Raw genomic sequence first — 71,059 nt, forward strand, 5'->3', positions numbered from 1 at the left:
CCACAGAAGGGAGTTGAGAAATGTGTAAGTTTGTAGGGGTTTGTTTAGAGGGAGCTTAAGCAGGGCCAAGCTTGTTGTTCTACCTTTGGAGACCGATGCTCACCCCTACCTTGTGTCAGCTACACGGGCAGGCAGACACAGGGAGAAGGGTCAGCAGAAGGAGTTTGCTTGAAGCAGACAGACAATTTTAGCCTAGAGAATCTGGACCAACTGCAAATAGCAAGAGTGTCGTTAGAAGAGCAAGGAAGGAGAAAAGGTACTGGAGGTCATCAAAGAAAAGACAGAAAGAAAGAGGGAGGGAGGGAGGGAGAGAGAGAAAAGGGGATGAGAGACAGATTGAGCTGCTACAAGATAAGGAGTTACTTTTCTAGAGGAGATGGTTGGGAGGCTCGTGGCAGAGAGGGGGCTTGGTGAGCAAGGCAGGTGAGCAGGGGTGGTGGTCTTGAGCAGAGATTAGAGAAGGACTTGGTGGGCAGAACAGGATGAGCAGAGGAGTCTCTGGAGTAGAGGTCAGAGAAGGGCTTGGGTTTAGGGGACCTTGGACTCCTTGCTGTTACGTTGCAGAATTGTTTCAATCAGAGGAATAAAACCAAACGTTCCGAATTTAGGTCAGCGGTGGCCATGGTAGTGAGACCAGATCTCGGTTGACAAACAAGCCAGGGTTTTGTTTTGTTTTGATTTGATTGTAAGTCAGTCAGCCCACAGTCTTTAGAATGCAGTAATGCCAATGGGGTGTCCCTGGGAGACAATTTGGAAAATTTGGTAGGACTACGGAACCAGAAGGGAGAGACTCTTGGAGTCTCTGGGGACCCCACAGACAGGAAGGGAGGGAGGGACTCCTGGAGTCCCAGGGGAGAGATAGGCCTTTTCTGGGTTTCAATAATACCTGGAGCCATGCAGAGTGGCAGTCCACAAGACATGCACTGCTTATGTAGGCAAAGGCCACGAGATCTTTCAGGTGGCTGTTTAGCCCAAAGTAAGCTTGGAGAGCTCTGCACTCTCGATGGAGAAAGGCCTCAGAAAGGTAAAAGGCTCGGTGAGAAGCTGTCAGAAGGCAGGTGGAGGGACCCAGTTACTCCTGGAGCTTTTCCTCTCCATGTGTGGGGGAAATGGAGGAGAACGGAAGAGGAATAGACCAGACACGATCATCAACAGGCGAGGACTGTTTATTGAGGAACAGCGAGAGGCGCAGACCTTCCCACGGGTTTGGAGGTTGTGCCTGAGCGTTGGGACAGGAGCTGGGTTTTTATAGGACGTCTGGGCAAGGAGGCTGGGGTTAATGAAAAAGGGAGATGGGGGCCTTTCAGTTGGGCCCACAATGGGATGCTTATAGCTGGGCTTAGGTAGATTGCCCCGCCTGCACATCAAACAAGTTCACACATATCTGGGATTTTGCCTGGGTCTGTATGGGGCTGGGGATCAATCCTTCATATTCCATCTTTAGATATATAAAATGATCTGGCCAAGAGGGGAGCGACAAGTCCTTCACTTCTTGAAGCCAGAAGTTAAAAAGGAATCTCATTAGGTGAAAATTGTGTCAGCAGGACTGCTATTCTTTCGGAATGCTCTTGGGGTGAATCAATTATTTGTCTTTGTCAGCCTCTAGAGGGCGTCCACATTCCTTGGCTTGGACTCACTGCCAGGTAGTAGAAAAATCATCTCAGCTGCTGTCACTTAGGACTCTAGTGAAGTTGGTTTTTTGTTTTTGTTTTTGTTTGTTTGTTTGTTTGGTTTTTTTAAAAACACTTATAAGGAGCCCAGATAACCCAGGACAATTTTCTTAATTCTTGCATAAACACATCTGCAAAGTTCCTTTTGCCATCTAAAGTAAAATTAATAGATTCCAAATACTAAGACAGATAAATTTTGGAGATCATTATTCTGCCAAACACAAGTATATTTAGAGATAATTTTCTGGGTTTTCCATTCTATCTTAAATCATTTGAACTTGTGGTATGTAACATGTTTGGCTATGATAAGCATTATTTGAGTAATAAGGAATTCAAAACTAAGCAGTTGGATGCCAGCACCGATGTAACTATTGTACCTCACACCTCTATAGTAGCAACTAATTAGTCTAATCTTGTATCAGATTTCCCTCAAGTTTGTAGTGATTCTGTTACAATTTATCAGAGTATCCTAAACCAATCTGGCATAATCTACTTCTGGAGAAACTGATCAAGGCCCATTGACTTCCTGAAGTCCCTCATATCGTTCCTTCTACTTTGACTCTGGAAGAAATGATGACATCACTGCTGCTGCAGATAGTAAGACTGGTGAAAATGAGTCAAGGGCCATTTACTGGAAAAGTTGTGTGTGTGTGTGAGTGTGTGTTTTATTTCCCCATTGATGTAGTAACTTGGTTACAGTTGCTTGGTAACTCTACATTGTTCAGAGGATTTTTTTTAAAAATTGAAATGGCCTGGAAAATTCTTTTAGGGATTTCCTCACCTTATTTCTAGCCTCTAGCTCTCACTACTATCACAGGGAAACAAACATCCAATCCTCTTCCAGGTTTCACCTTTCCCCAACTTTTCCTTTGTATTTGGCACCTACTCAAGGTTTTTTTTTTGTTCAAAATTTTGCAAGTCAGAAATTTGAATCCATGGCGTGGGATTGCTTCACAGCAGCTTTTAAAATAGCTGCTTTTAGGTATTTATTGGCAAAAGTCTAGTATTACTGTCCTTCCCTAGAGGAGAAGAATGAAATAAATTTTGTATTTTAAGTGGAAGATATCTGGCCACATTGAGTTTGAACCATGTATCTGCTGGTACATGATCCCAAGGAGACTACCAGTAAGGAAAACATACCCATGCCGAGTATGCATAGAAGTCAGTGCTGTACTATAGATGCCTGATTACTTTTTTCCATAAAATCACCCAACTTCTGCTACTGACATGCTGCCTTTCAACAAATCTAAAATCTTTGCCATTTAAATTTAAACACATTAATTTTACCTTGATTTGGGGGGCACCATTTTTTAGGGGAGGAAGGCATGTTTCCCCATAACTGAGGGACATCAGCACATCCCACAATTTAAATGCAACTGATGATGACATGGTACTGACTGAACGTTTCTTTAAATCCACTGAACTGTGTCATGTACACAGGCAGGGAAATAGAATTGAAAACTTTTGCTTCTGAAATTTCTATTTTTAAATTTTATAATTTTTTAACCTTGGCTTGTCAAAACTACACGAACAATGTAGACTTATTATAGGCGTAGACACAACCTGAGAAATGGATATCTGTTTTCTGTTTTTGTGATAAAATACCTGAACACAGGTGGCTTATAAGAAGTAGAAGCTTATTTGACATGTGGTTCGGGAGGTGGTAAGTTCAAACGCATGGTGCCAGCATTTGGTGAAGGCTTTCCTGTTGCATTATAACACGGTGGAGTTAATCACATGTGGGGCAGAGCAATCATGTGGTAGCTCAAGTCTCTTGTCTCCCTGTAACACTAACAGTTCCATCATAAAGGCCTCATTCAGATGACCATATCTACTCTCAATTACCTCCTGAAAGCCTCATCTCCAAAAATTACCAACATAAGGAATTTGAGAAGTTTCAATTTGAGTTTCAGAGGGCCCCTGCTGTGTACTTGGTATGACCTTGAGTGAACTACTTAAACTGGTCAAGACTCAGTTTTCTTACCTGTGTGTGGAGAGCATACTAGTCCCTAATTAAGTGTTGGGTGAAGTGAGAGGAGGACTGTGCAGCAATCAGGATCTTAGGCACCCAACGCAGCCAGTAATAGCTGAATGCCAGTGCTCCAGAGTGACTCTTCCTGTAAAGTCAATGCACAGGGAGTGCTATTTCTGTCTAGAACCTGTGAGTGCATGGCGTATTTGTTTATCCATGTGGGCCTTTAAAAACAAAACAAAACCTTTTAGTAAGTTGGGCACTGGTGGCTCACACCTGTAATCCTATATCCAATTAACCACAAAAAAGCTGCAAGTGGGGCTGTGATTCAAGTGGTAGTGGCCAGCCTTGAGTGAAAAGCTAAAGAAGAGCGCCCTGTCCCTGAGTTCAAGCCTTAGTACTGACATCAGAAACGCAAAACAAACCAAAAATCCCAACCAGCCCCCCCAAATCATTTTAATAATTTTTCAACCTGGAGATTTCACAGAAAAACATGAGTTTCTGGCTTCTCTAGAATATATGGGAGGATTTGAAGATCTCTTGCCCTTTTTCCCACATGGCTGAAATAGTGCAATAGACTGGAACTTAGTAGGGGTCCCCAAGGGCATGCTCTCCTCAAGAACTTGGGATGTGCCAGCTCAGAGGCTTGCTGCTTAGTGGCTGACTGCTACATGAAAAACTTCCCCAAACTTGTACATGGTAACAATGGTAGCCTTCACCCCAAGAGAAGCTGGAAAGCAAGGACCTAGAAACAGGAGATTTATGACCCAGCCATCCATGACTCTTAAAACTGAAATGTCAGCAACCTTACCAGTTCTAGTAGCTTTGGGCACATTCACTAGAAAAATTTAAAGTAGTGGTGAAAGATGTATTTGCAGGCTTGCCGTATTGGAGCATTCAACAACAACAACAAAATCAAAAAGAAGTTCTTGAATCACAACATGACTCCACTCAAGTAATACATTTTTAGGGGAGGGCCAGTAGTGGGATTTGAATTTAGGGTTTTCTGCTTGTTAGGCAAGCCCTCTGCTACTGAGCCATACTCCAAACCCTTTTTTGCTTTAGCTATTTTTCAGATAGTGTCTTTTAGTTTTGTTCCCTCTACTAAGCTAGCCTCAGACTGTAATCCTCTTACTTATGCTACCCAAGAAGCTAGAATTACAGGTATGAGTCACAGTACCTGGCCTTCAAAAAGTATTCTTGTGGTTTGTCTTTTAAATAGCTAGGCACAAAAAGACAGCTACAAGCTCTCGTGCGTGCGTGTGTGTGTGTGTGTGTGTTTGTGTGTGTGTGTGTGTGTGTGTGTGTGTGTGTGTGTGTGTGCGTGCCTTGAACTTAGGGCCTGGGCATTGTCCCTGAGCTTTTTAATTTTTTTTTTGTTTTTGTTGCTCAAGGCTAGTGCTCTAGCACTTGAGCCACAGCTCCACTCCTGGCTTTTTTGGTGATTATTTGGAAATGGTCTCACAGACTTCCTGCCCTGGCTGATTTCTAACTATGGTCTTTGGATCTCAGCCTCCGGAGTAGCTAGGATAAAAGGCTTGAGCCACTGGCACTCAGCTTCTTGTGTAGAATCTAAAATCTTGAGCTTACAGAAAAAGCAGAATGGTGGTTACAGAGGCTTGGGTGTTTCCTGTATTAAAGGGCCATTGGGGAGCTATTAGCCAAGGGACATACAATTAAGTTTGATAGGAAGGAGAAAAAATAAAAAATAGGCAAATATATAGAGATAGTGATTACTTGAGACAAGGAAGAAGACAGGTGGGAGAGAGGCGGGAAATTGGGAATGATTGTTAATTATTGCATAGTTTCTTGGGTGATAAAAAAGTCAATTGTGGTAATGGTTCACAACTCTGAACATATTTAAAAAAAACATTGAATTAAACATTTTCAAATGGAGGAATTATATGATGCATGAATTGTATCTCAGTGAAACCTTTTTTTTTTTCCTGCAGAGCTGGGGTTGAACCAATGGCCTTGAGCCTGTGCTAAACAAGCACTCTATCACTTGAGCAAATCCCTGGCCTCTCCTACTTATTTTTGGGTGCTAATCCTGGGGCTCAGACTTATTCTCTCTCCCTACCCCTTTTTTTGAGTCAGGGTCTTACCACAATCTTTGTTCAGGCTAGCTTCAAACTCACCAGCTCCTGCCTCTGCCTCATGAATAGCTGGGATTACAAGCATACACTACCATGCCTCGTTCTCAATAACACTGTTTTTGAAAAATTAAAAACAGGGCTGGGAAGTTGGCTCAGTGGTAGAGTGCATGCCTGAGGCCCTGGGTTCAATTCCTCAGCACCACATAAGCAGAAAAAAGCTGGAAGTGGCACTGTGGCTCAAGTGGTAGGGTGCTAACTTTGAGCTGAAGAGCTGAGGGACAGCGCCCAGGCCCAGAGTTCAGCCCCCACGACTGACAAAATGAATAAATAAAATAAAATAAAAACAACAGTCTTTCCTCCTAAAAAAGAGAAAGAATGCTAACCAATAGACATGATATTTAAATAAATTGAGAGTATCTAAAACAATGGTTAAAAGCAATACTCACTTTACTTTTAAATTTAACTTCATGCAAGCCTCCTTTCTTAGTAATACATTAGATGAATAGTTCCCTTTTTCATGTTTCTTCCCTTCTTTTCATTTTTAAGTCTCAAGTAACAGCTCTGGCTCAGAGCTAAGAGCCTTCCTGAGTTCAAGCAATTCAAGCAGCCTGGAAGCTGACCACATTTGTTTTGGGCAGTGAGGTTGTCTTTTGTGCCTTGATGGCTCTTTACCAGTGGGATTGTGTTTCTAGTAATGGTGGTGGACCTATGCTGACCTGTCTCGCATAACCCTCTTGTAATGAGAAGTGAGGTTGCTGAAATGCCTGGCCAAAGTGGCAGCATCCATGGTTGTGAGTAAGGGGAAGCCAGACCCATGTAAGGAGGGATTTAGGTTGATGACATGCTGGAGAGCTTTCACATCACCTCTGAGATGAGAATGTGAGATGTGTGTGGGGCTTATAATATTGGCAGCCAGGTCTTCGGTTTGCTTCGCAGTAAACCATCCAATCAGAAGTCCATCCTCTTTTAGTCTCTAAAGCCTCAACATAATTGAATTATAATCATCCAAATAAAACCCCTAAAACTCTCGAGACTCTTCTGGTCCTGTAACCTGAGGTGATCAGATACAATAATGATGAAAAGGGGTCCCTGGAATCAGACTGTCTGTATTTGAGCCCTGTCTCTGTCACTTATCTACAGCTATGAGAGTCTCCATTTCTTTTGTCAAATGGCAATGATAAAGACTCAGAGTGCCTCCTAGTAAGAACTCAATAGTTATTACCTATTTCCCATCATCCTCAGTGTTCTCTGCGATTCAAGTCAGGCTAGCATGGAATAATAGTATAAATAGCAAGTAATTGTGCTGTTTGGGATCTCCCCTTTTTCTCTTTGATTCTTGAACTGTTATGTGGCAGAGCTCCTCTGGTGCCAAATAGTCTTCCTGTTAGTAATGTTTTAAATATGTAACTAGTAAAACAAACAGATCTCCCCTCTCCACTATGAAGTCAATCACACTAAATGAGGGTGTGCTGGGCTGTTGCCATGGGGATGCAGAGTATTTTGTAAAACACTTGGCCTTGGGGACAGTTGATGAGTCACACTCAGGGCTGGGTGGTGCAACTGCTTTCAATTAAAGCCTCCAGACTGAGCATTGTATTGGAGGGCTACACTATTTTTCCAGCAATAAGTGAGGGGTATCTCTGATCTGAGGGTTTAGTCATATACTTGGTTCATTTGTTCTGTGGACATTTTCTCCTATTTCTTTACTGTAGGTAGAAGGAGCTGTCTATAGATATCATTTTGCTCTTCCATATGTCTCAGGAAATGGTAAACTTAGTACTGATAACTTCTGTTTTACTGTAAAGTCCCCACACAATGAATCCTAGCTGAGACATTTTTGTGGTCTTGTTCATTCTTCTCTGAACCTGGCCTCTTTACATAGATCCTTGAACATGAATCAGGCCTGCTCAAACGTATTCCACATTTTCTTTTTAGTTAAGTATATAATAAGACATTTTGCACTTGGAAATAATTGTCCAACCACAGGCAACAATGTCAGGAGTGAAAATCTCTACTAGACAAGACTCCTCTGGAATTTACTAGCTAGTAGAGGTCAGAAAAATCTATCTCAAGCAATTTGGAGATTGGAGAAGGAAAGTTCAGTGTAGGATATGCCATAGTCTTATTTGGATTAATGTTGTTCAGGGGATGCATATGGAGGAGGAGAAATCACCATGGGCTTCAGTCAAACGTGGCTTAGTGGTAGAGTGCTTGCCTAGAATGTATAAAGCCATGGGTTCGATTCCTTAGTACCACATAAACAGAAAAGGCCAGAAGTGGCACTGTGGCTCAAGTGGTGGAGTAATAGCCTTGAGCACAGAGAGGCTCAGGGACAGTGCCCAGGCCCTGAAAAAAAAAGGTAGCTTGACATGACCCTTGAAGGACAAAGAGGAAAAGACAAGGTCAGGTCCCAGCACTAGACTGAGGTCCATGTACAGGTGTTAGGACAGGCAGACCTTCAGAAAAGAAGTTCAGCTGAGGTAGGGCCCTACTTGCTGCAGGTCAGGCATAGGAGAGTGTTTCAGCCAGAAGTGCTTCATGCAAGCACTTGGAGAGCACTAGGTGGAGGGGCTGTCAGACTCTTTGGGGATAGGACCCAGTTGTTTGTTTGTTTGGTTTTTTAAAATTTCCTAGGTGCTTCATGCTCATCCACGGCTGCATAGTTCTAGAATAATGGAAACTAACCCCTGAAGTAGAAGCTGAAATGACCAACTCTAGTGCTCTTGCTCTGACATAGCTCACTGTAAGTTCTTGGAGAAGTCATTTGAACTCTGAACATCTGTTTCCCCTACTATAAAATAAGAGATTCAACTAGATGACTCACGGTCCAGTGCTAATGATCTGTGACTCAGAGAGGGGAAACCACTTTTTTTTTATTAACTCTGATTCTGTACTGCCCACAACCTAAGCCTAATTCACCATTCATCCTGTGTAATTTCACACAGAAAAGAAAAAGCTAGCAGTCACTCCAGAGAGGTGTAGCCAGGGATATAATGGATGATCAGGGAAACAAATGAACAAACAAACAACAGCAACAACAAAACCACGATTACATCCTTTGGTTTAACAGAACAATTTTTTCTAACATGAACTTAAACAGGAGAAAATGAGTCTTAGGTGGAAGCCTGATCTATTAGTTTTCTGTTGCTACCATAACATTACCACAAATTCAACTTTTCATGGCACATTTCTTGTCATACTGTTCTATACACCAGATGTCAGACAGTCCCACTGGGCTAAACTCTAGGTGTTCACAGGATGTGTTCTTGTGAGGAAGTCTCAAGGAAGATGACTTTCTTTGCTCATTTTGTTTTTTAGCCAAATTCAGTTCTTTGCTGATATATGATTATTCTCCCTGTCCTCCCTGTTGTAATCTGAGGCCAATTCTAGAGGCCTTCTCCCATATTCCTAGACTCATAGACATTTTCTATTTTCAAAGCTAGCAACTATGGGCCAGTTCCTCTTCCTTGCATATTTCTTCCCTCTTTTCATTTTTCTAACACAGCCAGGGAAGCAGCTCTACTTTTAAGGAATAACTTGCTAAAACTGGGCCCTTTCAGATAAGACAGGATAATCTGTATCTCAATATCCTTAGCTATTAATCACATCTGCAGTCTCCTTTGACATGTAAGGCACCAAACTCTCAGGTTTTAATTAGGATGAAGACATCTTGTGGAGCATATTCCGCCTATCCTATGCCTGCAGGTAAAGATTTCCTAAGAGTTAAGAAACAAGTTGGTAGTTGTGCTGGTGAGGCCATAGACTTGTCTTCTGAGTCACTATTGGTCCTAGAGAAGAAGGAAATATTTGTTGAATACATGTTTTTTCCCTGGTATGGGTAGAGTGAAACCCTAGACACGAATAATTCTAGATGTTGTTTTCCTTGTTCATTCAGGGATAATAAAATAACATGCTAATTCTATGAGAGTATAAATTCTTTGAAAGCAAATGTTAACAGCTGAACACGACCAGCCTCCCTGTCCCATGGAATCCTCTGCTTTTCTAGGTATTCCAGCTCATCATCTTCAGCACTAACCAAAAATGAACGAACGATTTTGACACTATACTCTCAAAAAGGCTTTAATTAAGCTGGGCGTTGGTGTCTCATGCCTATAATCCTAGCTTGCAATTTGAAACCAATCTGGGCAGAAAATTTGTGAGACTCTTATCTTCAGTTAATCACCAAAAAAGCCAGGAGTGGAGCTGTGGCTTAACAGGTAGAATACTAGCCTTGAGCAAAGAGCTTAAGGATAGTGCCCAAGCTCTGAGTTCAAGCCCCAGTATTAGCACACATAAAAATAGGCTAATTAATTTCTGTTTTTCAGATCCTCTATCTATGTAGGATCTGAACTTCAGATTAGATACCTTTGAAGTTTTTTTTTTCCTTCAGTGCTGGTTATCAAACCCAGGTCCTCACACATGTAAAAGAGCTGCTGTTCGACTGAGCTACATCCTGAGCCCCAGCTCTGAACTCATTACAAGAGTGAGTGAAAGTTGATCCATTCAGTATGTATTTATTGGATGCTTCTTATATGTAGGACTCAAGCAATTCAGAGATCACTGAAGATGAGGCAGGCTGTTCTAATCAAAACAGTGATCTAGCCAAACCTATGTTCATGAGAAAAGGTTGACCTTGTTGAGTTGGAACTGGTGCCTGGCCCATAATTGTTTAATGATAAGACAAGACCCAGAGTTTCCCTTAGAGTTATATCCATTTGGTTGATTAATTATTCAAAAGGTTTGTCTCTGCTTTATAGCAGAAAGAAAAAAAGACATTGATCTGTAACTTTGTTTTAGCATTTCTCTGGAACAATATTATTTTTTTTTTCTGTCATGCTCTGGCAGAGAAAGGAAACAGATTTTGTTGTGAAGCGGATGGAAATACTACACTCTAAAGCTTTTTACTCTGGTGGTTGATTCTTGATAAGCAGAATTGGGGAAGTGTTGTTTGAGGGAAAACACCCTAATTTTCCCTTCAGTTTTCCACTAAATCTGGTACATGACTTTTTTGTACATTAAATTGCAGTATTTGTGCGTGTGTGCACATGTGTGTGCTATTCCTAGGAATTGAACTCAGAGCCTGGGCACCGTCTCTGAGGTTTTTGGCTCAAGGCTAGCACTCTACCACTCGATCCACAGCTCTACTAGCTCCACTTCTGGCTTTTTGGTAGTTAATTGGAGGCAAAATTCTCTCAGACTTTCCTGCCCGAGCTGGCTTTGAACCTTGGTCCTCGGATCACAGCCTCCTGCGTAGGATTACAAGTGTGAACCTTTAGCACCCCTGGCCTAATTTGACAGTACTTTTAATATGAGCACTTTTCCCTCATAGAGGAACACATTTCAGTTCTGGATACTAGCGAATACTAAGAAAAGAACACAAACATAAAAGGGAAAACAGCCTGGATCCAGCCTTAAACTGTTACCTTTAGTACAGCTTTTTTTTTTTTTTTTTTTGTAGACCACATAACCTCTCTAAAGTTTAGACCATGAAATGAAATAATATAGCCCTGTATTAGGCAGAGTCCTGTGTTTTTTAACAACAAAAATCAATTACATATCAACTTGTACCTTGAAGCAAAACAATATACAGAAAGGCACCGGGTAGCTTATAGAATCTCCAGGAACAATAGGAACAAAATAGGCCAGGCAGCCATGAGGATGGCAGCTGAAAAAAATTACAAAGCTCTCCTGGTTGAAATAGTGCTGTAGTTAGAAACTGATGCTAGTGGCACTTCCTGTCCCCTCTGCTTGTGAAACCTCAGGATTGCTACCCTCCAGCCCTGTCTGCTGAATACTCTGCTTTTTAGTGTCACTTGTTTCTACTTCTGTATAACAAGCAGGATATATATGTTGAGTGAACTTCGGTCATCAGTTCTTCCTTAGTGGTGAAGGAATCTGGGGAAGCAAATATTTCAGTTTTTATAAGCAGAGGTAAAGATTCTTCCCAATCATTGAAACTTCTAAGACTAGAAGTTTCCCAAATATAGGATGGAGCCATTGATAGTAGGCTTCTCTCACCACTGCAGAAAGGAAGAAAGGAAAGAAGGGAAGGAAGAAGGAAGGAAGAAGATTTATTAGAGGTGAAGTAAGCACTTAAGTCCATCTTCAACTGTCTTCAGGGTTTAAATACACAAAGAACGAGGGATGGGGGAGAGAGGTATATATAATGATTAAACAGTAGATTGCAGATATGTTCTTGTGGGAGGGGTTCAGAGAAGTTGTTAACATTGATATCACTTGAGAGAAAACTTAGGACAAATAAGTCATTGTTGCTGGAGGGTGGTTTGTCTTGAGGAGAAATTGTGCTGTTCCTTTCCTTGGGCAAAGCTCCCTCCATCCTTCATATAAAGATGCCATCCATACGTCTGGTCTTTCCTGGATTCCAAGATAATTGCAAACTGAATACAGAGAGAATGGCTTAATGCAAAGACAGATATAAAATGGAGACAGTGATGCCAAGTTTTTCTCCTGCTTTTAGTTAATTAATAGTCCCAAGTAAATAGTCAGTGCTTTTCAGCCAAAGCAGTTTAAATATGTGTTACAACCTATCTTTACCATTCCAAAAGAAAAAGCTTGACCCATACACCCTAACACAACTAGATTCTGTGTAATTGACAATGCCATCTCTCCTTCCAAGGGCACATAGGTGTCAGTCTTACCAGTTACTATGCTCATTTCCAAGTTCAAGATCTTTTCGTGGTCCTGGTCTTCCTTCAGTTCTGATCATATCTATCTCAGTGTTCTGTAATATTTAGACTGAATTGCAAATATATAAGCTAGCATAGCCTATATAAGGAGGGAGAGAGAAAAACATGTTTAATTATGTAAATGCATCACACAGCAAGGAAGAAAACATTGATTACATATTTCATGCTTATGCACTAGGTCACAAGGTCAAATAAGTATTTTTAAAATTTGCTTCCTTTATTCCCATTCCTGTTCTCTATCCCTTTACCTTCAGCACTTCCCTTGATTGACTGACATTCTTCATACAGAGGCATGACCCCAACTCCACTAGTGGAAGATCCAAGCCCTTGACAGTCTTAAGCCACCTCTGGAACCAACCATGTCCTTCCTTGCCTTATTATGTAGCAGCAAATTCTATTTCCTCTTGATATTAAGGATCAGCCAAAACAACACTGTAGCTGGACATGATGGTATATACCTATAATCCCAGCACTTGGTAGAAGAATCCTAATTCAGGGCTAGCCTAGTGCTACATAGTGAGATTGCTTCAACCAACCAATCAACTCACCAGCCACTGTAGCCAGAATAAGGCTTGGTCTCCTGTGGCACGAGGAAACTCAAATGGCAGTTTTAGTTGTAAATTTTAAAACTTTTGCTGGTCTTCCTAGGATCATTCATCCTTTGGATATCAATACCTGTAAAACAGCAGAACCTACTCTCATTGAGATGAGAAAAGATATTGAACAACGTCCACAAGGGTAGGTCACATCTTGTCCATCTGCTTAGTAAGAATACACATAAGTAATGTGTTTCCCTGAGATGTTCTACCAAATCATTTGAGCCTTAGGAGGGGATAGATAGTGTGAGCCCTAATTGATAGCCACTGAGCTAGAAACAAAGTCTGTGCTGTGAATGATATATGAAGGGGCGGGGGGGGGGTTCTTATAGAACTGAGTCCTCTTCCAGTGGGTCTGATGCTATCTATCTCTTGGAAGATAGTGTCAGAGCTGGACTCAACTGTTGGAGAATCTGTTGTAGATTAGATGGTTGCTGTGACCAGAGATCATAGAAATATTCCAAACTAATTGTTGAGTGAAAGAATAAAAAAATCACTTGCGTTTGGTTTTCTTATCTCCAGACATACTCTGTCTCACATCTAGATGTAATAGATTCTCCCTGTATCTGCTACTTCTCAAAATGAACTTAGGATTCTTTTTATCCTTTAATTACTTTCTTGTTATTAAGCATTATTCATAGTAGGCTTCCTCTGCTTAAATAACTGATACTTTCTGTCTCTTGACTATTCCTTGATTGACAAAGTCATCAGACATTGAACATTTTTCTTAGATGCTTGAGTATCTAAGAAAGATGTAATAGCTTATTTTTTAGAAGTCCATTAATCTATTGATTTTTTTGTGTAAGAATAGTATTGTGGTTATGTTTAAAAAGAAGCACCTTTTTCCTTTAGAGGTACACACTGAAATATTTACAGACAAAAAGGCTTCTGAGATTAGTTGCAAAATAATCGAAGGAGGAGAGAAGATGGTAGGAAGTATAGGAGAAAGATGATTAGCTTTGAGTTCATAACTGTTGAAGGATAGTGGTATTTCCTTCATTAGCTTTATATAAAAATATGTATCACAATTTTAAATTATACTTAATTTAAAATGCACTTAATTTTGTATACTTTAGAAATTTTAGATAACAAAAGCAAAGACAAAAATATGTTAGCTGCTTCCAGCATGCTATAAATATTTATAAAGGAAAAAACTTAGGCACTTCCATTAAGAGTCTAATCTGGCTAGTAGATTTCAATGGTATTCTAGGTCTCTAGAAGTTAGGGGTGAGCTCAGGTCAGTATTCCTGAAAGATGATCCTGGCGAATGATTACAGTGTGCTTGTAGAGAGTGAGGAAGAAGATGCACACTGTTTGCTTGGGCTGTTATTGTAGGATCCTTATTCATGTGTACTCAAGGGGTTTGGTGCCCACATACTGCCTCTGGCCTGGGTGTTGGTACAGAGCAAGGACTTTCCACTGCAATGATTTGGATCAAATCTGTGGTCTTCAGACCTATAAAGTTTTAGAATATACAAGTGGAGTTTGAACTACTTTGGTCAAGGGAGTCTATAATGAATAAGCCAGACTATTCTGATAACATTGCCACCCATCTGCTTATTGTATGCATTTGGCATCTGGCAGGAAAATTCTGCTACTTGGCTTCTGCAGCCCCAGGACTACTCCTCGTATTCTCATTGAGGTCAGGAAGCTTATTTCAGCTGCAGTTGCCCCCTGGCATAGCTCACTTGTAGAACAATCATTAGAGTGCTTTTGAAGGATCATGATTTTTTATCACAATGTATTTCTCAAAGTCTCGGTGAAGGGAAATCTCTGGGAACACTTTAATCGAATCTATAGGCAACTTCTACACAATAAGGCCCCAAATATTCTCATTATCTTAAGACTGATTTCTTGGCTGAGTGTAGAGACACATGTCTGGAATCCAAGCAATGGAGAGAGTCTGAGGCAGATTGGGAGGGCCAGTCTGGGTTATATAGCACAACCTTGTCTCAAAAAGCAACTGGACATGGCTCACACCGGTAATCTTGGCCACTCAGATGGAAAGTTGGAGGATTGTGATTCAAAGCCTGGGGAAAAGTTCAGGAGATTCCATATCAACCAATAAAAACTGAGATGGGGGCGGAGGGGGGATTGGAGGAATGATTCAGTTGGTAGAGCTCTAGCCAGTGAGCAAAAGCATCAGGTAACAAATTGGAGTCCAAGTCCTGGACAAAAAAGAAAGAAAAGAAAAGAAAAACAATGATGGAACACACTTGTCCTTCTAGCTCTGAGGGAAATAAGAGATTTGCAGTCTGAACTTGCTGGGCTTAAGTCTGAAACCCTATTGGAAAAGTCACAAAAGCACAAGGCTGGGAGTGTGGCTTAAGTGATAGAGCATCTGCCTGTCAGGTACAAACCCTAGTACCACCAAAAACAAAATGAAGCGTGGAGTTCTTCCTCAACATTATAGGGAATAAATTCTTCCTAAATATTATTGCAGATGTTGTTGGCTTTTCAACCTGGTATATCCCAATATATCCTGGTATATCCAGGAAGCTGACTAATCAAATAAACAGGACTAAATCATGAAGAATCAGACATAAGCATTTAAATTTCAATTCATGATCTCATTTGTGTGTGTGTGTGTGTGTGTGTGTGCATGCGTGCGCACATGTGTGCATGCAAGCACACATGCTGATCCTAGGACTTGAACTCAGGGCCTAGGCACTGTCCCTGAGCTTCTTTGCTCAAGGCTAGTACTCTACCACCTGAATGACAGCTCTGCTTTTGGATTTTTGGTGGTTCATTGGAGATAAGATTCTTACAGTCTTTTTTGTCCAGGTTGGCTTTGAACTGTGGTCTGCAGATCTCAACTTCCCGAGTAGTTAGGATTATAAGCATAAACAATCAATGCCAGGTTTATCAGGCAGACTTAAAGTTTATCAGGCAAGATAAGAAAGCCATTGTTTTCTGATGCTTAAAAATCTCTGTTTTTGGTATAAGCATTGACATTTTAGTTGAAAAAAGTAATAAATATGCAATACTTCCAAAAGAGTTCCTTAATAAAACTAGCTTACCTATTTTTATCAGTTCTTGTAAAAGGCAAATGAAAAATGAAAAATTAAACTTTTAATCCATCTTCATTCATAAAATTGTTTAGTCTGAGCAAAACTTCTCTGTTGTGTTGCTTTCTTAGGAACTTGTTCTTATTAGCTGTTCCATCTGGATGTCTAATGTTTGGTTTGAACTTATGCATATATAAAACAGGATTGGCAGAAACAAGAAAATACTGTTTTCTCTCCCCAACTGAATTGAAATGAAATGCTCATGCATTTTCTAGTCACAAACTGCATTGAAAATAGAGGCCCTGAGGCATAATTTTGGCTTGGAAATGTATTATCTTCATCTGCTTGTTGGCTTCCACTAGCAACAAAAGAATGTTACCACTCAAGGTTCCCGCTGCATGACTCATAATTCCTTCTTGTTTATACATATATAATCCATTCATCACACTTTTGCTTGAATACCTCATCAGGCCCTGAAAACACAGTACAGACTTGGTCCCTGCACTTTTGGCATTAACAGTATAATAGGTAAGAGAGATGTAAAAGTAGGCAACCATAGTGCAATGTGAGAAGTGCGACTAATGCATGTACCAAGGAAAGTGGTGACTGAAAGGAGAAAATCGTTAAGTAGAGTTGGGAACTGGATTTAAAGAAAGAAAGAGAAAAAAAGGAAAGATGAGAGAGAGACTGAAGGATGCTGTAGGTATTCCCAGAAAAGTGGGAGGGAAGATATTTCAGGTGGTAACGTGACATGTGCAGGTTGTTGCGAGTATAGAATAAGGGAGGGTCTGGCAAGAGATTAAGTGGGAAAGATAGACAGGAGGCAGGCATGGTGGGCCAGCCTACAGGTCTTAGAGAGCCATCAAGGGGCTTTAAACAAAGCAGGTTTGAATTTAGAACACTTGTTTTGAAAGCACACTAATTAGTTGGAAGGGTTGGTGAGGAAGAGCAGGGAGAACTCAGAGGCAGAAGATCAACTAGAGCACAGAATATTGCCAAGATCCACCTGAGAGAGAGGCTAGCAGTATCCATCTTTAACTGTGTTCCTTTCACCGAACTACATAATGCTTTGTAGCGTTATTAATAAGGAATCTTAACTCTTACCAGATGGATTTGGTTTCCTGAAACGAAATCACATGTATGGCTGGGGGGCAGAGGTGGCAGCTTCCATGGGCAGAGCAGCTGCTGAGAAGCAGATGCCCTAATGGGAACTGACTGCATTACTCAGCCCCCACCTTACATCCCAGTGGGGCCTGTCATCAGTTCTTTGCAATGAAAGGGACAGGCCTACTGCAGGGCCAAGTAGATTAGGAATCAGATATGATGCTCTTTACCTCTCCTCTTGCTGACTGGAAGTCCCTGGTCACCATTGGAGGGAAAGCTTCCAGAGTTGTATTGCTTTTTTCCTCCTCCTCCTCCTCCTCCTCCTCCTCCTCCTCCTCCTCCTCCTCCTCCTCCTCCTCCTCCTCCTCCTCCTCCTCCTCCTCCTCCTCCTCCTCCTCCTCCTCCCCCTCCCCCTCCTCCCCCTCCCCCTCCTCCTCCTCCTCCTCCCCCTCCTCCCCCTCCCCCTCCTCCCCCTCCTCCTCCCCCTCTTCCTCCCCCTTTTCCTCCTGCTCCTCCTGCTCCTCCTGCTCCTCCTGCTCCTCCTCCTCCTCCTCCTCCTCCTCCTTCTTCTTTTTCTTCCTCGTCTTTTGCAGTTAACCTACATCCTTTGTTATTAAACTTTGAGGATTTGCTGCTAACTTATGGAGAATAACTCTAGCTCAGTTCAAAAGTATGGATGATTTTTGACCTTGCTACAATCCATAAATCCAGGTGTTTTCTGTCATGTTTGTTGGAAACTGTTGCCATGATTTTTGAGTTGGAGGTATGTATTCCACAGTGACTCAGGTGGGGGCTGGAAGGAAGTTGACCATGGCATGCTCCTTTTCTAAGCTACACTTTCCTTGCTTGGGTAAGTTATGCTATCACTTGTTTTGAGATTGTGCGAGTGCTTTCCTTTTCACTCATGCAAAAAAGTTCTGTCACCTAATATGTGCTGTGCCTATTCATAAAGTTTTACATTGTTCCTGGAAATACGTTAGCTTTTTTCTGGTACAATATTGTACAAGAAAGAGCTAGTCTCTGCCCTCCTGAAAGTTAGAGTACTGGTGGAGGCAGAGAATTATGGAAAATTTTAGCAGATGTTATAAGTGGTTTGTTTGGGGGTAGAACAGGATATCTTTGAGGGAAGGTGGAAATAGCACAAAACCTGAACTGTAGAGGTCAGGAAGTGACCGTTGTTTTCCTTTGCTGGAGACTGAACAGGGTTTTGTACATGTTGGGGTAAGTGCCTTACCAGTGAGCTGTACCACCAGCCAAGAAACGACATTTCAGCAATTGTAAAAAAAAATCTGAATAGCAGTCAGATGATGACTAGAGGATAGTGTTCTAGGAAGAGAAAGGTGTATCAAAGGTCTGGAGAAGAAAGAACATGAAAGGATCCTAAAAAGTCTGTGGACCTTGTAAATAGAGTGCAAACTGAGAAATGCAAAAGCTGATTTTGGAGAAGGAATCAGGATCTGATCATAAAAGGACTTGTGCAAGCTGCTGGTGGTTCCTCCCTGTAATCATAGCTACTCAGGAGGCTGAGCTCTGAGGATCACGACTCAGCTAGCCCAGGCAGGAAAGTTTGTGAAACTCTTGTTTCTAATTAATCACAGAAAAAGCTAGAAGTGGTGCAATGACTGAAGTACTAGCCTTGAGCCAAAGAGCTAAGGGACAGTGCTGAGGTCCCGAGTTCAAGCCCCAGGACTGGCAAAAAAAAAAAAAGAAAAGAAAAGACTTGTCAGCTATGTTCAAGAGATTATCTTAGACTGATGTATCCCAAAACCAGAAACCAAGGGTTTGGAATTTATTTACTTATTTACATTTATATATTTTTGTTTGTTTGAGATAGGTCTCTTTATTTTGCTCATGCTGGCCTCAAACTTCCTGCGTCAAATCATCCTCTGGTGGATGATAAGGCCTCAACTTCACCAGTAGTTGGGACTGTGGGTGTGCTCCACTGTGCCTGGCTTGGGTAGTTTATTTATATTAGTTTATATTGAAAGGTGATACATGCAATGCTGAAGAAATGGAAAGCAAGCCAGAAAAGGGAAGAAAGCCCTTTAAAAATCCATTAGCCTCAGTTTTCCTACTAAGGCCCAGTCCCACTGGGGACCTCTGAGGGTTTGTGTAGAACAGGCCTCTGAGCTGTCATACTGGGTATGAGGATTGGAGGCATTGATCCCAAGCTCTCATCCCTCACTGGTTTGGAGTTGTTCCTAGGGTTAACTCCCTGGCAGTATTGGCCTGCCCTTGAACCCCTCAGAGAATGCCCTCACGCAACAGACACAGCAAGCCATCTGTGTAAGGCAACAGTGAATGGGCCATGTGGTTAGGGCACTGGCAACATCTTCAAATAATGAATGGAATCTATTGCAGCATTTTCAAAAGCTCAGTTTGGCCCATTTGAAATGGGATAAACAGAAGAATTCAAGCTATTTTTAATAGAATCTGCTCTGCGTTTTGTTGTTTGAAATAAAAAAATCTTGACAAGGTTAGCTTTCTCACTTGTGGAGAGGGGTGAGATAGGAAAATGATGAGTCGTCTATTCTGTGGTGAGTTGGAGGGGTCTTTGGCTCATGCAAGTGGCTTGTCACTGTACTCTTAATGATAGAATGGGGGTAGGGGCTGATGGTCAATGAGATTGCCCAGGGATATAGAGTCAAGGTGGGAAGAGGAAAGGGCCAAGTCAGTGTCCTTGAAAAAGATAACAGGGAGAACAAGCCTGAATTATGAAACAAGAACTCTTCCAAGAAGTTTGTGGCTCTGAATTTGAAAGAGTATTATTTTTTTCTTTTAATGACAGGCTTAGACATATACAAATCTGAGTGGGAAGAAGAATGACCTGGTGGAGGGAGCAATGAAAGGAAGATGCAGAAAGCCAGGAGAAGGTCAGAGGCAGAGCACAGGAACAGGGACTAACTTTAGAGGGGATCAGGGGGACTTGGCCATTTTAATAGGAGAAAAGCAAAAAGTGAGAGTGTAGGCCCTATATTATGTCATTGAATCCTAACTGAACTCTCTGAGGGTAGTTTTCCCTAACTGGCAGTAAAGACCCTGAAAAGTTAGATAACTTGCTCAAAGTCATACAGGAAAACCTAGGCCTGATCCAAGGTCAATGCTTGCCCAACTGGAATGCTAATTTGCCTGCAGTATTTTAAGTTCAATTTCTCCATAGGAAGGGAATGAAAAAATGGATAAAATGTAATTGAGTTCTTGCTTTATGACTTGATAAGCCAGAATGCAAAGAGCTTCTACCAGAACAAACATGCAGTGCCAGTTGGTAGACATCTAGAAAAAGAGCCTCTCTTTATTAATGTTTTACCAACTCAATGACAAAGAACTGACCTTTCTTCCTAAGTGAGACTTTACTAGAATAAATAACCTGGCCCTTGCTTCTGTGTGTGGCTGTGATGCACCAACATGTATATCTTATACAATTATCCTTCCCACACTCCTGTCATATAGATACTACTGTGTTTGTGTTACAGATGAGAAAACTGAAGCTTAAAGAGGTCATGTAATTTGCCCACGGCCTCAGAAGAGTAGGAAGCAGTTTGAACTAATGTCTTTCTGACTCCAAAGCTTTTGCTTTTTCAACAAAGCATTGTTTCTCTATAGCTTGGGGACAGGAAGGGACTTGTTATTTGGAGGATGAATTATGAGGCATTGTAATATCCCCTGGCTTCTAACCTGCTTCCCAGGATTTTGTCTTCTTCTTTCAACTCCTTGAACTTAAACTTAGAAAGAGTTTCAGGACTAATCATAGTAAATATTTATATAGTGCCACCCACTCTTGCAGGTGTAATGACTTAATCCTAGAGCAGCCTTGAGAGGTTCTAGTATTATCTCCATTTGCACAGGGGAAGATCAGGGCACAGAGAGGCCATGTTCCAGGATGCTCTTCCTGTAAGTATCCAAGTTGGGATCTGAGCCCAGAAAATCTGCCTCCTGAGTCTGGATCCTTAAATGATTATGCTGCTCATTGTCAGGCAAGGACTGTTGGTCTCTGATGAGGAGAATGAGTAGACTTGATTTCCAAATTGGACTTTCTGGCTTCTTCCGAATCCACTTAATAATTATTTGGTTAAAGGCAGACTTTGAATCCAGACTTATGTATGAATCACAACTCCACTATTTAAAAATGTTTATGGCCTTGGATAGACCTCTTCTTTGTTGCTCAGTTTCTTTATTGGAAATGTGAGGAAATAAGAACAATCAACACAAAGGGCTGCTGTAAAGATTAAATGAGAAAAGATAAGTTGAGAACTTAGTAGCCTATTTGGCCCACTCAATATGAGCAATAGCTAGGTATTGCTTCCCTCACCTTTTTTTCTTTCTCCTTTTTTTTCAAGACAGAATGTCACTATGTAGTTTAGTCTGGGCTCAAACTTGATCATTCCGCCCAGTCTTCTGACTGTTGGGCAGACAGGTGCACCCTACCACACCCAGGTCTTATTCTTATAAAATGTCCCAAAGTCCATAAGAGGAAGGATTGGAGCACAGATCTACTTGACTTCAGAGCTCCAGTACATAGCCCCTGTCCACGCTGTCCCCAGGATCCTCTGCTCATCTTCTTCCAGACTTTCCCGATGCCATCAATGGACCTGTCAATCCCTGTTCATTCAAGTGTCATTGGCCCCTCTTTGTTCCCATCCCACTGTGGTAAGGAGGTATCAACAGGACTTGATTGGGGGCTGGAGGCCAGTGGTATGATCCCTGACCCCACAATGTGGTCGACAGATCATAATAGGGAATGTGCAGTCTGTGTGCTAATGCCAGGGAAAGTGAGGATTTGGTTTAGAAAACTTGTATACTAGGACTCATTATAAATTATTACAGGAATGATTTTAGAAATCTGTCATGCCAATCTACAACCTCAATGGTTGTGTTTGCATAGATTTTTAAGGTTCATCTGATATTTCTATGTCCAGTCCATTTTATTGGTCCTTGAGTTCCATTAACTTTTTAAACCTTAAATATTTTTTTGGTACTGGGGTTTGAACTAAGGGCTTCAAGCTTGCTAGGCAGGTGCTTTACCAATGAGCCATGACTCTGTCCCTCTTTTTTTAACTATTCATTTTTGAGATAGGGTCTTGTTTCCTGTCCTGGTACATGCCTCAACTGAAGTCCTCCTGTTTTTCACTTTCCACCAATCTGCCTCTTATGACTAGTCTCATGCCACACACATGATCCTTTATTCTTGTGAGAGAATACTACATTTGTTATTCCGTTTACTGAAACAGCACTTTGAGACAGCTGTAGAATAAAAAGAAACAGTCTCTGTTTCAAATCTTGACGCAGTAAGTTCTGTGGGATGGTGGAGTTATTTAAATCTTAGTTTGGTCATCTGTAAAGTGGATATTGTGATTGCTTAGAAGGGTTATTATAAGGACTAAGTAAGACAATGCTTAAGAAGTATCTCATATAGATCCTGACACATTATAGACTCTCAGTAAGTACACGTGCTTTTTGAAAGTATATTATGTAGGGCTTGGAAGGTGGCTCAGTGGCAGAGTGCTTGCCTTGCCCGCATGAGGACCTGGGTTTGATTCCTCAGCAGCACATAAGCAGAAAAAAACGGGAGTGGTACTGTGGCTCATGTGTAGAGTGTTAGCCTTGAGCTGAAGAGCTGAGAGACAGCGCCCAGGCCTAAAGTTCAGGCCCCATAACTGACAATAAAATAAAATAAATAAAATTGGAGAACTGTTATTATAAAAAAAAAGAAAGTATATTATGTAAAGTTGTATCTCCCAGGTTATGAAAGTAAAATTATTATAATCTGGATAACATAGTAGTGCATACAAAGAAAATTATAATAACTATCCTTTGGGTGGTGATTCTTAAGCCACAAAAAGTTTTGGAAAGTAAAGACAGCTGGATATACTTCCTTTTATTTCTTCTCTCTTTCTTCCCTCCCTTCTCCTCACCACCCCCCTCCCCCCCCTGCCGCCCGTGTGTGTGTGTGTGTGTGTGTGTGTGTGTGTGTGTGTGTGTGTGTGTGTGTGTGTGTGTGTGTGTGTATGTGTGTGTTTTGCTATTACTGGTGCTTGAGCACAGGTCCTCATAGCCTTGCTTGACTTTTTTCACCCATGACTACAGCCATATCTCCAGTCTAGCTTTTTTTCCCTCCTAGTTAAACAGAGAAGAGTCTCATGGACTTTTCTTCTTGGGTTGGCTTTGAACTCCCATCTTCAAATCTCAGCCTCTTGAGTAGCTAGGATTGCAGGCATGAGCTACTGGTGCTCAAAAGACATTAAGGTTTTACTTGGGTAAAACCTTAAATTATGCTGCATCAATGGCTTTGTATTTGAATTTTTTTAAATTTAATTTAATTTTATTTGAGAACATACTGTACAGAGGGGCTACAATTACATGGGCAGGATAATGCATACATTTCTTACCAAGCATTGCAGCCTCCTCCTTGTATTTGAATTTTGTTTTTTATTCTTTCTTTCTCCCTCTCTCTGCCCCCTCTGTTTGTTTGTTTCTTTTCTTCCTTCCTTCCTTCCTTTCTTTCTTTCCTTCTCTCTCTCTCTCTCTCTCTCTCTCTCTCTCTCTCTCTCTCTCTCTCTCTCTCTCTCTCTCTCTCTCTCTCTCTCTCTCTGTTACTTTACTCTTTTTCTTATTGGCTGGCTAGTATTCTGCCACGTACCATGCCTCCAACCCCTTGATTACTTTAAGGCAATTCCTGGGATGAGAAATACTGGGGCAAAGAAAATACATTAGACTGGAAAAGTGGCTCATGCCTGTTAATTCCAGCTACTCAGGAGGTCTGAGTTCTAGGCAATAAGGCAGAAAGTTAATAAGACTATATTTTGAGCAATAGGCTTGGCATGGTTGCCCATGCCTCTCATCCCAGGTATGTGGGGGTTGTAAATAAGAGAATCAAAGTCTAGGCCATCCCTGCAAAATCATACCTTAATTGAAAAATAACTAAAACTGAGAAGAGCTGAGGCATTGCTCAAGTGGTAGAATGACTGTAGCAAACACAAAGCTTTGAGCTCAAACCCCATACCTAGAAACACTTATCCTTCCTCTCCTACTCAAAAAAAAAGAAGAAATTTACATTAAAGGATTTTGGTATACTTGCCTACTTTTGCCACCCTAAAGGTTGTATATATGACATTCTTAATGCAAGTGGGGTGCCCATTACATGTCACTTTTGCTGATCTCCATTGTGTTATTACTTAACTTCTGGTCTGCTTTATCTACTGTCTTTCAGTCTAGATTGTAATCTTCTTGAGCAGGTCCTATGGCTAGCTATCTGCTTCTCCCTACCTGCCACAAAACTGTGCTTTGTGTTAGTCATAGTAGTCCTTGTTAATATTTGCCAAACAACGGATTTTTAAATTCATGACTATCTCTGAGTTAAGAGTCAGAGGGAGTATTGAATAATCACCTTCAAATTGGTCAAACTGAGAATCAGGCTTACAGATTTGTTTCTCGGGTCTGTCAGAGAGATGGATTGAAAAGTATTAAATCACAGATGTTTGGGAGACTTGAACAAGGAATGGGTCCAAGAGAGAAAATGAGTTAAGTGTTCAGGGTCAGCTCTGCAGCATGTTTGCAATTGACTTTCTCTACTTCTGTCTGTTCTTCCTTCACAACTGGGTGGAGAGGGACAGAATCTGCTTTTACAACTCAGCCTTCTAGCAGAATGAGTGGAATTTTCCAGGCAGGTCCTCTTGTTGGCTCTTGGCATAATTGCAGCTTTGCCCTTTGGGAACCATTAGGCTGCAGCCCCAAAGCCTAGATGGCTGTTTCAGCAGGTCAGACTGTGGGAGCTGTGTATTTTTGTTGGCATAGAACCACAAAGGATTTCAAACTGTAATATCCCTTTTTATTTTACTTGTAGTACTACATGCTCTGAGCTCCCTGATAAATGCTCTGAGTAAAAGAAAGGAAGATATCACACCCTTCCCCTCAGTACACATAGATGACATATACCCATCCCAAACAGTGATGAGTCCCTGGCAGTGGGCACCTTTCTGAATGCCAGGGTCTGGGGTAATCCTCTGAGAATAACACATTGCTTCAGAATTTTTCCGAATGAAAACACCCAGTGTGTGGATGAGTTGATGCTTTATTTCTGTTACTCCTGAAGCCCTCTACTATCCTCTAGAATAGTAGTTTTGTTTCTTCATATAGACATAGTTACAAGGGCAGGACACTTAGAAACGTTAGACCCTAAGCCTGAAAGGAAAGCGCTTTCCTATTTTGCTTGTTCTGTGTAGAGAACTGTGCTGTGTGCTGGCTGCCCAAGGGCAAGCTGACTCATCGTGATCTAGAGAAATCTGGAGTAGTTTGGAAGAAGCCACAAACATGCTATCTCAAATTTGGAATAAAAAAAAAGACTTTATTGTTAGGGGCAAGAGGATGCAAACAATATAAAAATGAAAAGCTTATTTGGCATTTAATTAACGTTCCTTGCTCTGCTTGTCAAATGGGAGTTGGATGCTATCTGTAATTTTTCCTAAAGGGTCCTCATCTGTCATAAAATCTTTTGTGGGTGGATCCCTTACATGACCCTTCAGGAGAACTCTTATGCAGTGGGCAGAAATAAGTGCTGGATTCTATCTACTTCTTTCCCTTCTGCTTCATGTGTACTACGAAGTAGTCATTGCATGCAATGGTGAGGCCTGCAATTAGTGAAAAGAAGCTCTGGAAGCCCACTTTGCCATCTCGGCACTGATCCAGGTCCTTCATTATTTTGTCCACAGCCAGAGGATCTTTTTGGTTCTAAAACAACAACAACAACAAAGAGCAAAGGTTAGAAAATACCAGTCAAGGGTTGTAACTCTGAACTTTATCTGCTTTATACTGGACAGTCAACCAAGCACATAATCTCACTATTATCTGGGCTCTTTTCTTAGGTAATCAGTGACCTTTATGGGCACCATCTAAACACATTTCAGTAATTTCATATTTAGATTTTGACCAAGAATGACTCTGCACTTACTGTTTTCTGTTCAAACTTACATTTTCTTAATATGTTTCTGATAGCATGGTCCAAGCCTTTAAAAGGAAACTTTTTGTGTATTTTGCCAGTCCTGGGGCTTGAACTCAGGGCCTGGGCTTTGTCCCTGAGCCTCTCTGTGCTCAGGACTAGTGCTCTACCACGTCAGTCATAACACCACTTCCAGCTTTTTCGGAGTAGCTTATTGGAGATAAAGAGTCTCATGGACTTTCTGGATTGGGCTGGCTCCAAACTCTAATCCTCAGATGTCAGCCTCCTGAGTAGCTAGGCTTACAGGTGTGAACCACCAGAGCCTGGCTTAAAATGAATTTTTTAATGAAAAAAAAAAGATAAAATTGTTTAGGGAGTTTTAGATCTTTGTCCTACTTATTTTGAGGATTTCATGATGAAGATGGAGAGATGGCTTTTTCTCTTTGGCACACTAGTGTGTCATAATATCATATTAGCCCTGTGACCTTGAGTAAGTCACATAGCTAATAATGTGACTTCATGTATCAACTATGAGTGAAGGCATTGGCTTGAATGTTGTCTCTGGAATTCTTTTTTTTTTTTTTTTGCTGGGATTGGGGCTTGAACTCAGGGCCTGAGCTCTGTCCCTGAGCCCCTCTGTGCTCAAGGCTAGTGCTCTACCACTTGAGCCACAGTGCTATTTTCGGCTTTTTCTGTTTATGTGGTACTGAGGAATCAAATGCAGGGCTTCATACATGTGGACAAGCACTGTACCACTAAGCCACATTCCCAGCATTGTCTCTGGAATTCTCTCCCCCACTTTTTGTTTGTGGGTGCTGGGGAATTGAACCCAGAGTCTGGCATATTCTAGGCAAGTGCCCTACCACTGATCTACACCCTAGTTCTACTTCCATTTTGAGTTGGTAAGTCTACATCTTTCTATAGTTGTCACTGGATGCTGTATATTAGACAAGAGTCAAAAGGAATATATGCAATGGAATCATGAACTCTCTAATGCCTTGCATGAATGTGTAGAGCAAGGATGGGCAGGCAAGATCCCTTTATCCTGTTTCTATAACAACTGGCTTGATCACTTTTTCACAAGGATGCTGGTTAGAAGTGTAGAAATTTGGTTACTTCTATAGATCATGCCATCAACCAGAAATAACCTCTAACTCATTAGAGGCTATTAAAAGGCCTACCTAAAGTATTTGTGAATTCCACTGACTATATGTACATTACTTCTATAGATCATGCCATCAACCAGAAATAACCTCTAACCCATTAGAGGCTATTAAAAGTATTTATGACCATATGTACGTGACTTAAGAACTGAATTTTAGCCGGGCGAGGGTGACTCACACCTGTAATCCTAGCTACTCAGGAGGCTGAGATCTGAGGATCGAGGTTCAAAGCCAGCCCAGACAGGAAAGTCTGTGAAACTCTTATATCTAATAAACTACTAGAAAACTGGAAGTAGTGCTGTAGCTCAAGTGGTAGAGCGCTCACTTTGAGCTGAAGAGCTAAGGGACAGCGCTCAGGCCCAGAGTTCAAGCCCCATGACCAACAATAACAACAACAAAATAACTAAATTTTAAGTGCACTTAATATTTATGCACTCAGGAATCCCTTAAGGTAAAGCAGTTCCATTTCCTTCATGAGGAATGAAATCTTCTACCCTAAACAATCAACTAAAACCTGTTCTATGTAGCTAATTCTGGACTTGCCCCCAGCTTCCTGGCTGTGGTCGGAATGAGTGAAATTTGGATGACATAAGGGGTCTGCTTTAGAAACAAAATGCTCTGTTAATGCAGTGAGTGTGGGTGTGTCTGGAATTATGCCCTGGTTCCTGGAATAAATTATCCTGCCATGTTTAGCACTCTATATCACCTATTCCCTTTATGTTTCTCATGCCACAAAGCCTAGAGGAAGGGTCTACGACATATATGATGCTTATTCTGCCTCTAACTTTTAGCACAATTAACATGTGATAAATGCTGAGAACACTTTTGTCAGTGAGCTGCCTTAGCCTGAGCACATTTTGTCCTTACATTTTATGCTTGCATAGAAGGTTCATAAAATGAGAGTGATCTTGCAGATAATCATACGTGTCTCTCATTTTACAGAAAAGAAACTAGGTCACAGAGCTGAAGCAAATCTCCAGTGTTTGTGACACTAGAGCCAGATCTCCAGACTTTGGGTCCAGGGCCCTACAACAGCAGGTAACTGTATTTCAGCTCTTTTCTAGGATAGCATTGTGGTAGGACTGGAACTTGAAGAAAGGAGTTAGGCTATTTAACTGATATTGATGATGTGTACAAATAGTGTTCTGCAAAGCTCCATGTTTACTAGGTGTAGGAGTCAGGGATCTGACTAAAGGCAGATGACAAGAGGCAGGATCCAGGCTTTTTACCATGGCTTCCCTTCAGCCTTCAGGAGGTTAATAAGTTATCCATCACCCATATCCTTTCAAATGACTACAGTTATAGCATGGAGAGATAGAAGATGGGCTTGTATTTTAATCTGAAATGTTTTGCCTTGCACGATCATGAAATGTAACAAGCTCCTCTTGATGGCTTACAAAGTTATAGGGCAATGGTGCCTTGTCACTTAATGTCCTTCGTAATATACCTGGACTGGCTAAAAAGTTGTCTTTGGGTGTTGCTTCATCTGTCAAGGTGATACATAAACCAGACTCTGCTCCTGTGCTCAGTAGGATTTTCAGTGTGAAAAGCAGTTATTTCTGCACTAATACTCGGCCTATTCAGCAGATGATTGACACCATTCTTTTATGGACTAGAATTGGAGAGAAAGAATTTGAGGGGCCAAGCACAATGGTGCACACCTATAATTCCAGCTACTTGGGAGTTAGAGATTGGGAAGATCAAGATTCTAGGATAGTCTAGGGAAAAAAGTTAGTGAGACCTTCATCTCAACTAACAAATTTGGTATAATGGCACATATGTCATCCTCAGTATTCATTAAGCATAGATAGGATGGTCATAATCAAAGGCCAGCCTTGATTGAAAATGTGAGACTATCTAAAAAATAACTAAAGTAGGGGCTGGGAAGGTGGCTCAGTGGCAGAGCGCTTGCCTTGCATGCCTGAGGCCCTGGGTTCGATTCCTTAGCACCACATAAGCAAAAAGAAAAAAGCCGGAAGTGGCGCTGTGGCTCAAGTGGTAGAGCACTAGCCTTGAGCTGAAGAGCTGAGGGACAGCGCCCAGGCCCAGAGTTCAGGCCCCTCAACCGGACCCACCCCAAAAAAATAACTAAAGTAAAAAAAGGGCCTAGCCATTCCCTGGCTGAGTGCTCCCTCTGGAAAAGCCTTCTTTCCAATGTTGCAATGGATGCGCATACAACTCAAGATAGAGTTTTCTAATACTTCATGTAGTGGTTATTTGCATATAAGTTGTACTTTATCTGCAGATCATAAACTCCTTGAGCTTAGGGGCTGTGTCTTCTTCACTGTTTCCCATGCAATACCTTACACAAAGTAGGTACCCAATACTTTTAATAAATAAATAGACAAAACACCTTTCTAGTAGTGGCCTCCACAGGGAAAAGATAAAAGAACATGGGGAAGAAAGTACAGGGGTGTAGGTGTGTGTGTGTGTGTGTGTGTGTGTGTGTGTGTGTGTGTGTGTGTGTGTGTGTGTGTGTGTGTGTGTGTGTGTGTGTGTGTGTGTGTGTGTGTGTGTGTGTGTGTGTGTGTTCTCAGATCTCAGCCTCCTGAGTATTTAGGATTACAGGAATGAGCCCCCAAGTTCTCTCTCTCTCTCTCTCTCTCTCTGTCTCTCTCTCTCTCTCTCTCTTTCTCTCTCTGTCCTTCCCTCCCTCTCTCCCTCCACCCCCTCTCTGTATACTAGGGCTTGAACTCAGGGCCTGGGCAGTCCTTAGCTTTTTAGCTCATAGCCAGCACTCTACCACTTGAGCCACTTCTGCCTTTTTGGTGGTTAATTGGAAATAATAGTCTCAAAATTTTCATTCCTGGGCTGGGTTCAAGCTGTGATCCTTAGATCTTAGCCTCTCAAATAGGCTTATAGGTGTGAGCCACTGGTACCTGGCTGAAAGTACTAATTTTTATATCTAGTTCTTTCTGAGAGTTGTAATACTTACTTCCAAGAATCCAGGGAACTCCTTATCCATGAGCACCCTCAGGTCTTCCTTTACTAAGTAGCCTTTATCCCCTGCATATTTGTGAAATGTAAACATGATGGTTTCCATGGCGTGTTCCATTTGAGATGGCATCTTGGCAAGGTCTGTTGAAATCTGTTAAAGGGCATGAAGAAATGGGTTACATTAACTTTTTTTTTTTTTTTTTACCTTTTTGGTGTTGGTCCTGGGGCTTGAACTCAGAGCCTGGGTGCTGCTCCTGAGCTTTTTTGCTCAAGGCTAGTGCTCTCACATTTGAGCCAAAGCTCCACTTTCAGTTTTTTTGGTGCTGAATTGGTGATAAGAGTTCATGGACTTACCTAACTGGGTGGGCTTTGAACTATGATCCTCAGCTCTAAGCTTGCTGAGTAGCTAGGACTGCAGGCATAAGCCATTGGTGCTTGGCAACCTTTAAGCCACATTTACTGTCAGTCTTTAAAGAATAATTGAAAGAATTGTGAGTATATCACCCATTTATTCCTTTCCAGCTATAAAATTCAATGAATCTAAGGACAAAGTGATCTCTGTTTTGGAGGTCTCTTGCTTATGAAATAGGCATTTCAAGTCTTAGAGTTTTATTAAAAAGCTTATCTGGTTGCCAGCTAAATTTTCATAAACCACCTAATAAAGAATAAAAAGGCCAGGCGACGGTGTCTCACACCTGTAATCCTAGCTACCAAGGAGGCTGAGATCTGAGGATCACAGTTCAAAGCCAGCCACAGCAGGAAAGTCCTTGAGACTCTTATCTCCAAGAAGCCACCAGAAAACTGGAAGTGGTGCTGTGGCTCAAGTGGTAGAGTGCTAGCCTTGATCTGAAGAACTAAGGGACAGCACCCAGGCCCAGAGTTCAAGCCCATTACCAAAAAAAAAAAAAAAAAAAAGAATAAAAACTAACCATTTGGAAAAGCAATATCAATGTTTTTCTTTCTTTCTTTTTTTTTTTTTTTTGTCGGTCGTGGGGCTTGAACTCTGGGCCTGGGCGCTGTCCCTCAGCTCTTCAGCTCAAGGCGAGCGCTCTACCACTTGAGCTACAGCGCCACTTCCGGTTTTCTGGTGGTTTATTGGAGATAGGAGTCTCACGGTCTCTCCTGCCCGGGCTGGCTTTGAACCGCGATCCTCAGATCTCAGCCTCCTGAGTAGCTAGGATTACAGGCGTGAGCCACCAGCGCCCGGCTCTTTCTTTTTTTTGTCAGTCATGGGGCTTGAACTCTGGGCTTGGGAGCTGTCCCTCTACCACTTGAGCCACAGCACCACTTCCGGTTTTCTAGTGGTTTTCTGGAGATAAGAGTCTCATGGGCTTTCCTGCCCCAATGGCATTGTGGCTCAAGCAGTAGAGCCCTCGCCTTGAGCTGAAGAGGGCAAGAACAGCGCCTAAGCCCAGAGTTCAATCCCCATGACCAACAAAAAAAAAAAATTTTTTTTTCTTTAAACTGATAAAGTAGCTGGGTACCACTGGCTCACACCTATATTCCTAGCTACTCAGGAGGCTGAGATCTGAGGATCTCCGTTCAAAGCCAGCCTGGGCAGGAAAGTCCTTGAGACTCTTATTTCCAATAAATCACCAGAAAACTGGAAGTGGTGTTGTGGCTGAAGTGGCAGGGTGCTCTCCTAGAACTGAGGAACAGTGTCTAGGCTCAGATTTCAAGCCCCACAACTGACAAAACAAACAAACAAAAATAAACTGACAAAGTACTTATTGAAAAAAGATTTATCTTTTTATTTCTCTTGGTACTGACCAATGAAACTTTAAAACTATGGCTGAACAACCCACACAGTCAAGCCTGGCTAATATGAAAAATTTAACCTTCTATGCTTAACTTTGTACCTGGTTCAGTATAATATTAGCATTTAGAAAGCTGCTTGAAGATGAATTTGTCTGCTGGATACTCTTTACTAAAGCCAAAGCACTGAACTTGTATCTATTGCAATAAAGACATTTGCATCCTAGTAGTAAAATGCAGCTGCCCTGCCTGAGTTCATGTGTTCCAATGTTTATTGTCTAAAAGTTTAGTCTATCTGAAGTCATTTGGGGGTCTAACACATTCTTGGCAAAAGCTACTTTCAGAGTCTGAGACATAGTGACAGAACAAGAGGGTTTTTTTGGTCAAGGAGAATTTATAGGAAAGGAAACATGTGAGATCACTGTATTCAGGTACAATGAGCTGGAGGCTTATGGCTCATCAAGACACAGTGCCTGGTACTTAATTGGAGCTCAGTGGATTCTGAGTTAGTTGGAAGACATGTTTTGGCCAGAACAGAGGAGCTTTGAGAAACATTATCTAAAATCACTATTGTTTAGGAAACAGTGAACTTAGTCAAAGTTTGGAATATATCATTTTACACACCACACACACACACACACACACACACACACACACACACACACACACACACACACACACACACACACACACACACACACACACACACACCACAGAGCTATGAAGCTATGAGCATAGGTGGAAGGAAATGCTGGCAATTCTGCTGAAAAGTACTTGGGCTTGGGACATGCTTAGTTCTGGTTACTGCTGTTGACAGATGCCTGTTCAACATAGATCTTTAGATGCTATCGTTTACAGAGGGAACCGTGGAGTGATAAACGCCAGGGTTGAACAACTGTATTTAAAAATTACAAATTATACCCCTTAATCTCCAGAAAAGTACTAGAACCTTCATGCCAAAGAAGATTACTTTAGAGAACACTATAAACCAGAATCTAGCATGATTCATCTGCAAGGCAGTTTGTCTTGGAGACAGAAGAAAATTCATGTTTAAAGTTCTGGTGTGAGATAAATTCCAGGGGAGCCACACCCCATTTGCTGTCTTCCTACACAGGGAAGGTCCATCCCGCACCCTACAAGGGTTTCCCGTGGTGTGGGCTTGAGTGAGTTGGCCTTGTATAGCTGATCTGAAAGCCCAGGAATGAGTCACCTATAGGAGGACATAGGATCCTACCTCAGCACTTAAATAATTCAGGAAAGGAGTCAGACACCACAGAGATTTAAAAATAATGTGTCCACGCTGGCACTGGTGGCTCATGTCTGTAATCCTTGCTACTCAGGAGGCTGAGATCTGAGGACACAGTTTGAAGCTAGCCTGGGCAGGAAAGATCGTGAGACTCTTTATCTCCAATTAACCACCCAAAAGCCAGAAGTGGAGCTGTGGCTCAAAGGGTAGAGCACTAGTCTTGAGCAAAAAAACTCAGAGACAGCCTCCAAGCCCAGAGTTTGAGCCCCAGAACCGGTACAAAAAAAACTTGTGTTGGGAGCTCAGAGCCACACACTTCCCAGCCTGTCCCACAATTCCCAGATATTAGAACTGGGATATCTAGCTTTCATCACAGGATGGAACAGAGTCCAGAGAGTATACTGTATGGTCAAGGAAGAAAGGGTTTGTAGTAGGATAATGATTCCCCCCAATAGAAAATAGGTAAATTTAGAACCTACTAAGACATACGAGTTGTAGGCTGAGGAAATCAGGTGATGCTCCAATGTTTTCTTCAGTCTCTGCTTTGAAGCGAGGTGCTTTAGTGCTCTGGCTTTAGTACACTGGCTATGTGATGGGGTTTTCTTCCACAAAGCTATGTTCCTATCAGAGGTCCTCTCTCTCTACCTCCTTCCAGCTGCTGTATTCAGTAAACAGATGACAAGCACAACTCCCTGGCTGGTCAGGTTTAGCAGTGGGAGGATGCAGAGAAGGGACTAACTAGAAGTGAAACTAGTTTTGAAAATCAGAGGTGACCAGAGGGTCTGATCCGCAACCGATGTACTGACCAGGGCTACAAGCAAAGAAGTGTGTTTTGACCCAGCCACACACTGGTTTTTAAGTAAGAAGGAAAAGAGGGAAACGTGATTTAACTGTTCTCTTGGCTGCATGAATCAAGAGTCTCTTCCAGGGCTGGACGGGGTGGTGATGGGGGTTGTGCCTGCTGGGTAAATGGTTCCTCAGTTCCTTGGGTGGGGCTTGACAAACAGGCTGACAGCAGCTCTGACAGTTGGTCACTAAAGCCGAAGTTCTTCACGAACTTGAAGCTGGCATCTCACCCACGAATGGCTCCACAAGCCACACTCCAGCAGGGGTGTGTCTCCTACTTCCTCATTGGATACACTTTGGCAGAGGACCTTGGAACTCAGTCTGGGAGGCAACAATGTCTTTTCAGTGTTTGGATAACCTACTCCTGTACCAGGAACACTCAAATTATTTTTAATTGTTCACCACTCTTGAGCACTTCTTGGTCAAGAACCATGAAAAATTTTGCCTTTATCCAGAGGTAAATATCCACTAAATAAATGAGTCAGTTTATGAGTCAAACTGTTGCCTTGGCAGTAGCTAATGTGATTATCCAAAGGAGGCTGAAAAATCCTGTAGCTCAGAGCTCAGCAGGAAGGATGGGAAGGGGCCCCAACAAGGTTCCCCAAAGAACAAACAGGACAGCACAGTTCAGACTCAAAGGAAAAAAAAATACGTCCTGCTAAACAGGTCTGGTCAGACTGACTGCTTTTCTCTGCTGTAGATTTCTCATTCATCCTACCTCTCATTCCTTCTCCTCTAGCTCTGCAGTTTCACTGCTGACTCCACAGAATGTGAGACTGATCACTTCTGTGGACCTGCTGCCCACTCATCTGCCACTGAATCATTTGATTCTGACGCTGCATGCCCTCGACTTGTTTTCCTGCGCAATGGATCTTAGTACTGCAGGCTCAGAAGTCCTGTGAAGTTTTGTTTTGTTTTGCTTTTTTTTTAAACAGAAAACAATTCTGTACTCCACAAATTCTTTCTGTGTTAGAAATTCATTTTTTTTGGTACTTCTACTTTGTATGTCCCAACTAAAGAGTTTTGGTGTGGGGCACAAGGGATTCCTTCCTTTCTATGGTGGTGCTTGCCTTTGAAAAGTTCACCAGCTAATGGAATACAGCTTAAAAGTCTGTCTTCAATTCTTGCTATTTGAGTTTCTGTTCATAGAGTCTGCTTTATGGAAGGGGAAGAATGAAACTGATAATAATATCATCTTGATTGTCTTTGGCTGGGAAGCTGAAGTCCCTCTTAGGAAAGTGTTTATTTGTGAGCAGTCCCAACTGTTTGCTCTGGGCCTGTGCCTAGATCCAGGCCATAATTTACAAGAAGATACTTATAAGGAACAAGAGTTCTGATTTACTTTGTTCCTCTGTATCATGTCCATACCTTAGTTTTCTGACAGCCACACAGAAATAATTGTCAGGGTGTCAGTAAAAATAAACATGCTATTTAAAATACGTTTGAAGCCCAGTGCCGGTGGCTCCCACCTGTAATCCTAGCTACTCAGGAGGCCAAGATCTGAGGATTACAGTTCAAAGCCAGCCCAAGCAGGGTCTATGAGACCATTATCTCCAATCAATCACAGAAAAAGCCAGAAGTGGCACTTTGGCTCAAGTGGTAGAGTGTTAGCCTTGAGTACAAGGAACCCAGGGACAGTGTCCAGGCCCAGAGTTCAAGCCCCAGGACTAGCACAACAACAACAACAAAAACAAACAACCAAATAAAAAACCACCCCAAAATATGTTTGAAGTTTTCTTCCTTCTGTTTCAGGGATTTTGAAAAATAATTTTTACCTCTTGAGAATTTAACACAGAAGATATTATTGAGTGATTCCTAAAAGGAATTCAGAAAAAAGAATTGAGGTAATAGATTGGGATCCAGGCTTTCTTTCACCAAACAAAACTTGCCCTCTACATAATTGGTTAGCAAAAGAAAGTTTCAGGTGCAACTCAACAGAAAGAAAGAGCTCACAAATCTCCTCTAAACCCACAAAATACATTCAATTTCTTTCTTTGAAATATTGTTAGGCCTCAATCAGCCAATGCTATTAAATCAGCAACTGCTATTAAATCTTTTGGTTGGATGAGTGTGTGTTATTTATTGAAAAGCTAAAAGTCTTGACAACTGTTAAAAATAAATAAAGTCAGGCTGGGAAGGTGGCTCAGTGGTAGAATGCTTGCCTTGCATGCATGAAGCACTGGGTTCCATTCCTCAGCAACACGTAGGCAGAAAAAGCCCGAAGTGGCACTGTGTTTCCCTCTGCTTTATGCTTTAGAAGATTGGACTGTTGTCCAATGGCATTCCAACAGGGTAATACCCTAAAAAGTCACTTTTTTTTTTGAGCTCTCAGTGGAAAGCAGGAGATGCCCAGACTTAGTTCCAACCAGCACAGGATCCGCTCAGACTGGGATGGCTGCTCAGAGACTGGCCAGAGGCCAGTCTAATGTTTCCAGGAAAAGCAAGCATCACCTAGAAATTAAGGTGAGCCCAAACAATCATTCTATGCCCAACAGACCTAGAAAACCAACCAACCAACCAACAAAACCCCAAATGCCAGATCAAGGATCACCATGAAGAACCTATCCTCTCGCTGTCAAGGAACGCTCATGCCACTTAGAAGGAATGATTGAATAGAAATTGGCCAGGAATCTGTAGGGGCATGGATGATAAGAACATTTCAAGCAAGTTATATGAACTCATTCCTGCCACAACTCGGCTATTATCGTTATCTTTTGCAATATGCTGAAACACTTGGGAGGCAAAGATCACTGAGAGGGTGTTTCCATGAGCCTGGCCTCACCTAAAGTGCAGAATATAAAAAATTCATTCCTGGAGGCTGTAAGTGGAGTTTTGGAGTTGGGGAATAGGACTGAGAGTAGGGAGAGGACCTGTGCATTATGAGGTGAACCTCATAATGGGAAAAACTACAGCCCCAGTAAAGCTGAGGCCTGCTGCTAGAGGACACATGAGCCAGTAACCTGGCCATAACTGAGCAGCGGTCTTGCCAGTGGCCTGCCAATTTAATTATTCTCCCTGGCAGCTCAGTCAAAAAACCTCTCCTTCAGGTTGGTGGCAAATCCTAGTGTGACTCACTTCCTCTTGGAAAATGCCTTCTAAGATGGCACAGTTCCTCTTTTCCTTCAGTGAGTGTTGGGTCCAAACCATCCACAGTAGATCAGCAACCAACAGGACCACACCCACATGGTCGTCCAGCTGAGTCACAGGCCTCTCAGATCACCACACCAGGAGAATCCCAGAGCCCTTTGTGCTAACCCCACCCTGCAGAATGCTTCCAGCTCCTCCAGTGAGGGAAGGGTTGGGGGGGGGGAACCAACGGGAGGTGGGTTTAATGTGTTCCAGAACCGGGCTTCCAGCTCTGCTTTGCTGGCTCTAGTTGTTTGGCATTAATCACAGCCCCTCCCCAGCATGATAGGGCTCCTGGTTTCAGTTAGCAGAGGGCCATAGAGAGCACCATTCCTTTCTGCCCAAGCTCCGATTGTGAACGGGGTACCAAGGGAATCTCTCTCAGTCCATCAGGCCAAAGTCATCAGGGATTGGAAGATCCTTCCCCGTGCTTCCCAAACCCGCGCTTTCCCATCTCGCTCTAGTTCCCCTTATTTAAGCAAGAAGCAATCTCTTACAGTAGAGAAATCACTTCACATACCCCAACCCCACCAAGCACTGCTTTATAACAACAAACTAAAGGCGGCCTCGGTGGCAAAAGCTTTCCAGACTAGCGGACCAACAAACACCAGGAAGCCGGACCTGCAGCGCAGGCTGGGGCGCGGGCCCCGGGGGGTCCCACTCAGTGACAATCCTCCACTAGCCGCCAAGTCCGAAAGGCGGGAGCCAAGAACTGCGAGGCGAGGGAGGAGATTAGAGGTCCGGTGGCACCAAGTCCGAAGATTCAGAGTAAAGGACCAGAGCCCGCGCCCCTCCCGTCTGCGCCTGGGCTGGGGGAAGCGCCTGGCCCGAGGATGGCCCCCGGGGCCCGCACAGCGGACTCCCCCGGCCCTGGCCCCGGGGCCGCCAGGGGTAACCCCGCTAACCCCGGCCCCGTGGGGCTGTCGCAGCGGGGTGCGGGGTGTCTGAAGGGTGGGATCCGGGGCTGGGGACTGGGAGTGGGCGGGAGGGGGGGCGCTAGGAGCCGGGGCAGAACTCACCTTATCCCCCCGGGGGGCGCGGCGCAGGCTGGGCAAGCTGGGACGCGGGAGGTGAGGGGAGCTCTGCGGCTGGGCGCCTTTGTACGTGGGTCGGGTGGGGAGAGGGCGGAGGCTTGGGGCTGCGGAGCAGGAGGAGCCTGGGCCGGCTGCCCGGGCTGCGGCTCTCCCCTCCTCCTCCTCCCCTTCCTGCTGCCCCCCACCCCCACCCCGAGACACCCGCGCGCGCGCACACACACCCGTGCCCACGCCCTCCTCCCGCCTCGCTCTGGAGACCAGCACTGTCCCACCCCACCCAGCCCTCCGGAGAGCCTTCGTGTAAACTTTCTGAGTGTGAAAGCGCGTACTCGGATGTCCCCACCCAGGGCCCTGCCCTTCCTCTCGGGTTTGCTTTTACTACGAAGTGGCGAGTGTGGGACTCACAGAATCCCGCCGTGCTGCGGGTGGGGCGCGCAGGCCAGAGGCCCACAGCGGCTCTTCTGCAACCTATTGGTCTAGTTGACCCGACCCTGAGGACCACGTGGACGCCTAGCCACCTCCTCCAGGCACCGAGACTGGGGGGGGGGGTCCCCGAGGACACCCGCTCCTGGCCTGGGCATAAGTCTTGCAGAGAACGGAGTCCGCACCTACTCGGTCTTAAGTTCAATTCCAGTGAATGTCCTTAAAACCTGTTTCTAAACCTCCTCCTCTATAACGGCGCTGCTTGGCCCTAAAAGCCCTTTCTGGAAGGTATTTGGAGAAAAGTGTTTCTTCTAGACGGTCATATCCCCCTCCACACACACAGACCATATTTATTGTAATTGTGGTTTGAAGTTAAGTGCAAATTAGTCACAGCTGTTGGTGGAAAAGAGCCGAGTCCTGGAGTTTCCCTTTGTTCCCAGGGGAGGTTCCCCCCCCCCCCCGCCCAGGAGTGAGGGATCCTAAAGAATGAGCGGGAGTCTGATGGGGTGAGTGATCCCCAAGGAATGAGCAGAATCGGGGAATCCTCCAAGCGCTGCCACGTGACTAACGTTGGCTTGTAACCAGGAAAACCCAACTTGGATTTCAGCTAGTACTTCCCCTGGTCTCCGAAACGCCAGTGCTGACTATTCAAGCAGGCAGATCTCTTAGATAGTCCCATACCCAGGGGAGATGCAACTGGTTTAGATAGAGAATGCCAGGGTTTGTCTGCTCCTAATGGTTTGCTTTCTTTACAAGGTCCACATTCCTTGAGGAATGCTTAGTATGTGGTGAGCCCTGGGATTCAGAGATAAAAAGAACACCAAATCGTATTAGGAGAAAGACTCGCAAAATTGAATGTGATTCGTGAACGGTACAGGATACTATAAGAATGTTGAAGAAAGGGCTTCTAAGATCCTTTGGAGCCTTCGTGGCATTGTTTCTGGAGAAGGCAACATTTGATAGAAACAAACAAACAAAACCCTAATTACCCTTACTGTGTGTGTGTGTGTGTGTGTGTGTGTGTGTGTGTGTGTGTGTGTGTGTGTGTGTGAAGAGTTTGAACTCAGGGCTTCCTACTTGGTTGGCAAGCATTCTATCCCTTGAGCCACAACTCTCACGTTTTGCTCAGCCTGGCATGGACCACCATCCTGGTGAAGCCTGGATAACAGGCAAATACCACAGCACCCAGTCTAGCTCTTTCTGTTGAGAAGGGATCTGGTCAACTTTTTGCCTGGGCTGGCCTTGAACTATGATCTTCTAGATCTCTGCCTCCTAAGTATCTGGGACAATATGTGTGAGACACTGGCACCCAGTTTGCTGTAACTCTAATTTGCAGAAAATTTACATTCTTATTGCAGAAGGCTTGAAAACACAATTTTAAGAAGAAAATAAAATTATTTATATATACAGTGAACCACAGATAGGGCTGGGAAGGTGGCTCAGTGGTAGAGTGCTTGCCTTGTATGCATGAAGCCCTGGGTTGGATTCCTCAGTACCACATAAACAGAAAAAGCCAGAAGTGGCACTATGCCTCAAGTGGTAGAGTGCTAGCCTTGAGCAAAAAGAAGCATTAGGGATGGTGTTCAGGCCCTGAGTTCAAGCTCAGGACTGGCAAAAAACAAAACAAAACAAAACAAAACAGTGAACCACAGATAAACATCTTCATATTTACATAATTGTGGTTACATTGATTTAAAAAATTATGTCACATTCTATTTTTGTTCCAGTTTTTTTTTTTTTTTAAACCAGTCCTGGGGCTTGAACTCAGGGCATGAGCATTGTCTCTGAACTTCTTTTTGCTCAGAGCTAGCACTTTACTAATTGAGCCATAGCACCGCTTCCAGCTTTTTCTGTTCATGTAGTACTGAGGAATTGAACTCGGGACTTTGTGCATGCTAGGCAAACATTCTACTGCTAAGCCATATTCCCAGCCCTCTCTTAATCGTTTTTTTTTTTCATTAAATAGTATTAAGGGCATGAATACTTGGTCATTCATTCTGTTTTTCTTTTTTCATTCAACATGTATTCTCTCTCCTCCAGTCCGCTGGAAGGACTCCAAAACACTAAGGCCCTAGTTGGTGCAGGAGATGAGTTACTGAAATGTTGGGCTAAGTGCTGAGGGTACAATGGGAATATGGCCTACAGGATGGATGCAAAACTAGTGTTCCAGCACTGAGCTAATCCCCCACCCCCAGCCCCACCTTATGTGTGGCTTCATTACTCTACATACTGATAGTTTCCTAGGCTCCAAGTGCTTGCCACACCTGTAAGTCCCTCTCTAGGAAAAGTGGTCCCAGGCAGTTTCTCTCTCTAGGAAGTAGTTACGCCTCATCAGTCTCATGCATGCTGTCAATCTTGCTCTGCTTCCTTTGTGACAACTGATTACAGCAAGAGCCAGGGCCTGAGTCAGAGCTGCCTAGCAAGGATGATATCTTAGAGGAGAAATATGAAGACAGATGCAGGTGGTATTGGAAAAATGGGAATAAGGGCTAGATCTAGTGTGGACACTGGAATGAAGAGGACGGAGTGTACAAGTTCTCCACTAGACCTGAAGAATCTTCCAATGTGTGGGTGGGAGCAGCAGAATTGTTCCACTAGTGAGGCAATATTGGTCATTTTCCTATTTCTTCATGAGGCAAGAAAACCTTATTACCTAGTGATTCTCAACTATTTTGAGATTGTGGCTGGAGCACAGAGGACAGACTGTGGGCTAAAAATGTTTCTCCTTCCATAAGGTAGAGTTGCTGCTGAAAAGTGGCATCTTAGCCAGGGATCTTGTTCCTAGCACCTCCTGTATCTCCCTGGGACTATGTGGCTTTCACACAAAGACTGAAACTGGAAATAATGTATGTTATTTGCAAGCCCACACAACAAGAAGTGACTTTTCTACATTCTTTCTCTGATGGCAGGACTCCAAAGCTCTAGACTTGGAAGAGCCAGAACCAGCCCGGGTCTCTGAATCACAGTATGCAGGAAAACCATTTGGTGATCAGGAACGCCTCACTCGACTAGTTATGTGGGTGAGAAAGAACCCCAGATTTTGAGGGTTTATTTGCTACAGCATAACCCTAATAAATGGAGTGCGAGTATTTTTAGCCACATATTTGAGAGGATTAATTTGATTGTGGAGTAATTACACACTTATTCAGATCATATTAGCAAAGTGTAGTTTGAGGAAAATCACCATGTCTAAAACATTTATAAGGCAGAGTGCTCCAAATAAGGCAGGTGCTGGCAAATACAATTTCTCCCCCCTCCCCGTCCCTTCCTCCTTCCCTCCCTCTCCCTCCCCCCTCCCCGATCTCCCACCCCTCCATATGTAGCAGGTAGTGCCCTGCACCACACAGAAACCAGAAATCCATGCGGCCTAGCTCCCCATCATGTCTCCCCAGACACTGGTATGAATCAGAGCTGTGGAAACTTTATCCATTAGTAACAATACCCTAGTAAAGTGTCACAGTGTCCTTCACAGCACTTCATTGAGCTTCACTTAATATAGTTTAGATGCTTTTGCCGGCAATCCAATAAGGAAAAGAAAAGAAAAAGAACTATGAATGTACTAGCATACCCTAAAACAAAGAAATATTCTAATATTAACATGGAACATTAACATATGCCATATTGGGGAGGGGGCGGCTAAACTGGGGATTGGACTCAGGGCCTAGCATTTGCTAGGCAAGTGTTCTATCACTTGAGCTCAGTCCTTTTGTTGTTAGTTTTCAGATAAAGTCTTCCTACATTAAAAAAAAACCACGTTGTTTCTAATTTATAATCTTGTAACATTTTTTGTAACTTTTTTTTTCTTATGTCTGAGACCAAGGCTCCAACTTGGTACCTGCTGCTTTTGCTTATTGGGTGGCGCTCTACTGACGGAGCCACACTTACAGCCCTGAAAGGACTACTTTTGAATAAATGTATTTACCCACATGCTTATTTTGTTAGGACAGATTTCTTCTAGTGGATATCTAGTAGTGCTTATGAGGGCCTTAAAGGACCACTAGAAAAAGGCACATTGTCTGGGACAGACAGGAGAATAAAGCAAGTGTGGAGCACAGACTTGTGAATGCATCTGTTCAAGGAATTGCTCCACCTCTACCTAGGGGAGTGTAGAGTCCTGTGAACCTTAGGTGGGAAAGTGTCTGGAGAGGAGGTGTCTTTCCTGGTACCTGCTAAGAAAGCTGAGATCTGAGGTTGCAGTTTGAAGCCAGTCTGGGCCAAGAAGCTCTGTAAGACTCTTATCTCCAATTAAGCGCTATATAAATATATAAATATCTGGAAGTGGAGAAGTGGAGCTGGGGCTTAAGTGATAGAGCACTAACCTTGAGCAAAAAAGCTCAAGAACAGCATGTAGACCTTGAGTTCAAGCCCTAAGATTGGCACAAAAGTATGTTTTCCTCAACATGTCTTGATGAGCCCTCCAAAAAGAGACAGAACCAGAAAAAGAATCAGTTATACACTTTGGATGTGCTTCCATCACAGGTCGAAGTGGTTATCCAAGATTGGATTTTAGTGCTTCTCTAGTGTTCCTACCATAAAGGAATATGATTTCCCAGTTTCTTTTGAGGAGGAGGACACTAACCTTGCACCTGGAGTTGAGTAATTAGACATGAATGGAAAACCAGCTTGGGCTTGTTTGAATCCCAGTGTGTTGTGTTGGGGGTCAGAAGTTCTGCATGACCTGACCTGCCCATCATGGGCTGTAAACTGGCAGTCTATAGAAAGCATTTCTCTTTTCTTCAAATGGTGTTCTGGGCAGAAATTCTGGGGACAGGGTCAAAGGGAAACAGTTAACTTAAGCCACTCTTTGTTCATTGATGAACTGGAATGTGGGTGGGGAGGGCTCAGACTGAAATTTGACTTGGTGAGGCCTCAATGACTCAAACTTGTTGTGAAATTCGGACTGCTTGGTATGGGATAATGCCTCAACAGAATTAGCCAGCAGCTAGCTCTGGGGCTCCAGGGCAGTCCTATTTGGTGGAAGCTGGATCCGGAGATTTAAGTCCAGAGATTTATACTGAGAAAGGGCGTGTCCTTACTTTCTAGCTGATGCTATGGAGCCCTCTAGTGGTCACAGAGTGACTACTTCTGCAGTGGGGTTTGCTTCCTCCTGGTTCAGCTAGAATAAGGGATAGAAAGTCATGTGTAGAAACCAGAGGATTGAATAGAAGGCTTGAAAGATGACCCAATTGGCTTGAGGCGATTGTCCATTAGGTTTTTACTCTGCCTGATTTCACATACCTTTGGTAGCATTTCTGAGCAGTTGGGAAAGAATGGTCTGTGTACAGATGCTACTTTATTATTATTATTATTACTATTATTATTTTGCCAGTCTTGGGGCTTGAACTCAGGGCCTGAGCACTGTCTCTGAACTTCTTTTTGTTCAAAGCTAGCACTCTACCACTTGAGCCACAAAGCCACTTCCAGCTTTTTTTGTCAATGTGGTACTGAGGAATTGAACCCAGGGCTTTGTGCATGCTAGATAAGCACTCTAGACATGAACCACATTCCCAGCCCTAATTTTTTATAGTTGTGAAAATGGAAATGTTATGTTGAGCTATGTTTGGTGCTAGATGGTTCAAAACCTCACTTTGGTCATACAATTCTACCAGCTTTATTGGTTGGTTTTTTATTTTTTGGTGCCAGTACTGGGGATTGGACTCAGAGCCTGAGCATTGTCACTTAGCTTTTTCCGCTTAAGGCTGGCTCCCTGCTACTTGAGCCACAACACCACTTCTGACTTTTTGCTGGTTAATTGGAGATAAGAGTCTTATGGCCTTTCTTGTATGGGCTATCTTCTAACCAAGATCCTGAAATCTTAGCTTCTTAAGTAGCTAGAATTATAGGTGTGAGCTGTTGGCACTTGGCTTATTGGTTGATTGTGTGTGTGTGTGTGTGTTTGTGTGTGTGTGTGTGAGTGTGTGTGTTTGTGTGTGTGCATGCATCTGTCCTGGAAATTGAAGTCAGGGTCTGAGCAATGCCCCTGAACTTCTTTTTCTCAAGGCCAGTGCTCTACCACCTGAGCAACAGCTCTACTTCTTTTTTTGGTAGTTAATTGGAGATAAGAATTTAAGGTCTTTCTTGACTGGGCTGGCTTCAAATTGCAATCATCAGATCTCAGTCTCCTGAGTAGGTAAGATTACAAGTGTGAGCCACCACTGTCTGCCTTATTGGTGGATTTTTAAAGTAAATGTATACAGTTTTGAACACAGATATTCTGAAAACTGAATTGCATCGTTATTGGAGGATGTACTTGCTGGTAATCAGTGGGGCATCTTTGAGGTTCTTTATTGGTCATACTATATAAATACAAAATATACTTCAATAGTTAAAACAATAATTTTAAGTCCACAGAGTTTTATTTCTATGATCATCTCAGGAAGTATTTCAGGGAATAGGGACTGAAGTCAGCGAGAGCATTCCCGGGGCACTAGGTTTAATACCAGTGCTGAAATAGGTATTTTAAATTGATTACTGTTACTATTATAGTAATAATTTATTATGCCTTCTGTATACTTTCTCTGAACCAAATAAAAGCCCTGTCAGTTAGATGCTAAGTCTGTTTTCAGATGAAGAAGCAAGACATAAAGACATGCATGTCCTTTCTCAATAAGCAAAAGTAATGGCAATCATAAACCTCAGAGAAAACAACAAATAAAGAAAAAGGCAGATTCAATCAATGCATAATTTTGAGCAATGAGTGTATTACTAAAAAGAGGCATTAGCCCAGATTAGCCTGGTCAGAAGCTGCCCCTCCCTCTGGCCATCTCAGATTAGCCTGGTCAGAAGCTGCCCCTCCCTCTGGCCATCCCAGGTTAGCCTGTCAGAAGCTGCCCCTCCCTCTGGCCGCCATCATTTGTCTTTAGGTGGAACAGCGGCAATGAAAGGTGCTTAGGAATATAACAGAAATCTGGTCAAGAACATGAGCAATGTTCCAAAACAGCTCCACCATGAGGTAGTATGTGTAGTCAATATTGCTTGAGGTAGACCCAAGGATAGCAGTAACTCAGAACTGTAGGCTCCCCTACCGCCGCACCCCCCCCCCCCCCCCCGCCTTTTTTGGCCAGTCCTGGGGCTTGAGCTCAGGGCCTAGGCACTGTCCCTGAGCTTCTTTTGCTTAAGGCTAGCACCCTACCACTTGAGCCACAGCACCACTTCTGGCCTTTTCTGTTTATATGGTATTGAGGAATTGAACCCAGGGCTTCATGCATGCTAGGCAAGCACTCTACCATGAAGTCACCTTCCCAGCCCATAGGCTCCCTTTTAGAAGAGCCCTTAGCAGTACCCTGATGGAGGGTGTAGGGTTAGAAGTGAGTTTTGGAAGATGGGTCAGATATCACAGGTGTCAACAGGACATGTGGGAAGGGGGTGGAGAGAAGGGCAATCTGGGGCAGGAGATGTCAAGGGAAGAATGTACTGGGTACATTTGGAGGATCAGCATGTGCAGGAAGTGGGCTCAGACGAGATGTAGGGCTAGGTGACTAATGCTTTTGGTTAAAATGGTAAAATCAAAGGGCAGAACCAGGCCGTGGAATAGCGTAGTGACATGGCGATGTCAGGGTGGGAGAATGGAGTGGATATGAGAGAAAATGAGGGCCTGGAAGAGAGGGAGATAGCCAGATGAGGTGCGGCCCCGAACCAGAATGATGGTGAAGAGAGAGGACCAGAAGGTGCAAATTAGAGAGAAATTGTAGAAGGAATCTGCAGGGCTGAAGGCCCAACCACCTGGAATTTTCCAGACCCAGACACCTGGGGCCAGATACAATGGGGAGCATACAATGGGGAGCCACTGGGTTGGGAAGGAAAGCATCCTGTGTGCTAGTGAACGTCTAGTGGGGTTTCTAGGTTGGAACAGCAAGGTTTTGTGGTTCGTTGTGAATGGCATCTCTCTTTCTGGCATGGTAGCCAGTATCATGGGTTCTCCCAGTTGTCACTTTTCAGGGAAGAGCTTCTCTGGGGACACCCCCTGGCTCCTAGCACTCACTTAGGCAGGCTGGGATCCAGGTGGCTGCCAGGCTTAACCATTTGTCTGTTGATGAGAGCTTTCGAATGGGGAGATGGAGCAGCTGCTAGGCAGGGTGCTGTAGGAATGCACAGACTGGGGTGACACATACTTTGTATTTGAGGAATTCATACTCCGGGCAAGGAGGCAGGCAGTGAGGGAAGGCAATGACCCGAGGGGAGAGGGAAGTAGAGGTAGACATGTTGGCTGAAAACACATTTTAGAACCAGATAGCCTCAAGGCTCTGGTCAGACATCATTTCCATTGGGAAGCTTTCTGACTTCCCCAGGCCTGCGGTTGAGTGTTGCCCCTTTGCTTCCCTGGGCACTTCCAGGCCCTCATCACAGAGTAGAGACATCCCCTTTGGTTGGGTATGCTTGTCTCCCTGAAGGCCTGCAGGTTCCTGGGGAGGTTTGTCTTGGTTGTATTGTGTCCCCCTAGTGGAGACTAGCAGGAGCTAAAAACCAGTGGTAGTGGAAGGCAGCTTTCAACAGAGGTTGCTAAGTGGTTCTTGCTCAGAGGGTCATCGAGGGAAGGGAAAAGTGAATGAATGCAAACATGCCTATAGGCTGTGTGGGTGAGAAGGTAGCTCTATAGTAAGCAACTTTGATTCTTTTGAGCATATACCCAGAAGTGATATAGTTGGATCATATTACAGTTCAATTTTTAAGTTTTTGAGGAAAATGCCTACTGATTTCCATAGTGGCTGGATTAATTTACATCCTACTACCAGCAGTGAATAATAGTGTGTGTGTTCTGTTCTTCTACCCAACCCTACCACTCATCCTTGCTGGCATTTGTGGTCATTTGTTTTCTTGATGACGTATACCTTCGGGTGTGTGTATGGTGGGGGGGTAGAGGGGAGATTTTTTAAGTAAGTGGTGCTGGTAAAATGGGATATCCACATGTAGAAGAGGGAAAATAGATCACTGTCTTTTTACCCTGTATAAAAATAAACATGGTGGCTCACACTAAAAGTAAAAGTACAACACTGAATACCCATGAGCCAGATTATACTGTTCTGTAGCTATTTTCTATGATTAAAAAGAAGAAAAGTGACCAGCAGTAAAAAAAAAAAAATCAATCATTTGTATCAAGCTTATCTTCAATTTTCCAGGAAAGGAAGAAGAGATTCAGAATTTGCCTTTGATCACATACTCTATGGATGGCAGGCTGGGGACCAGAATCCAATGTTTTCTCAGACACCAGGAATACACTATGCAAGTGTGGGTATCCTGGGAAGAATAGATAATGTCAGGCCATTGAGTTTCCTTGAGGATGAAGGCTGAGAGCAGGCTTGATGATAGAATGACGACTGGTTTTACCCTGGGGAAAGTGATTTTGGCTCTAGGGAGCAGAAAGCAGACCAGCTCAGCTTAGTGTAGTAGTGAGGAAATGCGGAGGGTGAGCTGGCATTGAGGAAGCAACCTCTGCTGCTTAGTTACTATTCATTTACACCTTTCTCAACTTTCCACATTTCTTTCCTCTGCTAGAGCTTAACCGGCTTATGGACTGGACTTGCAAGATGTTTGAGTACCTAACTTTGTTTTCATTCCTACAGATGGTATGGAAGGTGGGGAGTATATCTGGGATGGAAGCATTTCTCTCAGCTTTGGTTGTTTGCTCAGCCAAGGAGGTGGGGCAAAGAAGGCAGTGTTGTCTCTGCCCCACCCACCTAGCCGCACAGGCTGCTCAGAAGGCAGTTACTTGCCAGTGCAGACTTGCCTTCCCTCCTAGTCTTCTTCCTTGATTGCTGTCATCCAGGAATGCTTTTAGTGGTGACACAGAGAGATTTAGGAGATTAGAGACCAAAAACAAAGCAGAATTTATGGCAGGTGTGGCCCTCCCATCTCTGCCTGAATTCCCATTACATCTCTCACCAGCTTCCCGGACATATAATAGGGTCATTGTGAAGTGGGTATGGTGAGTCACCCAGGTCTTCCTGGGGTGCAGTGGAGCTGGGCTGGCTTCTCCCCCTTATCCCTGGAACAGGGCCAGTGATAACTGGGGTAGAATAGCCAGCATCAGGATCCTTTATAATTTTCGTGACTATTTTATCAATAGAACCTCTTCGGTTTTTTTTCATGTATATATATTCGCTTTTATTTTATGCATTAGATTTCTTATTTGGACTTTTAGTTATATTCATGGTAAGTCTTTTCTAATCTTTTTCTTTCTTAAGGGTATGTGAAGTCTGTAGTTCGTTGCAGGTACACCTCATCCCTTATGCTGGATAATGTTGGCCTCTGAGCCTCCTTCAGTGGGTCTTCTCACCTGTGGGAATTCTCTAACTGGCAGGAGGCATCTTCATGAGGTTGTTTTGCATTGTTTTGCACTATGCTACTTACTGCTCTAAAGGAGTTCTTAGTGGATTTCTTGGTCTGGGGATTTGGTAGGGATCAGTAGATATTTCTTTCCCCCTCCCAGGACTAATTTTGAGTCCTGTTTCTAGATGGTGGACTGAGTTTTCCAGGTTCCATCAGGGAAATCCTTTAGCAGGGTCTTCTTATAAGCTCTGGCCCAATGCTGGAGCACTGTGGCTTTTTTTTTTTTTTTCTTCTGTCCTGGTGCTTGAACTCTGGGCCTGGGTTCTATCCCTAGGCTCCTTTTGCTCAAGGCTAGCACTATACCACTTGAAGCACTGTCACTAGCACTATACCACTTGAAGCACTGTCACATCTGGCTTTTTCTGTAATTAGTTGGAGATAAGAGTCTCACTGTCTTTCCTGCCTGGGCTGACATTGAACCACAATCCTCAGATCTCAACATCCTGAGTAGGCGAGAGCCATCAGTGCCCAGTCAAGTTTATTTATTTTATTTTAGCTCCTTTTATCTGATAAAGTGTTTTCATTTGGGGGGGGGTATTTTATGCAGTATTATCTGTAGTAGGAAAAGGGTTTTCTGACTCTGTTCCATCCTCAATGTTGACAGAAATCATACCATTATCACCTACATCTTCATCAAAAGGATAAATCTTTGACTTGTTCTTAAAAAAATCATATATTGGATTAGCAATTATTTCTTGGATTTCACACCAAAAGTACAGGTGATAAAAGAAAAAATAAACTGGTCTTCATCAAAGATAAAAGCTTTTATGTTTCAAATGATAATATAAATAATTGAAAAAGTAACCCATAAAATGGACAAAATAGTTACAAGTCATATATGTGATAAAGGCTTAAAATCTTGGGTGTATAAAAAACTCTTATAGCTCAATAAACAACAGAGACAAAAGCTGAATAAAAATTGGGTAATATATGGGGGCTGGGAAGTTGGTTCAATGGTAGGGTGCTTGCCTCGTATGCATGAGGCCCTGGGTTTGATTCCTCAGCACCACATTAGCAGAAAAAGCTGGAAGTGAGGCCCTGGGTTTGATTCCTCAGCACCACATTAGCAGAAAAAGCCGGAAGTGGTGCTGTGGCTCAAGTGGTAGAGCACTAGCATTGAGCTGAAGACCTGAGGGACAGCGCCCAGGCCCAAAGTTCAGGCCCCACGACTGACATAAATAAATAAATAATTGGGTAATGTGGGGCTGGAGATTTAACTCAGTGGTAAATCTATTACCTAATGTGTCTGGGTCCTGGGGTGCATACTCAACACTTGAAAAACAATGGACAAAAGTCTTGAATCTATAGTTTTTCCTGAGAAACTATACAAGTGACCAATAAATACAGGAAATGATCCTTAAGTACTCTAACCATCAGGAACATACAAATCTAAACCACAATGAGCTATCACTGCCTCCATTAAGATGACTTGTGCTTTTGTTGTTTTGCCTGTCTTGGGGCTGAGTATTTTTTGCTCAAATGCTAGTGCTCAACCACTTGAACCACATCTCCACTTTTCTATCTTTGATGGTTAATTGTAGATAAGCGTCTTTGAGACTTAGCTTCCTGAGTAGCTATTAACAGGTATGAGCCACCAGTGCTTTTAAAAATACAGGTAGTGGGGCTGGGAAGGTGACTCAGTGGTAGAGCCCTTGCCTTGCATGCTTGAGGCCCTGGGTTCGATTCCTCAGCACCACATAAGCAAAAAGAAAAAAGCTGGAAGTGTCACTGTGGCTCAAGTGGTAGAGCACTAGCCTTGAACTGAAGAGCTGAAGGACAGCGCCCAGGCCCAGAGTTCAGGCCCCATGACCGGACCCCCCCCCCCAAAAAAAATACAAGTAGTGGTAAGGATGGGGGGAATTGGAGCCTGATGCCCTGCTGGTAGTGTAAAATGGTATAGGCCCTGTGTAAAACAATTTGCCTTCTTCAAAACTTGAAAATAGAATTGTGTGTGGTTTAGCAGTTCCACTTTTGGGTTATACTCTTGAAGAAACTGAAAACAGGGATTGAGCAATTTTTTTTTTTTTTTTAATTTTTTTGGGTCTGGTCGTGGGGCCTGAACTCTGGGCCTGGCGCTGCCCGTCAGCTCTTCAGGTCAAGGCTAGCGCTCTACCACTTGAGCCACAGCGCCACTTTCGGCTTTTTTCTTTTTGCTTATGTGGTGCTGAGGAATCGAACCCAGGGCCTCATGCATGCAAGGCAAGCGCTCTATCACTGAGCTACCTTCCCAGCCCTGCAACATTTTTTTGTAAAGCTTTTCTTTTTAATATATCATTCAAGAGTAACAACATTGAAGGCTGGGACAGTTAATGTAGATTGTTTTTTTTTTTAAGTAAGTTTTTTATTGTGTAAGCAAATATTTTTATACCCATATTTATAGTACTGTAATTCTTTTTTTTTTTGCCGGTTGTGGGGCCTGAACTCTGGGCCCCACTCTACCACTTGAGCCAGAGTGCCACTTCCAGCTTTTTCTGCTTATGTGGTACTGAGGAATCGAACCCAGGGCCTCAAGCATGCAAGGCAAGTGCTCTACCACTGAGCCACGGTCCCAGCCCCAGTGTTGTAACTCATAATAACCAAAAAGTGGAGGCCATCCAAATGTTCAAGAATGTCAGATGAATGCATACAATGTGGTAGCTACATACCATGTGTTCCAAAATCCACAGGTTAAAATGAATACCAATGTAACAGTGTTGGGAGCTTGGGCCTAATGGGAGGTATTCAGGTCATGAGGATTTTGCCTTTATGAGTTAATGTCACTCTAAAAAAGTCTGTAAGTGATTTCTCTTCTTCTGTACAATGTGGCCTCAGCTTCAGAGAATGCAAGAATTCTAGGGACCATCTTAGGAAGAGATGACAGGTTCCTTTCTAGGCACTGAACCTGCTGGCACTTTGATCCTGGACTTCCCAGCCTCTACAACAGCAAGAAAGAAACTGCTGATCATTGTAAATTGCTCAGTCTAGGGTATTTTTAAAATATCTATACAAATGGACTTAGATGTAATGGAATATCATTCTACTTTAAAAAGGAAATCCGGGGCTGGGAAGGTAGCTCAGTAGTAGAGTGGTTGCCTTGCATGCATGAGGCCCTGGGTTCAATTCCTCAGCACCACATAAACAGAAAAAGCCAGAAGTGGTGCTATGGTTCAAGGGGTAGAGCGCTAGCCTTGAGCTGAAGAGCTGAGGGATAGTGCCCAAGCCCAGAGTTTAGGCCCCATGACCAACAACAACAACAAAAAAGAAATCCTGTTGCACACTATAACATGTTCACTCATCCAGGACTATGCTAAGTGAAATATGTAACAAAAGGAAAAACACTGATTCTACTTCTATTTATATGAGTTATGTAGAACTATCAGTTTTGTAAAGGCAGAATGTAGGATGTTTTTCACAGGACAGGAAATGAGACAATGGAAACTAACTTCCTTCTTTCCTTCCTATCTTCCTTCCCGCCTTCCTTCTTTTTTTTTTTGGTACCAGTCCTGGGGCTTGAACTCAGACCTGGGTGCTGTCCCTGAGCTTTTGTGAGCAAGGCTAGATAGAGCTCTACCACTTGGGTCACAGCTCCACGTCCACCTTTTTGGTGATTAATTGGAGATAAGATTCTCATGGACTTTCCTGCCTGGGTTGACTTCCAACTTTGATCCTCCGATCTCAGCCTCCTGAGTAGTGAGGATTACAGGTGTGAGCCACTGGGCCCAGCTTAACTCTTACTTAGTCATGATTATGCACACAACCAAGAGGCATTTTTACTGTTTACTTGGCTACTTCTGGTAATGGCTTCCTTTGATCTAATTTACATCCCTCCTATACTCCACCCTTCCTTGCACAAATTTACTTACTCTCCAGTGTGTATGTTTAAAAGTATTATTTTATTACTGCCACCAGGAGTGGGCTGCACCGTGTGGCAGGTGTATTAGGCTCAGGGTAAATGTGAATTGGGAGAGGGAGATGACAATTGAATGGAGGGGAAGACCAAGGTTTGAGGCCAGGCGCATGGAGGCTCAGATACGCTTCTGAGGTTGGGAACTGAGGAAGCTGTCATGGCAAGCTATGGCTAAGCCACCAATAAGATTAAGAAATTCTTGGAAATCTAGCTGACCATCAGCATTGAGGTCCAGCTTCTTCATCATGCGGTCAAGGACGCCAGGGTCCTTCTGGTTCTGCAAAGATAATAATGAGAATGCTTATGTCACATTTTTCTAAACTGCTTTCCAGTATGCTGCCATATGGAATATAAAGTATAAAGAAGGGAGTTACCAATATTCCCATTTTTCACACACAGAAACCGACTCTTAGTTCATAGAAACATGATTGACCATTCCCCATTTCATGCAATTTACACACTGTGATCTTTAAACCACATGGTATTTCTAAGTTTTTTTTTTTTGGGGGGGGGGAGGTTGGTCGTGGGGCTTGAACTCTGGGCCTGGGCGCAGTCCCTGAGCTCTTCAGCTCAAGGCTAGCGCTCTACCACTTGAGCCACTTCCGGTTTTCTGGTGGTTAATTGGAGATAAGAGTCTCATGGACTTTCCTGCCCAGGCTGGCTTTAAATCACTCAGATCTCAGCCTGCTGAGTAATGAGGATTACAGGCATGAGCCACCAGTGCCTTGCTCTAAGACAAAGTTCTTTAATAGTCATGCAGAGCACCTTTGAGGCTCCTGGGACTTTGCCTGGGCTGCTATATGGATCACCTGGTTTGGAGTGAATGAGGAGGCAGAAGTGTGGGAATTAAGCTGCTGACCCTTTATTCCTGGCCATGTTTCATATGGGGGACAGTGGACTGTGAAGGCTGGGACTAGTACCTTTGTGAAGGAAGCCAGTTCTGAACGCATGAACGTTAGGAACTCCGTCTTGGACAGAGTTGAGCTCTTCCCATCCCTTCCAGCATACTTCTGGAAAACAGCAATCAGGGACTCGATGCATCTCTCAGTCTCTGTAGGTTGAGACATTTTTTTTTCCTTTGAAGAAAAACAATGCAGGGTTCAGACAAGGGAAAGATAACAAGGGCTAAATGCTTGAGGGCATGCCAGAGAATATCATCTCCTTTAGAGTTGGAGCATTCATAAGAGACTGGGTCATTTTTCAGGGTGTTGATGGGTCCAAGACTGCCATGGTAAAATGAAGTGAGGGCACATAGAGAGCACTGAGTGCTTGAAAGCAATAGATTGCCTGGATGATGGCAATGATTACTGATGCTTTTAGAACGTGCGGGTAAATATAAATATAGCTATACATATCCACACCTGTACATACATATCAAGCATTAGCTGGAGATTAATTTGTCTCCAACTTTCTATGAATGTGTAGGATATTCTGTGATGCATGAAAATGGCAGTTCTTTTGAAAGTAATACTAAATTGATATTCATATTCTTTCTAGAATAAAACTAGAAGCACAGCTGTAATTGTTTATGGGATGGAAGATGAGAACATTTTAGACATTCAAAGCAGATTTCAGCCAAGCATGGTTGCATATGCCTATGATCCCAGCACTCAGGTGGCTGAGACAGGAGGATCTCAAATTCCTCCACTCCAGCTTGTGATACATAGGGAGTCTGGGTTTCCTAGTGAGACCTTATTGCAAAAGAACAGAAACAATGGAAGTATGCTGCATGTTTGAGGCTTAAGAATCATTCATTTTACACATGCAGAAAGTGGAGCATGAGGAGAGATGTAGCATGGTAGAGATACCTCTAGAATCTGGGCCTCCAGGCCTTTGCTCTTTCCACTTCCAAATGCCCCTGGAATTCCCACTTGTGGGTGGCAGAGCCACAGGTACGGTTGCAACAGAATTGTGAAGTAGTTTCAGATCTTGTGCTGGGCTGATTTTTTTTTTTGGGTCTGGTCGTGGGGCCTGGGCCTGGGCGCTGTCCCTCAGCTCTTCAGCTCAAGGCTAGCGCCCTACCACTAGAGTTAACAGCACCACTTCCTGCTTTTTCTACTTAAGTGGTGCTGAGGAATGGAACTCAGGTTCTCATGCATGCAAGACAAGCACTCTACCACTGAGCCACCTTCCCATGGGCTGCTTTTCTCCTAGCAAATTCCTTAAGAAAATTCTACTGGGCAGTGTGTGTGTGTGGGGGGGGGGGCGGTGGAGGGGGTCCTGCCAGACAGGACCCAGGGCGGAAGTGAGGAGCCATTGCGCCCCCTCTGGTGGACAAGAGCAGCAAATGCAGGATTTCTGGGAACCTGCTGGGCCACACCCTTCCTCTAGAAGCTTTATCTTTTGACATTAACGATGATGTTTGGATGAAGACATAGGCAACCTAGCATTTAGTCTTTAATTTCTCCTTAGGATATACTTCCTGGATCCTCATTCGGGAGGTTTACACGCGCTAAGAACTGCCCTGTGCCCTCCGCTACACAGTGGCCTTTCCTCCCTTCGGACTTTATAGGCGATTTATCAGCCTACTGAGCTTCACCTACTCATTGTATCTTGGAGCATTTAGAGCCCTTGTGCCTTCTGGAGTGGATCACTTTCTAACAGTCACAAGATTGGAGCATTTTTTTCCCCCAAAGGGAATTTTTACTTAAGCAAACAAAAAGTGTTGGTAGGCAGGACTGGGAGAAAAAACAACAAAACACCACAGCCTAGAAACCGAAGTGTTTGCACAACATGCCCTTCTTATCAGAACTAAAATCTCACTGTCTTAGTAGTACCTGAGATGAAGGGAGGAAGGCTGGCTGTGGGGAGTACACCAGACTGGGGAGAAGGTTCCAGGCTGGTTCCAGCTTTGTGACCTTTTTCTTGTACCTACAGCCTCTTCCCCTACCCCATTTTTTCCCCCCAGAAACCAGATAGACTTGATTTTTAAAGGTGCCATTTTGCTATATGGTTTTTGACTTTCAACATTAATACTGACTATAACCTAAATCATTTTTATTTCTTTGTCTCCTGAAAACGGTTGCTGTTAAGACACAAGGAGAAAATTAAAATTTCTGGCCTTGAAGGTAGTTCTCCAAAGCAAAAGAAAGACAACGATCAAATTAATGAAATGAAACTGTGTAATTTGTAGAGCTTAACGGAACTCTGGAGCCAGTTTCTGAGGAGGCCCAGAGATTGGAAGGTTTTGCCCATGATGGACCAGTGGCAGAAGAAAAGGGGGACAGAGTTTGCCACATCTCATAGCACCCTTGGAGTTTTACATGGTAGGAATGAAACAATCCGATAAACTAATACCATGAAAGAATCTGAAAAAGTGCAAGCACACACCAACATCTATAGACATATATAGGTATATATACACCCAGTATATACATGAAAATTAAGCTACAAAAAGAAAGCGCATCTATTGACAGTTCCTATCCTTAACTAGCACTTTCCTTTCCCCAGGAATTCATAGTCTCCTCCATCAGCCTCAGTCAATCCATGTCTTCACCATAGACTGGTGCTAGGGCTGCCTGCTCACCATTCCCACCACAAGACACATGACAGAGATTTCCATTTTGCTTGGATAGAAGAGGGTAAGAAGGAGGGGATATAGATGAACACATTAAAGCAGGAATTGGCAAGTGTTTTTTATTTTTTTTTAAAGGACAGCTGTAAATATTTCAGACCTTTGTGGTTCATATGGTCTCTGTCAATCTGCTGTAGCCAGGCGGCAAGAAAGAGCAGAGCATGCGTAGGCCAATGGGTGTGGCTGTGCCTGTAAAACTCTATGTATGGTTTGACTTTCATGAAAGTTTCATCTGCCACGAAGTATCATTCTTCAGCCATTTGAGTATGTAAAGTGCATTCTTAGCTTTTGGACTGTACAGAAACCTCATCTGGCAAAAGGGTCCAAGCGTGCTGATCCCCCCCCTCCCCGCCCCCCCTTTCACTGAGGCGAATTAACAGGAAAGAGTTCAACATGGGGAGTGGCAGGAGCAGGGAAGCGAAAGGGTGGGGTGGGAGGCGAAAAAGAAGGAATAAAAGGAAGGGGGGCAGGAGGGGGGCAGAGGGGGGGGAGGGCTGGGCTGGGCGCGCCCCTCCCACATTCTTGCTGGAGGTGGCGCAGGCTGGGCTTTCCTTTCCGGCCTGGCTTTTTGCCGGTTGCTCACCAAAACTTTGGTTTTCCCCCAGAACTTTAAGTTCTCCCAAGTTCCCTTTCCACTTTCCAGAAATACCTCTTGGCCGCCTCCCATAATCCAACTCCCGACCTCCCCCCCCCCCCCGGCTTCCTAGGCCTTGGGTCGGGGGTCAGGGGGGGCTGAGGGTAGAGGGGCGGTGGCTCAGAGGCGGGGGGGGGGGCGGACAACAAGGTCCCCGCCGCTCGCTTCTCTCCCGGGCCCAGGCGGGGAGTCCGTCGGGCCCCACCCGGCCGGGGCGCCCTGCTCGGGCCGGCCCCGCCCGCCCTGCCCCGGCCTCAGGCCTCCCCTTCGCAGGGCAGACCGCGAGGACCTCGGGTTTCCACCCCCGAGGCTCGTTCTACTGCTGTGATTTCAGGGCTCGCCCTTCCAATCCCGGCCGTCTAATTACCTCCGCAATTAGACGTTCCTGATCTGTCTTCTGCCACGTCCGCACTCACATCGAAGATAAAGCCTGGGGCGCGGCTAGATCGCTCCCCACCCCTCCCACCCCCTGTTCCTTTGCATTGAAGAGGAAGAAAGCGAGTTAAAAGCGAGGCTTACCAAGTTGGAGTAGAGCGAGACCCGGACGGCTGCGGCGGCGGCGGCTGGGAGCGGCGGAGTGCGGAGCTCCGGGCGGGTGGGGTTCCCGCGGTCCCCGCCGGCCGCCCCGCCCCGCCGGCCGCCCCGCCCCGCCGGCCCGGGCTGCTGGGGCCGGACTCGGACCGCCCCGCCCCGCCCACCCCGGGCCTCCCCCCACACCCCCTGCCCCGCTGAAAGCGCGGCTGTGCCCCAAAACCAACACACACTCACACCCGTCGTCCTCTCCCAGACCCAACGAACCTCGCTTACTTCCTTATTCGCTCACCTAGAAGATGGTCGGCTTTTCAGACTGGGAACAGTTCATAGGCATCTCAGGGAAGTCTGACCTTGTCGGTGCATCTTTTGCACGATTGAATTCACTATGCAGTTTAGATAAGTAGAAGGTTCCATACACACACACACACACACACACATCAGGAGTGTTATGACTGAGTGACTAGAGATATTCCCGGGGAGTCAGGACTATCTATGTATTTGGTCACACTGAAAATGCCAAACAAGTGGAGATTATTGCCAAGTAAATGAGCAAGGGATTATTGGTGATTATAGCCAAGGTACTATTGCCAACCCTTTTTTCAAACTTTTTTTTTTCTATTTTATTGGTCAGTTGTGGGGCTTGCGCATTCCCTGAGCTCTTTTGCTCAAGGTTACTGTTCTACCACATTGAGACACAGCTCCACTTCCCATTTTCTAGTGCTCAACTGGAGCAAAGAGTCTCACAAATTTTTCTGCCCAAGTTTTGTACCACGGTCTTCAGCTCTCAGCCTCCTGAGTAGCTAGGATTACAGGTGTGAGCCACTAGCTCAGGGTTTCTTGACATTAGTTAAAAAGATAAAACCCACCAAACTGAACTATTGCAATTAAAAAATTGCCTTGGGCAGTTGCCTGTGTGCAGTTGCAATAGAGTTTGGGGTTGTGTTAAGAAGCAGACACTTTTGGTTCTAATCCTAGGTCTATAACTTCATTGGGCAAGGCCTCCAGTCCCACCACTCTGTGCTTCCATTTCCTTATCTATAAGCAGGTGATGTTGCCTTTTCTAGTTCTTAAGATTGTTATGAGGGACTGGGAAGGTGGCTCAGTGGTAGAGTGCTTGCCTTGCATGCATGAAGCCCTGGGTTCAATTCCTCAGTACCACATAAGCAGAAAAAGCTGAAAGTATGCTGTGGCTCAAGTGGTAGAGCACTAGCCTTGAGCTAAAGAGCTGAGGGACAGCGCCCAGGCCCAGAGTTCAGGTCCCACGACCAGCCCACCCCCCCAAAAAAAGATTGTTATGAATGTCACATAAAATGATAGCTTTGGGGTTTCAAAAGCTGCAGAAGAGACATGAACCAAAGATAATGGGCTGCTGAGCACTGGCACTGTACCTCTGTAACTCATTGTGCATAGAAGGCCAAATTTTTCTCTCTGCGTTCATCTGCTCCAGATCCACAATATCTGTTGCTTGCTTAGAAACCCACTTGTGATTCAGACTCAGGAATTCAAGAAACAATTCATTTTTCTACTTGTTTGTATCCCAGCTTCTGCATTTGGGCCAGTGATGTGTCTGTTCTTCCATATTCCCTACTTAGGAATGTTAGAACCATACCTGTCACTGAGATGCATTTCTTACTGGAAATCTTATCATATTCCAAGTGATATTAGTTTTATTTGCTTTTTTTCTGTGTTCTTCCCTTTTCTTCCCTCTTTCCTTCCTCTTTCTCTGGTGTCTTCTTCCTTTCTCTCTCTTCCTTTCTCCTTCTACCCCTCCCTCTTTTTTCTTTCCCTCTCTTTTTCTTGAATCCATCCCTCATTATTCGATTCCCACTTGTACTGTTCTACTTTAGATCTTATTTCCTCTTCCTCCCAATTTTGTAAGTGCACCCTTGCCCTCCAGTCTGTTCTGTTGACTGTTGATGACATATTTATTTTCCTAACGTGCAGCTGTGATTATTGTCTACCCTAAAGAACTGCAAAAGAAGCAAATAAAATGGCTCCCTTTATACCTTTATGATGTCAAATCCAAATTTGTTAGAATCTGTGTCGCTTAATGACTTTAGTTAGCGCATAGTTAAATTTTATTTGATGAGTATTTCAAAACCCACTACGTGCCAATTGTAGTGCTTGGTGCTTTAGATACAAAGACAAATACAGTATATTGCTTAACTTTAAGCCTGTGAGTGGACCAGTCCTATGTTGGTGGTAGTAGGGGTGGTACCCTAAAGTTTTGTGAGAAATTTTTTGCATAAAAGATATTGTTTCCCTTAGGGAATGAGCTTAGTTTTTGTTTGATTATCAGGAAAATCTATGATAAAAATAGTAAAGAACTGTTAGGTTAAATGCTTCATACCTCAATCCTGGCATCTTCCACAATATAGTCTTTTTTAAGTGAAGCCATTTACAGCCTCTGCTGAAGGACCAATTGGCTAAGGCTTTTGTTTTATTTTTTAGGCTCGTAATTCATTTATTGACATTCAGAGTTCAAATATTAAAACACCATTCCCTAGTAAGAGAAATTAATTACAACAAATTAAGTGCCCATACACCCGGTATGTGATGCTTCATTGAAACACAGATTATACACTCACAGAAGCCTATCAATTACACCTAATTAAGCTTATTAATTACTCCAGGACCTTAGAACTCAACACCCCCAGTTTCACATTATGAACTGCAGGTTTGAGATACATTTATAATCTTTGAAAAAGGATTATCTTTCAGTGTTTACTGATGACTGGAAAAATTGATTTATTATCCCACAACAAATATTATTGAAGACTCAAACTCTTCCTACTATATACTATACTACTATTCCTACTATATACTATACTACTATATATAACCTATACTACTATTCCAAACTATTCCCAATGCATCCATACTTCACTGGCAAGGCTAGGTTTTCTCCTTCATGAAACACTGCTCAGAGGCATCCAAATGGCTAAGTTTGGATTAGGTGGCAGGAATAAAGCCATGAAAAGAGATAAGTCAAATAATCATAAATTGTTCAGAATTGGTTGAGGGATCACATAGGGCTGTGGTGGCCACTCTCCAGTGTAAAGCGAAAGGAATTCATTACTATGTTATCAATCAAAGGAGGGAGAAGAGAGTTCAGGAAAGACAAAGAGATTAAGCAAAGTGGATAAACAATGAGTCAAGCTGAAGGGGTAATGCAAGCAAGGAGGTATGGGTAAGTAAGTGCTGGTAAATTGATAGCAAGAGAAAAATGAGGTATAGATGAGTGAAAGGGCTATTCGGGAAGTAAAGGTGGGAATTCCCAAAGTTCAGGAATTCCCATAGTTCTTACGTGCAATATGATCTGTGTTAGAAGATTGGGTTTCTAAATGGGCATGAAAGAATGTAAAAAATGTAAGGACAGAGTTGTGACTAAGGTACAATGACAATGCTAGGAAAGAAATGAGTGGTTAACTCTAGGAGAGCAGAGAAAGTGTCATGTGAGGCTTGAGATGGGTATTGAAGGATGGCTAATAAATCACCAGCTGGATAGGAGCCACAGTGAAGCCAAGGGAAGAACAGTGCAGTGTATATAGCATGCCTCAGATCTATATCACTCTCTTTATGTAAATATATCTACATATATGTATAAAACATGTTCACACATATATATGAAGAAGGAGAGTAGAGTGGCAGAGAGGATCTGGGACTGAGAGATTTTAAAAGTATACAGGAGAAGCTCAGCACATTTACCGTTTGCAGAGAAATTATTAAGATGAGAAGTCAAATGCACAGGCATTAAAGGATATGAAGGATAAATGGTCATAGTGGTTGAATCACTTTTCCTCCACAGAGAGACAGAGCAGGAGAGACAAGACGGTATAGATCTGGAAGGGCTGCTGAAAAGTGTTCTTCTTCACACTTCTGCTAGGGCCAGGAACTGTGAGCACCCACCCTGAGTAGGGCAGAGTGGGCAGAGGTGGCAGAGACATTGAGCAGGAACCTGCCGAGGATATGTTGTCTTACAGGCAATGGAAGGGGAGCTGACCCAGAATGGCTGAGTGTTGTAAATACTTAGGAAGCTGTAATTTTGTAGTCTTCGTGACTATGTATGTGGTTATATGGATTTTTTTTCTAGGTAGGTTTACAAGTCTAGCTATCAGATCAAAGAAATAAGCTAAAGGAATGGATTTAAGGCTAGGGGTATAAAGAAGGGTATAAACAAAGGATGAGGGGGGTGAAGAAATAGAGTGGGTGAATGAGAAGGGAGTTCACCTTAGAGGCATGGAGGGCAGGACATAGAAGGAAGGAACAGGACCTGAAATGTGAGGTGAGTAGGCAGGAAGTCTTCATCAAATCAAAGAAAGTGGAATAAGGGACGGATGGAGAGAGTTGACTTTAGTGTAGTGTAATTTTTCAGTGTGTTTATTATCTTGTAGGTCTATCCTTTATAAATACTACTAAATTCCAAGTATTGCCATTGGGATTAAGCTGACTCAGGTTAAGTGGTGGACATAGAAGAGATTATGCAGCTGTGAAGGCTGGGCAATGGGCAACTCATCCAAACAGGTGTTGAACTGTGAATGTCAGAAGGGACCTGGTATGTGACACTGATAGGCAGGTACAAAGGGTGTCAAAACCTCACATCTCATTTTCTTTCATGTCCTTTTTCTTTAATCAAATGGTACCACTGATTATCACAAAAGAACTCTGTACTTTCCTTATCTCTGCCATTGCTCAAGTTTTCTCTTTTGGAGTCTTTAATTTCAGTTCCCTCTGATGAAATTCAGTGGCTTCTTCAGTGAAGCTTATCCTTTATGAAGTGTTGCTCATCTTCCCCTCTCCTTTGTACTACCAGTCTATTTTGAAAACAAACTTTTGGGGGAAGCATTTAGAATATGTTTTTTCATAAGTTTACAGGGCTCACATTGATGTTTTATCTCTCTAGTTAGCAAGTGAGTTCCTTGACATTATGGATCTGTCTTGCTCATCTTTGTGTTATTTATAGCAATGTGCACATAGGAAAATCCAGTGGATGTTTATGGGATTGAATGGAACGGCAAGCTTTCAGAGTGGGGTTGATTTTGGAGATGGTGTCCAGCAGACTTTTCTGTCAGGGTAGGCTTTCAAATCAAGATCCTTTAGATTTCAGCCTTCTGAGCAGTTAGGATTATAAGCATGTGTCACGGGTGCTTGAAGTTTGATTCTTAATGAGAACTGTAAGGAGAGAATCTGAAGTTTTCTTTATTATCTAAGGCCACATTTGTAAGAATAAGTGATGATCTCCCGCTCCCTGAGGTCACTCTGATGTAAATGGGAGTGCTGGGCAAGGAATTGAAAGACCTGAGTTTGAATTCTGGTTCTTTCCCTGACTAGATAAGCGGTTCTGTAATTCTGATTTTGAGTTTTCGCATGACTAAAATCAGGATAATAATTAAGAAGATAAAAAGTATAAAAGGACTGTTTAAATGGTATGGTGTTATGCAAATGTTAATTACCATTCACAATATTGTTGTGGAGATGAAATGAAAGTGTGCGTTGTAAACTGTACTTTGCAGTCTTGGAGTATTATTATTATTGTCCTACAAGCCCTCTCCTCCCCTCAGTTCCTACAGCCTCTGTCCAAATTGCTAGCACCCAACTACTCTCTCATTTCTCCTGTTAACAGGGCATCTTCAAAGCTTCAGCAGTCTGTCTCTATTCACATTTACTTTTATATTTTTCTAGCCCTTTCTCATGTGGATGGTCAGAAGCCACTAAAGTATTCCTGGAGAATTGATTTGAGGTCTTCAACTGTTAGGCAGAATTGAGTCATTTTTTAAAAAAAATTTCACAATAACCCACAGGAAATTACAAGGTCTCACAGGAAAATTGTCTCATGTTAAATTTCTGCTTGGAGGAGGTTACACTGTGTCAGACATATGTTCAATCCATTGTAATCTGAATGACTCATCAGCCATATCCTCAATGGTCCATCTTGCTTTTTTTGGGGGGGGTCTAAATTCTTCACTTTAGAATTCAAAGTCTTTCTTTGTGCCTTACCCCTTCCTTCCTTCTTCCCTCCTTCCTTCCTTTCTTTTTTCTTTCTTTCATTTCAGGTCATTCACTGTGAACTCAAGTTAAACCGAATTTTTCACTACTACCTATAGGCGGGGATGTTGGTTTTCCACTGATTACTGGTTGGTAGGCATTTGGTTTGTTAAAATATTTGAATACTTCTCAAACAGTTGCAGTAAAGGCCTTTGAGCTTCTGAATCCTTATCCCTCCCACTCTCTCTCCTGGGCCATTCCATTTCCAGAGTTAAGTAACTTAAAGGTTGATGCATAGCTTGATAGCTCCAGCCCTGCGGCCTGGCAACTGCTCTGGTTGGTCAGTCCTAGGCTTTCTAGTTTATAAGAATCCCTAAGTTTTCCCCCAATTATTGTTCTTGTGATTCTTTCCTTCCATCTGGAATGTTCTCCCCATCTTCTCAGGTCAAAATTTTACCTGCTATATAGTTCAGATCTTAAATGTCCCCCAAAGGTCTGTGTGGTAAAGCCTTGGTCTCTTGTTTGGTGCTATTGGGCAGTGGTAGAAAAATTTAAGAGGCAAGACCTAGTGGGAGGTTTTAAGTCATTGAGGACATGTTGTTGAAGGGGATTGTGGATCCCAATCTTTTTCCTCTTTCTTCTCTTTCTTAGTTTTTGTTTACTGGACATCATGCTCTCTCTGCCACCACGTGCTGCTTTGCCATAGACCCAAAAGTAATAAGGGTAATTGACCATGGTCTGAAAGCTCCAAAACTGTTAAACAAAATAATCCTCTGTCTTTGTAAGTTGATCATCTCAGTTATTTGTTATAGTAATGCAGAGCTTACTAACTCATTACCTATATGAACACTCAACTCAAAAAGTACATTTTCCATGAAGCATTCACTTATTTCTTTCAACCAAGAAAACCTGACTCTTCTTTGATATACCACTGCATTCTTTGTATGGCATGTGATTCAGTGTATATTGAATTACAGCTAATTTTATGCCATTTCTCCCCTGGTTTGGCTCTTTGAGGACAGGCTCTAGCAATGTCCATAATACCTTGTGTTGGTGGCAAAATGCTTCTGTTTACTCACACTTTTTTTTTTTTTTTTTAGGATAAAGATGTGATTGGTTAGTATTAGGTATGAGGACTTTTTGGTGACAAATGAAGAATGAGGGGCTAGGAAGGTGGCTCAGTGGTAGAGCGCTTGCCTTGCATGCCTGAGGCCCTGGGTTCGATTCCTCAGCACCACATAAGAAAAAAGAAAAAAGCCAGAAGTGGCACTATGGCTCAAGTGGTAGAGCGCTAGCCTTGAGCTGAAGAGCTGAGGGACAGTGCCCAGGCCCAGAGTTCAGGTCCCATGACTGGACCCCCCAAAAATAAAAACAAAACAAAACAAATGAAGAATGAAAGGTTCTTGAGATCTCTTTGATAATTTAGCATTTTTGTGCAACAGGACTTCCTCTGGTTTTTGTCTTTTCCTGACTTCTACCCCAACCCTGCTGTTAGATGGCTTAGGGATGGGCAGGTTAGCTAAGCAATGTTTTCAGTCTTTAGAAGAACTTGTGTAAGTTATAGTGCTTTGGGGGTGAACATAATAGAAACTTGACTCAAGTTGGCTTAAAACTTATTGAATTATTATTTATATATCCAAAAAAGGAAGTCCCAAAGCAAAGCAGGTGCAAAAGCTCTTCGATTCAGCAGTTTTGCGATGCCATCAGAGATGAGACTTCAATCTATTCTTACCCTTGTAATCATGGGACAGACACTAGCAGCAGGTGACACACAAGGTGCATACATTTCTTTGTTCAAAGCCAATTGAAAGAGACTTCCCCAGAATCCCTGAGCAAGTATTCTCTTGAGTCTCTCTGCTCAAAATGGCTTAGAGCTGTCAATCACTAACCAGTATCAAGACAAAGGAACAGAATTACCTAAATTAGCTGAGACAAGTATTTTTTTTAGTAGAATGCATATTGGGGAGCTGTGGTAGATTGTATTTTCCAAACATGACCACAATATCTCTGTTTCCCACATATTCTTTTATAATATGACCTTCATATTCTTTTTACCAAGACCTGGGATCTACATTTCATCCCCTTGAATCTGGGTGGACTTGTGGCGATTTGGAAGTGAAGCTACATGATTAAAATGAAAATGAATATTAAAAGATGATGTGGCTTCTTCCTGGTTCTTTCTCAGGATACTCACTCATGGAACCTGCACTATGGAGTGAGGAAGCCACAGTGCGTATGGAGAGTATCAGGAGCTAGCATCAGATTGCTAGCCCTGTGAGCGAAGGGTCTGAAAAGTGGATGAGACCCAGTCTCATTGACCCTGGTGCTACCATGTGAAGCTGAGGACAGCTGTTTCATTAGCTACAGTTTAGGGTAATTTGTTATTCAGCAGTAGATTGCTATAATTGGAGACCACTGTAGGAATATTAGTGTTACTTCATCATTATCTCTTGTGTCTTATACCTTTTGGATTAGATGTTGAGAACAGGTCACAGGCAAGAAGCTTGAGGAAAATTAAAAGCCAGAAGAAATCTGATTATTTAGCTCAAGTTGTTCACTGAGTTTGGAAACTCTTTATGGGGCTTTGGGGTTCAAGATTTATAATAATGATGTTACTTTGCATAATGTCTTTGCTTAGAAGTACAATAGAAGTCACCTGATTGTAATTAGGCATTTGAGGTCCAAGGAAAACAGTCATAATTAATATGTACTTCTTTTTAACTTTCAAGTGTGGGCACTCTGAAGGAAGAAAACCTTGCTAGGACATTTCTCTCTCTCAGAAGAGTTCCCTATCTGTTTACTTAACCTAAGATTCTGCTGTAGCTGTCAAAAATTTGCAGTTGATAGAAGTAAACATTTCTCAAAGGGATTTACTTATTTATTTATTTTAGCTGGAGAATAACTGTGTTTGCACTTTAGAACAAATAGCTTGTGTTCTTATTAATGTAACCATAGATTATAAGTAATAAAACAATACTATATGTGTGATTTTGATAGGGACATAGGAATTGGGAAGAAATTCCTTAATTAAGTGTGGCTAAAGGAACTATTGCTATCTTGAACTTCTTGTTTTTCCATTCTGGGTTTGCTTTGTTTCTCTAAATTTTTATATTCTCTGTCTCTGCTCCCTGCCTTGCAGTTCCTCTATTTTATTTTTATTTTTATTTTTTTTGGGTCCGGTTGTGGGGCCTGAACTCTGGGCCTGGGTGCTGTCCCTCAGCTCTTTAGCTCAAGGCTAGCACTCTACCACTTGAGCCACAGCACCACTTCCGGCTTTTTTCTTTTTTGCTTATGTGGTGCTGGGGAATCAAACCCAGGGCCTCATACATTGCAAGGCAAGCGCTCTACTACTGAGCCACCTTCCCAGCCCCAGTTCCTCTATTTTATAATCCAGATTGGTTCTTTCCTTATATTTAAAACTGTCTTTTTGGTGAAGCAGTTTTTACAGAGACATCTCAGAGTCTCCCTAAAATTCTTAAAGTTCAAATCCTACAAGTCCTCTTGTTACCAGCTAACTTCCAGTTGCAGATTTGAATATTTTTGAAGCAGGAGATTTATCCCCTATGTCAAATATGTTTTGGCTGTGGTGGCCTATTCCTGAAAATGGTTCTTTCTCGGCACAGCCTTTGCCCTGCAATCTACCTATTGAACATCCAGGCCATTGATATGAAGAAAACAACTTTCAGATTCAACATTATCCAAGAATTTTCATCCTTTGCTTATCAAGTGTGGAGGAACTTTAGTTGCATCGAAATTATAAGACCAGATATCACTATGGCTTTGCTTGATCCTATGTTTTTTTATTATTGTTGTTTAAATTATTTCAAGGTTTTTTCTATGTATCTCACCAAGACAATAAGTATGTGTTGGGTGAATTAATGATTTTATACAGGTTGGAATATTGTCTCCATTTGAGATACAGAAAATGAAGTCAGGTGGGTTGCAGGACTTGTGAGAATCAAAGGCAGGCCCAGAACTGGAACGCCTCGCTTTAGGAAAATACTTACTCATCTTAAGATAGTGGAGCAACCCTTCCTTTCTAGAGGCTTTCCTACACAGCTTCTGTGTTCCTCTCTCCATCTTGTCAAGCTGACTACTGACCTGGTATGTGAGGTTGCCTTCCCAGTCCCTTCCTATATATTTTTATATTATGATGGGAACTACCAAGAACCTCAGCTACTCTATGACCTAGCCAGCTGCATGCCTTTCCAGGCAAGCTTGAGCCCAAGCTGCGACCTTGAGTATTTCCACGCACTGATCAAATAAATATGTCCCTATAGATATCCCAGACACTGAAAGAACTGGCCCAGGCCCTAAGCCAAATCTTTAAACTTTATTCTTGACATCTGTATTCCTGTGTGTCTAGGGAGAGCAACTTTATTGTTGATTGCCTTCTCCCTCCTTTCCTCCCTGCCTTTTTTCTCTCTTTCCTTTTTTTCTTTTTCCTCTCTTTCTCCTTTTTCTTTCTTTCTTTCTTTTCTTTTCTTTTCCTTGCTTCTCTTTTCTTTTCTTTCTTTTTTTTGTGGGTCATGGGCCTGAACTCTGGGCCTGGGTGCTATCCCGCAGCTCTTCAGCTCAAGGCTAGCGCTCTACCACTTGAGCCACAGCGCCACTTCCAGCTTTTTCTGTTTATGTGGTGCTGAGGAATCAAACCCAGGGCCTCATGCATGCAAGGCAAGCACTCTACCACTGAGCCACCTTCCCAGCCCCTCTACTTTTTCTTGAGACAGGGTTTTTCAATGTTGCCCAGGATTTCCCTGGGCTTGAAAAGTCCTTCTGCCCCTGCTTCTCAAGTAGCTGGGACTACAATTGTGTGTCAGCATGCCCTGGAAGTAGTGCGTGCTTTCTTTCTTTCCTTCTTTCTTTCTTTCTTCCTTCCTTCTTTCCTTCCTTCCTCCCTTTCTTTCTTTCTTTCTTTCTTTCTTTCTTTCTTTCTTTCTTTCTTTCTTCCTTCCTTCCTTCCTTCCTTCCTTCCTTCCTTCCTTCCTTCCTTCCTTCCTTTTCTTTCATGTTAATTCTCAAATGGTCAATCTTGGGAAGGTTTAGGGTATTGTCTTGTGGGAATTGTCCTGCCAACCCTTTTGGGGCAGCTTTGGCACTGGGATAGGCCAAAGGGAAACACCACAGTGTTCACAGATGCCTTGGCAATTTCTAGCACATCTTTCTCTCTCTATCCTCTGTAACCAGTATCTTGGGCTCTTTCGGTGCTATACAGAGCCAGTGAGAGGCCATTGATTTGGACTAGGTCATGCATCAAGCACAAACAGATCAAACACATACCGACTGTAATAATAGTAGCTGAGCCAGCACTACTTCTCACTTCTCTCTTGTGAGAAGGGGTCTTGCTGGTCCCTTTACTGGCAATAAACCTTTTCTTTGTTCTTTGTACCTGGATGTCTGCATGGTTTTCTGGAAAAGTCTAATATACTCTAACAGATATAATAGCCTATGTCTTTTAATAGGTTTTTATTGAAAGAGAACTAGGTGGTTTTATTTTATTCCCCTAAGAAATGTTCCAGAAATCCTGTGCATGCACAGGAGTATTTGAGGAAAAACTGGTAACTGTATTAATAGTTTCTGGGATATGAGTATTGACAGCCATTGCCAAATAATTCCTCAAGGGTTTTTGCTTTTTGAGAAGGAAAACAAGTTTTTCCTTAGGCTTGTAAGTGTTAAAAATGCCTGGGGATATTGGTGTGTCTGGTAGGAAAGAAGGAAACAATTCAAAAGAAACTTGGGAAGGCAAGACAAAGTTTACTTCTGCGGAAGGGTGCACCACCAACCAAAATCTGGCAAGTAAGCACAGGAAGCAGGCTGTCTGCTTCCCTTTTATCCCTAACCTAGCAGGCCCCGGCTCCTCTACTCAGATTGGCCAACTTCAGGTCCTGGAGACTGGCTCGAGACTGGCTAGAATTGAAGAGAAGGAGAGGAATTAACACTTACATATTGACAGGCAAGCTTCCCCTAGCAAGTGGGGCTTAACAAGAATCCAGAAGAGCTTGGAACTGAAAATAGTTAAGATGGCGACACCCTTTGATAGAAAAGACTGTTTTCGTTACATAAGTCACATATGTTCACTTGAGACAGTGAACATGGAAGGGCAGGGCTCTATGCTGAGGTGCTATCCAGTGAGACACTTCTTGGGGGAGGGGGGGCAATCCTTCCCTGGAGTGCTGCTTTGGTACTTTCTGCCTCCTTCATCTCCCCCTCCTCATTTCTGGATTGGTCCCCTGAAGATCCTTGGGCTCCACTCGGCACCCTTAGCACTTGGTAGTATCCTGCTGTTTTTAGTCACCCCTTGATACAGAGCCAAAACAAAACAGCAAACCACAACAGGAAAAAACCAGTCAGCCCATGAACAGGAATTACCTGTTTCTCAATCTGTTACTTTTCGGTTATTTTTTTTAAAGTTGCATTTCAATATTTATTAACACATAGTCCTAGCCAGCGCCTCACTCAGACAGTGTATTCTTGTGGTCTGTTGGGCGTCATCTCCAGGAAATGAGAAAAGAAAATGCCCTCCTGAGCAAGGTGGTTTGAATTTTAAAAGGCAAACAAGACACAGAAGAAAGCAGATGAAAGAGTGTTTGCATCACAGTATTTGCATGGGAAGATGATTTATTCAGGAAATATCCATTGTGTGCTTACTGGGTTCCAATCCAGTGGGCCAAGGAACAAAATGTGTGCATGTGGTTGCTGAAGCCTGGGCTTCCAGTAAATGTATCAGGACTGGTTAGGACTTCTGACCTTACCCCAACTCCCAACTTTATTCTCCTCAGAGAAAGGTCTGCTGCCATGTGCCTCCTGGGAGCCGCTGTCAGCAGGGAGATCTAGTTGTGAGCAGGAAGCTGCAGGGGTTTTGATGACATAGCAGGAAAAAAATGTACTTGTTCCTGTAAGGTTTGGGGCCTGCAGCAGAGCTGGGGCTCAGGGCCACTCCCAGGAAATGACTCAGGGACCCACTGAGGGTGCTCAGGGGCTCAGTCTCCTGAGGGGGGAGGAGTGCGTGGGTGGGTGCTGGGATGTGGCTTGCAGGCCACAGTACTGTAGGCTGGGCTGTCCTGAGATTGACTTTTACAGCCTGATCTCTGACAGATATTTGGAGGCTATAAAAATGCCAAGAAACCCCCATTCCAGAAACTGACGGAGTTGTGATTCCCACATTCATGGCTTTTGATTCTAGAAGCTGTTGCATGGTCTCACCTGCAGAGCAGAAATGAGGAACTAAGCTTCCCTGCCCTGGCTGGGCAAGGGGGGCATGTCTTATACCACATAGAGTTTCTGGTTTTCTTCACAAATGAGGAACTTGGCAAGTTACAGGACTCTTGACAGGTCTTAATCCTCAATATACAAGTACTATTTAGCCTTCCTCCCAACCCTCCCCCTCTTCTTCCTCCTCCTCCTCCTTTTCTCTCTCTCTCATAATTTCTATGAATAATTTCTAAAAGAACAATAAAAAGTAACAACTTTAAAATTTTTGATGGTGGTGGGGCTTGAACTCAGGG

The 71,059-nt window shown here is 43.2% G+C and overlaps 2 protein-coding genes and 1 long non-coding RNA gene across 4 annotated transcripts; 1 reads left to right on the plus strand and 2 right to left on the minus strand.

The window, feature by feature from the left end:
* Positions 1 to 21,640: 21,640 nt before the first annotated feature.
* On the plus strand, positions 21,641 to 35,153 carry LOC138827524 (uncharacterized). The gene is made up of 3 exons (XR_011372104.1): positions 21,641 to 21,800; positions 28,191 to 28,286; positions 34,772 to 35,153. It is a non-coding gene; the product is annotated as an uncharacterized lncRNA (long non-coding RNA).
* Positions 25,474 to 38,293, minus strand: LOC138827523 (protein S100-A10). The gene is made up of 3 exons (XM_070023126.1): positions 38,178 to 38,293; positions 30,184 to 30,336; positions 25,474 to 25,877 (listed from the first exon to the last, which is right to left on the minus strand). Exons 2-3 carry the CDS (start codon positions 30,313 to 30,315, stop codon positions 25,716 to 25,718), a joined length of 294 nt encoding a protein of 97 aa, XP_069879227.1. The 5' UTR covers positions 30,316 to 30,336; positions 38,178 to 38,293; the 3' UTR covers positions 25,474 to 25,715.
* A 14,501-nt stretch (positions 38,294 to 52,794) lies between these two features.
* LOC138827438 (protein S100-A11) lies at positions 52,795 to 57,659 on the minus strand. Of its 2 annotated transcripts, none has more exons than XM_070022927.1 (3): positions 57,555 to 57,659; positions 53,748 to 53,903; positions 52,795 to 53,104 (listed from the first exon to the last, which is right to left on the minus strand). In XM_070022927.1, the coding sequence occupies exons 2-3, from the start codon at positions 53,892 to 53,894 to the stop codon at positions 52,946 to 52,948; spliced, it is 306 nt and encodes a 101-aa protein (XP_069879028.1). In that variant the 5' UTR covers positions 53,895 to 53,903; positions 57,555 to 57,659; the 3' UTR covers positions 52,795 to 52,945. The 2 variants fall into 2 exon arrangements, with proteins under 2 accessions (XP_069879028.1, XP_069879029.1); XM_070022928.1 differs by lacking the exon at positions 57,555 to 57,659 and adding an exon at positions 57,403 to 57,464.
* Between the last annotated feature and the right edge of the window lie 13,400 nt (positions 57,660 to 71,059).

The sequence above is a fragment of the Dipodomys merriami genome, unplaced genomic scaffold (genome assembly GCF_024711535.1).
Source record: "Dipodomys merriami isolate MVZ:Mamm:240054 unplaced genomic scaffold, mDipMer1.0.p SCAF_156, whole genome shotgun sequence".
Classification (NCBI taxonomy): domain Eukaryota; kingdom Metazoa; phylum Chordata; class Mammalia; order Rodentia; family Heteromyidae; genus Dipodomys; species Dipodomys merriami.

Excerpts from the sequence above, each read along its gene's own strand:
- LOC138827523 (XM_070023126.1), bottom strand. The coding sequence starts at position 30,315 with ATGCCATCTCAAATGGAACACGCCATGGAAACCATCATGTTTACATTT. Across the intron at positions 25,878-30,183 it reads AGTTCCCTGGATTCTTGGAA|AACCAAAAAGATCCTCTGGC; the intron begins GTAAGTATTACA and ends TTGTTGTTTTAG.
- LOC138827438 (XM_070022927.1), bottom strand. The coding sequence starts at position 53,894 with ATGTCTCAACCTACAGAGACTGAGAGATGCATCGAGTCCCTGATTGCT. Across the intron at positions 53,105-53,747 it reads AACTGGCTTCCTTCACAAAG|AACCAGAAGGACCCTGGCGT; the intron begins GTACTAGTCCCA and ends TTATCTTTGCAG.